The sequence below is a fragment of the Rana temporaria genome, chromosome 4 (genome assembly GCF_905171775.1).
Source record: "Rana temporaria chromosome 4, aRanTem1.1, whole genome shotgun sequence".
In the NCBI taxonomy this organism is placed as follows: domain Eukaryota; kingdom Metazoa; phylum Chordata; class Amphibia; order Anura; family Ranidae; genus Rana; species Rana temporaria.
This window is the reverse complement of record NC_053492.1, coordinates 30,800,950-30,873,038: the sequence shown is the minus strand read 5'-3', so window position 1 is coordinate 30,873,038 and position 72,089 is coordinate 30,800,950. Positions and strand designations below refer to the sequence as shown.

Sequence of the window (72,089 nt, the reverse complement as noted above, 5' to 3'; positions counted from 1 at the left end):
AAGAGGTGCACACCCATGCTGCTATCTAGAACGAGCACGTTCTTCACATGCCCCTGTTTCCTTGGCAGCCTGTCCCCAGCTAAAACCCGGAAGCAGAGACAGTGTGAAGCCTCGTACACACGTCCGAGGAACTCGACGGGCGAAATATATTGTTTTCCTCGTCGAGTTCCTTGTTAGGCTGTCGAGGAACTCGACAAGGCAAGTTTCTCCATTCCCGTCGAGGTAAAAGAAGACATGCTCTCATTTTGGCTCGACGGGATCCTCGACGAAAAATGTACACACGACCGGTTTCCTCGGCTAAAAAAATAAACAGCAAGTTTCTTGCTGGTTTTTGCCGAGAAACTCGGTCATGTGTACGAGGCCTGATACAAGCAGTGAAAATCCTCACCTTTCTCTGGTTGTTATCTTCAAGGTCTCCTCTGTGAGATTCAAACACCTCTCCCCTGGGCTTTGGGGTTCCTTCCTGTGTCCTCCAAATTCCCTCTTCCCTTTTCCTCTCACTCATTCAAAGTTCATGTCAGCTTCTCTTCCAGCTGATGGGGGAGGGGGGATTGTCACTGAAAACCTCTATGAACACAGATAATCTCTCTACACACAGCACTGTGTTATATCAGAAGAGGAAACACGGTAAGGAGCAGCATAGTGACCTGTGCCCTGTGTCTGTTCTCTGAAATGTACACAGTGCTTTGTGTATATAGCATACCTGTATACAGTACATAGGGGAGTAGACTAACAACTTCCCCACATCTAAAGTGACCCAATATGTCCCCAGAATCTCCTTTATTGTACAAACAAATCACGCCATGTCATTACATGCCATCCCTCTGTCACTGATCCCACCCCCCACCCCCGACCACATCCCTCTGTCACTGATTCCATCCCTATCCCCCATCCCCTGTACTCATATACAATCCCATCATCCCCAGTGCCATCACATGCCGTACAAAGCCATCACATGCCATACAGTGCCATCACATGCCGTACAGAGTCATCACATGCCGTACAGAGTCATTGCATGCCATACAGAGTCATTGCATGCCGTACAGAGCCATCACATGCCGTACAGTGCCATTACATGCTGTACAGTGCCATCACATGCCGTAAAGAGTCATTGCATGCTGTACAGAGTCATCACATGCTGTACAGAGTCATTACATGCCGTACAGTGCCATCACATGCCGTACAGTGTCATTACATGTTGTACAGTGTCATTACATACCGCACAGTGCCATCACATGCCATACAGAGTCATCACAGTGAGGAGAGAGGAGGAGGGGGGAGGAGGGAGGGGGAGAATGGAGGAGGAGCAGCTACACTCTGTGAACTCTCAGGCCTCGTACACACGACCGTTTTTCTCGGCAGAATCCATCAAGAAACTTGGTGGGAGAGATTTTTTGCAGAGGAAACCGGTCGTGTGTACATTTTTCATCGAGGAAACTGTCGAGGAACTCGTCGAGCCAAAAAGAGAGCATGTTCTCTTTTTCCTCAACGGGAATGGAGAAAATTGGTTCGTCGAGTTCCTCGACAAGCCTAACAAGAACTCGACGAGGAAAATGATGTGTTTCGCCCGCCGAGTTACTTGGTCGTGTGTACGATGCCTCAGGTGTGAGCAGAGAGAGGACACCAATCAAAAAAAATGACAGGAAAGTGGGTGGAGCCAGACCATTGTTGGTTTTACACTGTATGAACGTATGTAGACCCTCCCACATGTATTTAGCTTGATTTTAACAGAATGGGGGCACTTCTGAGAGGGCTGGAAGGATTTATAGATATCAGCAGCTCACATAGAATAGATGTAAGCAAAAAAAGAAAGACATACTTCTATTTTAAGTGAATTATTATTTGCCATAATTGTCTGGAGGCGCTGTCTATCTACTGTATTTATATTCAGACACTACCCTTTTATTTATAATTTACCATTCACCAAAACCCTACTATAAATTTAATTAAACATTCCCCATATTTATTATCATTACATTTTTTAACCACACTTTCACAACAAGGTCCATCCAGTTCAACCTGTGTTTGTATGTTTGTGTTTATTGCTTTTCATTGTAAGTGATAAAGTTATGTATGCTTCTAGTAATAATAATGTAACTCGCAATAACGTAAGTAATAAAAATAATTTATTAAGAAAAGTGAAAATTCAACAAATAACAGATGAAATAACCACAGAAAAACAGAAAAATTAACACAAAAAAGGGGAAAAATGTGTTTAATAAATATTGGTACATACAAGAAAAAATAAAATGTGGGTAGTAAAAAAATGATGGTAGTGAATGACAGTGTACTAAAAAGTTAAAAAGTTAAAACTAAGCAGTATATGGTACATAAAAATCAATGCAGTATAATATAGATAAAGGCCCAGATTCTCAAAGGGCTTACGACGGCGCAACGTAATGTACGCCATCGTAATTCCTAATCTGGGCCGTCGTATCTATGAATCAGTTACGCATAGATATCCATTCGATCCGACAGGCGTAAGGCTCTTACGCTGTCGGATCTTAAATGCATTTTTTTTCGCCGCTAGGTGTCACCTCAGTCGTTTTCCCCGTCGAGTATGCAAATTAGAAAAATACGCGAATTCCCGAACTTACGCGCGGTCGACGCAGTGAAGTTACGACGTTTACGTTAGATTTGCGACGCGTAAAGTTGCCCCTGCTATATGAGAGGCAACCAATGTTAAGTATGGCCGTTGTTCCCGCGTCAAAATTAAAAAATGTACGCCGTTTGCGTAAGTCGTCCGTGAATGGGGCTGGACGCCATTTACTTTCACGTCGAAACCAATGACGTCCTTGCGACGTCATTTGGAGCAATGCACCCTGGGATATTTTCAGGACGGCGCATGCGCAGTACGTTCGGCGCGGGAACGCGCCTAATTTAAATGCTCCACGCCCCCTACCCGGCTCATTTGAATTAGACGGGCTTGCGCCGGGTGATTTACGATACGCCGCCGCAACTTTACCAGCAAGTTCTTTGTGAATAAAGCACTTGCCTGTAAAACTTGCGGCGGCGTAACGTAAACCAGATACGTTACGCCCGCACATTTTTACGCCCAGATACGAGAATCTGGGCCAAAGTCTTCAGAAAGGCACACATGTGATAAAAGCAATCCTTCAATAGATCAATCAACGAACCATATAGGTTTCTAAAGAAGATCGTTGAGCAGAATCAGTGTCACATCCAAACCATCGAGCCAGGTATTAAAGTGGTTGTAAAGCCTAAATATTTTTTACCTTATAGCATTCCTTGCATTAAGGTAAAAAATGTTTAGGTGTCAGCTTTAAGTGGCGTCCCATGGGGGCACTGGACAGAACAGCGCCGGCCATTTGTGGCCACTCTGTGCAATTCCATTGCACAGAGCAGGTGTTTATAGAGAGCGTCCCAATACATTCCCATAGACACACTCATAAACTTTGTGGACGGCCTTCCCAGAAGAGTTGAAGCTGTTATAGCTGCAAAGGGAGGATCAACTCAACATTAAACCCTATGGACTAAGACTGGGAAGCCATTAAAGTTCATGTGCGTGTAAAGGCAGATGTCCCAATACTTTTGGTAATATAGTGTATATAAAAAGTCCCAGCGATTATTAAATACCACCAAAAGAAGACTATCATAGCATTGAAAGCTGAAAAATGGTCTGTAAAGAAATAAGATGTAGCATGCCGGTATTGCAGAGTCTGTAGACATGCGATCACTTTGACCAATTTGACCAATTTGTAGTTATTTTTGCTTTCCATATTTCAAAATCACAGTGGTTATTTAATCCCACTAAAAGAAAGCTATCATGGCATTGAATGGTGAAAAATCACCTAGAAAGTAAGAGGATGTAGTATGCCAGTATCGCAGAGTCTGTGGGCAGTTTAACAGTCGTACACCAGTGCCGGGTTTATTTTAACCCACTTCAGATAATTCACAGGTTATATGCAGATGGTCAGAACTCAGGAAGTAAAAAAGTCCCCCATGGGTTTGCCTGCAAATTTATATAATTGGCCTTGATGGTTATTCAAGGCCAATTATTTCGTCATCAAAAGGACATCGTCGGGGATAGGCTGCCAGTAGCCTATCCCAGACGACGTCCTTTTGATGACGAAAAGCGTAGGTGTGGCCTAGCTGGAACGTCATCACGCACTACCGACGCAACTACCAACGGAGATACGCTACACGGAGCTTAGCAAGAAGGGAGACAGCTCAGAGGAGACACCGTTTTCTGTTATACATACACCGCTTTTGATTGCCTTCTTAATTGTAAGTGCATTTTATCTTTTAAATAAATCCGCTTTTCATACGGTATCAAACTATGGGATCCCCCCCTTATTTCTTATTCCATGTGAGTCTGAATTCAACACACCCCCATTGGAACGAGGTTTATGGATCGAAATTGATTTTTACCACAGATCACTCCTTATGAACTTTATTAATATTTACTTATTTTTCCTGGATTCTTTTCTGGACATTGTTCACTATGGTTATTTATATTTTTTTTTATATATGTTAATTATTACACTGGAAAAAGTGAAAAAAGTGCGCTTATCTATAGCAATCTAAAACAGCTGCAACTCAAGATGTTTATACAAACAAAAAATACTATGGAAAAAAAGGAGTGGAGTTGCGCTAAAAATGTGTGACTTATCAAAAAATAGTGAGCACTATAAAGTCCCAAGTAAGAGAAGAAAAATCTTCTTAAGCAAATATAAGCTGTGTAAAAGTTCTGTGAATATTTAAATTCCCTATGGAATCACAACGTGAAGAAATATCTGGATCACTGCTCCCTGAAAATGCTGACCCTTACCGGATTTTCAGATCCAAAAGGATCAAGCCGAGCAAGTAGCCAAACACCTGGGCTGCACAGGAGATCTGAATCTTGATATGGTCTTCCCAGCAGTCCGTCAATGGAACGTCCAGAAAGCAAACAAAAATAAACTAGATAGTGTGATATTGTCTGGTAATCACACACAAATTCTCCCCCTGTGACTGGCAGACGGACAGTGTGACATACAACCCACCACCAAAATACACACTGACCCTTACCAGAGCCCTGGGTCTAGATAGATCAAAACCATAAGGGGGATATAGAACAAAACATGATATTCAAGCGCACTCCCTGTAGATGTCTAAGGTTCACAATAGGCTAGTATTGGTTGAAATGGAAATAAGGGCCAAAATGTAAAATAAACTAAATTTAAGCTGAAAAATAAAAATAAAAATAGAAATAAAGATAAAAATAAATATAATATAAAAATAAAAATAAAAATAAATATAAAAATGAATATAAAAATGTAAATAAAAATAAAAATAATAAAAATGAGGATTAAAAATGAATGAAATGAAACTGGGATTAAAGTCCAAAAGAAACCAGTGCTATAAAGTGGATTTTAAAGTCCATCAATTGTCCATGGCACTGTATAACTACTTTACTATTGCCTTGCTTTAGATGGCTGCCAGCTGACAGATGAAGTGATCTGTATAGAAGCAAAGAAAAAACAAATGCAGCGCCTTCTAAGCGTAGCAAGCTCATTTATTAGTGGTAATATATGTAAAAAGCTGTAAAAAGCCTACTCACAGACATGAATGAATATGGGCAAGGTAGTTGTAAACAATCATCCGCATGGTGTAGCCGGTGTGCGTACGGTGTCCTAATGCAGGCAGCGTGGCGATGTTGTTCTCTGAAAGGCAGCAGCTACAGGGACCAAGACGCTCTCGGAACCTTCGCGCTGGTATCGGGTATCCACTGCGGACTGCACGTGACGTCACTTCCGGATGCGGGAGGTGCACGCGTTCAAGACTTTCGAGTCTCTTCCTCAGCCCAGCCTGAGGAAGAGACTCGAAAGTCTTGAACGTCATCACGCACTACCGACGCAACTACCAACGGAGATACGCTACACGGAGCTTAGCAAGAAGGGAGACAGCTCAGAGGAGACACCGTTTTCTGTTATACATACACCGCTTTTGATTGCCTTCTTAATTGTAAGTGCATTTTATCTTTTAAATAAATCCGCTTTTCATACGGTATCAAACTATGGGATCCCCCCTTATTTCTTATTCCATGTGAGTCTGAATTCAACACACCCCCATTGGAACGAGGTTTATGGATCGAAATAGATTTTTACCACAGATCACTCCTTATGAACTTTATTAATATTTACTTATTTTTCCTGGATTCTGTAAACAATCATCCGCATGGTGTAGCCGGTGTGCGTACGGTGTCCTAATGCAGGCAGCGTGGCGATGTTGTTCTCTGAAAGGCAGAAGCTACAGGGACCAAGACGCTCTCGGAACCTTCGCGCTGGTATCGGGTATCCACTGCGGACTGCACGTGACGTCACTTCCGGATGCGGGAGGTGCACGCGTTCAAGACTTTCGAGTCTCTTCCTCAGCCCAGCCTGAGGAAGAGACTCGAAAGTCTTGAACGCGTGCACCTCCCGCATCCGGAAGTGACGTCACGTGCAGTCCGCAGTGGATACCCGATACCAGCGCGAAGGTTCCGAGAGCGTCTTGTTCCCTGTAGCTGCTGCCTTTCAGAGAACAACATCGCCACGCTGCCTGCATTAGGACACCGTACGCACACCGGCTACACCATGCGGATGATTGTTTACAACTACCTTGCCCATATTCATTCATGTCTGTGAGTAGGCTTTTTACAGCTTTTTACATATATTACCACTAATAAATGAGCTTGCTACGCTTAGAAGGCGCTGCATTTGTTTTTTCTTTATAAGGGGGATATAGGCAGCCACTGGGAAAGATCTTCTCCCAAAACAGTCCTCGGATTCACCAGGCAATCAACAGTCATGGAGAGAAAAACTCACAATGGTGTGATAACGCTTAAAGCATTTATTAAGTAAAAACGTAGCACACTTACATAAGTAACTCTAAAAACAGCATAAAGGATCCGGCCGGTAGTAGAACGTGTAGTCCTCAAATCTCGGTGATGTCAGTACGTCTCCTCCCGACGTTTCGTCTAATCAGACTTGCTCACGGGTAATGAGGAGGCGTCCTGTGTCACCGTTTAAATACATGTAAAGAGGCGGAGCCGGCTAGGCCAGTAATGGACACACGTCTCAGATGATCTTCCGTCCGCCATCTTAACTCAGGGAAAAAGAAAGGGCAAATGTAAAAAAATTAGCCTGGAGATGCCCGGAGACTGAGGTAACAAGGAGGAAACTGCATAGGCCAATCAAATAACCTCCCATGCATCCCTAAGTCCCAGGAAACGCAATATCCAGGTACAAAAAAGGTTTATTAAAAAATTAAAAATTATTTACAATACAACCCGAGCGGGAGAAGTAAAAAACATAAAAAATACTAACAGCATAGTTGACTCATGATTGTAAATGTATGCTAAGCCAAATGTGTTTAAGCAGAAGCACGGTGAAGACCAAAGCTATGGACTGTGGTGTGTGTGATTGCAACACCACCACACCGCAGAAAGGATGTTATTGCAACATATCACAGCAATTGGCATTGTCAAATTGATAAATCAATCCGACAAAGACACCATGTCGCCCACTTAGATAGAAAAATATATGCAAATTTAGATTGGACATATATAATCAAAAAAAACAAATTTAAAAATAATATACCCAATTGGATATATGGTAAATCGCATATGTAAATGATGGCTTATCTAGGCACCTGAGACCTATGTCCACAGCACAATAAAACATCATTCGGGCGATGCCCTCATGAAATGCATAAAAATATTGTACAGAATATAAAAAATATTCTACAAGATATAAAAACACAACGATCATATGTATTATCAACCCCAACAATAATTGATTTAGACCTACTATATATAATGGGCCACCACAACTGTCACCAACAGCATCTGGCCAAGGCTCCCATAATTTTGAATTAAGGGAGGATAAGACCAGGAATACGGAACAAAAGCATATGGCACTAAAGATTTGACCCGAAACTAGGAGTTGTCAATGAAGCAGTTCACATCCACTTCGATGTTTAAACCATACGGTTCATAACATTTTAAAGTGTGCACCCACAACATTTCCGTTCTTGAGATACTCCTTACAAGGTCACTGCCTCTCCAATGCGCCTGGAATTTGTCTATCCCCATACAAATAATGCCCTTAGGGTCTTTATTATGGGCCACCAAAAAATGTTTGGACACTGAGTGGTCGGGGTAGCCATTTAAAATATTAGTTATATGCTCATTCAGGCGTATTTGGAGTGAACGCTTTGTCCTGCCTACGTATTGAAGGCCGCAAGGGCACTGTAGTAAATAAATAACACCTGTACTAGAGCAAGTAATAAATGACTCAATGGGAAAGGTCTTAGATGAATGTCTGGAGGAAAAACTCGTGGTCCTTTTTGAAATTACTGTATTGACAGCACAGACCTGGCACCTCCCACATTTAAAGAAACCCACGAGACCTGACAAAAACATTGATTGGATCTTAGGAGGATCTAAGACATTAGGTGATAATTTGTCTTTGAGGGATGTAGACCCCCTGAATACCACTCTTGGCTTTTCAGGGAGAATGGCACTCAGGGTCTTGTCACTTCTGAGTACGTGCCAGTGCCTGGACACAATATGTCGGACACTGGCATGTTGACAAGAATAGTCTGTGATAAAGGGAGCTTTATAGTTGACCAATTGGTCAGCTTTTGGCTTAGTCTGGAGTAGGTCCTCTCGCCTGGTGCCCGTGACCAAATCCAGAGTTTCCACAAGAGAATCTCGGCCATATCCCTTTTCCAAAAAACGCTGTGTCAGAACACTCGCCTGTTCAGAAAAAGTGCTCTGCTCACTACAATTCCTTTTTAGTCTGAGGAATTGTCCCTTAGGAACCGCTCCAAGCCTTGAAGCATGGTGACAGCTGTCATGTGGGATGAACGAATTCCTATCTGTGGTTTTAAAATGAGTGGAAGTAATAAACCTTCCTTCCTTCACAGAGATAGACAGATCTAGAAAATTGATACTGTCTCTGCTGGCCTCATATTTGAGGACAATGCCTCTGTTGTTAACATTGAGGAAAGACATAAACTCGGATAACTCATTTTCAGAGCCTCTTCACAGGAGGAGGATGTCATCGATGTATCTGGCCCACAGCATAATCTGGGGCCTAGAGACGACATCGACGACATCCTCCTCCCACTTGGCCATAAATAGATTGGCCAAGCTGGGGGCGTATTTAGCCCCCATGGCAACTCCCCTATCTTGCCGATAAAATTGGCCATCATGCCAGAAAAAGTTATGGGAAGCTGCAAATTGCAGTAATTCCATGATGAATGCAATCTGGACTTCAGGGAGCTCAGAATCTCTATCCAAATAATAACCCACTGCCTCAAGACCCAAGTCATGTGGAATCACCGTGTAGAGTGACGTGACATCAGCTGTCACAAGAAAAAGGCCTGGAGATGGTAGTAAGTCAGTCAGGATGTTGATGACCTGTCTGGTGTCTTTCAAAAAAGACGGCATGTTTCTTACTAAGGGTTGTAAAAAGAAATCTATGTATTTGCCCACCCGGGACGTCACGGAATCTATACCGCTAACTATCGGGCGTCCCGGGGGGCAAATGGGGTCTTTGTGCACCTTGGGCAAATAATACATAATAGGCACCCGTGGAGCCTTGGGTACCAAAAAGGCCTTCTCTTTTCTATTTAAAATATTAAGACGAAAGCCCTTATTGACCAATTTAACAAGAGATTTTTTGTACTTATCACCCGGATTGAGCGGGAGGCGAGTATACGTATCTCCATCGCTGAGGATGCGCTGCATTTCTGTCAAGTAATCTACTTTATTGAGAACCACTATACCCCCCCCCTTATCGGCGGGGCGTATAACAATGTTCCTATTGTCACACAGTGACTTAATACCCTCCTCCAATTGTTTTTTACATCTTACTTTTTTAACGTTGAGGTTCTCCAGGTCTTTGAGAACTAAATCTTTGAACAATCTCAAGGAGGCGGGCATATGACCAGGAGGATTATAGGTAGATGCATTACTCAAACCTGAATGAACATAGTTAGAGACTAATGTATTGGAGGGGTTAAAAGGGTTAGAGGACACATAACGTTGGATGTTAAGTTTGCGCACAAACTTGTGAACATCCATGTATGTTTTGAATTTGCTGATGTTTTTTGGTGGGGCATATTTCAAACCCTTGTCAAGCACACATAATTCAGAATGAGTTAAAAAATGATAACTGAGGTTAAAAATACCCGTCCCAATTACGTTTTGGGCCTTTTTGGACTGAGTATGTCGTCCCCCTCTAGTCCCTCTTTTAGTTCTGCCAGTCTTTTGGTTCCCTGTCCGGCCCTGGGAAAACCCCAATTGGACTGGGAATGAATGATTGGCCGATTCGGGTAACCCAACTCATAAGGTCCTGAGGTTTGGGCCTGACTGGAAGTAGGGATGGGGAAAAACTTATCACCCTCAAAGTTCTCAAAATCCCCCAAAGGGAGGAAGCTATTCTGGGTGGAAACATTATAATCAGGTTCAAAGGTCCCTGTATAATGTGTAATATCCGTATCCCTCTGTCTCTGTGTCACATTAGGATGTGACCCTATGCCATATTGAGGAATGTGGTTCATATTGGGTGGTTGGACCTGACTCACACTATAGTTAGGAAGATAACCAGGAGGTGGGACACTGTACATACCTCGGTTATGAGGAACAGGTGCAGCAAGTGGTGCCACCGTATTATGCCCCCATGGATGAGAGTAGTAACTAATCGGTGGGCCAAATTGGCCACGTTGGTTGATCCCTCTCACAGGGTTGGAACCATAAGAGACCACAGGTTTCTTAGTCCTATGTTGGCCCTTGGGGGTATTGTTGGTTTTGGTGCGAACTGCACCAACTCTCCCAGGGTGCCCCTTAGGAATAGCAATTGGATTGGCAGTGGAATTGGGTATGGTTACCTCCATCGCTGGAGCCGCCATACCGCTGGCCTCAGCCAGTAATTTTCTTTGCCATTCAAACACAGTATTGTTTTGGTAGTCACTAAAGTCTCTGTTGAATTTTTTCTTTTTTTTGATTTTTTGTTCCTTTTCTTCCTTCTCCAGGATTCGTAACAGATTTTTAGATCTGTCAGAGTATTCCTCACTGGACATGAAAGGGGTTAGTTTTTCTTGAATAAGTTTAATTTCATCATCTAACCGTTTTAATTTTGCGGTCTTACGATCCCCCAAAAATTTCAATAAACTGAGTCCACACTCATCAAAGTACTTGTACCATCCCTCCAAGTCATCATCTCCCTTGTGAGGGGCAATCTCCCACCTCAGGCTTCTAGGAACCATTTGGTTTTATTACACTATATGCACGCTGATAAATCATTGTTTTTGCATATCACTTTATCAATTGCACAGCGCTGTACCTAGGTTATATGTTTGTTGTTACTTTTGGGTATCTTAGAGTATTGGTACAAGACAAGACGAAGACGTCACAGAAGAGCGGGCTGGAGGAGAAGGCACCGGACAGCGGGAGGAAGAACCGGGGTGCGCCGAGTCAACAGCGGAGAGCGGAGAAGACCCCCGGAGAGCAGGAGAAGACCCCCGGAAAGCGGAGAAGACCCCCGGAGAGCAGGAGAAGACCCCCGGAGAGCAGGAGAAGACCCTCGGAGAGCGGAAGAAGAAGCCCCCCCCTGGTTAAAGAGCTAAAGAAGACAGGGGGGGCCTCCAGAGCAGACTAATAAATTATTTTAAAAACCCTGTGTCGTGTGTTTATTAACTTTAACATTTTGGCTCCAGGTGAATGGGTAGGGGTACGATGTACCCCATATCCATTCACTTAGGGTAAGGGACCGGTATCTGGGGGCCCCCTTATTTGAGGGGGCTCCCAGATTCGGATAAGCCCCCTGCCCGCAGACCCCGACAACCAACGGCCAGGGTTGTCGGGAAGAGGCCCTGTCCTCATCAACATGGGGACAGGGTGCTCTGGGGTGGGGGGGCCCCGCAGTGCACCCCCCTGCCCCAGAGCACCCAACCCCCCCATGTTGAGGGCACGCAGCCTGGTACGGCTCGGGGGGGGGGCTCTCGCTCATCCCCACTCCCTTCCTGGCCGGCCGGGTAGCGTGCTTTGGATACGGGTCTGGTATGGATTGTAGGGGGACCCCCTACATCGTTTTTTAGGCGTAGGAGGGTCTCCTTACAACCCATACCAGACCTAAGGGTCTGGTATGCTCCTGGGGGGGGGGGGGAACCCATGCCGTTTTTTTTCTTTATTTAAAATTTGACGTGGAGTTCTCCCTCTCAGGAATGCATACCAAATGCCGCAGCTAGAATTGGCGGGGAATCCAAGTCGGATCTCCCGTCGCTTCTATGACGGCTTTTGACATCTGCAAAAAAATAAAAAATAACGGGGCAGATCCACATACATACACTGCGCCCGGCGCAGATGTAAGATACGCTACGCCGCTGTAACTTACCTGGCTTTAGTTTGAATCCTCAACAAATTTGCGCCGTAAGATATGGCGGCGTAGTGTATCTCTTGTGGCGGAATTCAAATTGGGCGGGTAGGGGGCGTGTTTCATTTAAATGAAGCGCGTCCCTGCGCCGAACGAACTGCGCATGCGCCGTCCGTAAAAACTCCCAGGGTGCATTGCTCCAAATGATGTCGCAAGGACTTCATTGTTTTCAACGTGAAATGGCGTCCAGCCCCATTCACAGACGACTTACGCAATCGATGTAAAATTTTTAAAATTAGGACGCGGGAACGACGGCCATGCTTAACCACTTAAGGACCGGACCAATATGCTGCTAAATGACCCAAGGGGTTTTTACAATTCGGCACTGCAACACTTTAACAGACAATTGCGCGGTCGTGCGATGTGGCTCCCAAACAAAATTGGCGTCCTTTTTTCCCCACAAATAGAGCTTTCTTTTGGTGGTATTTGATCACCTCTGCGGTTTTTATTTTTTGCGCTATAAACAAAAATAGAGCGACAATTTTGAAAAAAATTCAATATTTTTTACTTTTTGCTATAATAAATATCCCCCAAAAACATATATATTAAAAAAAAAATCCTCAGTTTAGGCCGATACGTATTCTTCTACCTATTTTTGGTAAAAAAATCGAAAAAAACGTTTGTCGATTGGTTTGCGCAAAATTTATAGCGTTTACAAAATAGGGGATAGTTTTATTATTATTTTTTTTTTACTACTAATGACGGCGATCATTGATTTTTTTTGTGACAGACATTATGGTGGAAACTTCTGACAATTTTGACACATTTTTGGGACCATTGTCCTTTTCACAGCAAACAATGCATTTAAATTGCATTGTTTATTGTGAAAATGACAGTTGCAGTTTGGGAGTTAACCACAGGGGGCCCTGTAGGAGTTAGGCTTCACCTAATATGTGTTTACAACTGTAGGGGGGTGTGGCTGTAGGTCTGATGTCATCGATCGAGTCTCCCTATAAAAGGGATCACTTGATCGATGCAGCCGCCACAGTGAAGCACGGGGAAGCCGTGTTTACATACGGCTCTCCTCGTTCTTCAGCTCCGGGGAGCGATCGTGTGGGGGCGGCTAGAAACAAATAGCCGCGCCCTCGTCCCGGATCGCTCCCCGCGGGTTTCCGACCGCCGCATGTAGCGGGGGGGTCCCGATCGGACCCCAACCCACGTCTAGGCAGGGACGTACAGGTACGCCAATGTGCCTGTACGTGCCATTCTGCCGACGTACATATACATGCGGCGGTCTGGAAGTGGTTAACATTGAGTATGCCACCATATAGCAGCTTTAATTATACGCCGGAAAAAGCCGAACGGAAACGACGTAAAAAAATGCGATGGCCGGTCGTACGTTCGGGGATCGTCGGAAATGGCTAATTTGCATACTCTAAGCAGATTACGACGTGAACGCCACCTAGCGGACGCCCGAAAAAAATGCATCTAAGATCCGACGGCGTACGAAGACGTACGCCTGTCGGATCTAACACAGATGCCGTCGTATCTTGTTTTGTGGATACCAAAACAAAGATACGACGCGCAAAATTCGAAATTACGCGGCGTATCAAGAGATATGCCGCGTAATTTCTTTGAGGATCTGCCCCTAAGGATGTCATTTATTCAACAAAGGAGACAGGTCAGCGGGAATTCCAATCCATTCTGGAAGGAATGCGGCTTCATATTTGAAAACTTTAAGGAAAGGAGAATCTGGCAAAGTGTAGTTTGTAAGATAGATGGTTTCACCACCAACCAAGTATGAAGCCCAATATCCAAATGTCCCTATGGTCATTATGGTGTGGTTACAATGTACCAGGAGGGCAAAATCACGGACAGGAGAACCTTCTTTACCATCTCCAGCAAAATGTACATCTCCTAGAGAGGTATTAATGTTCTGTTTACACCATTCCATCCCATTACTGGTCACCACAAAGAGGGGGTTATCATACTTCTTTCTGAAATAGTCCATAGCTTTTTGCATATAGTTTTTGTCAGCTACCACACCTTTCCATTGCTGAGGCATGACGCTTAAATAGTCCCCCCTGCGAACATGCACTCCAATATAGGTCACATTTGCTCTATTCCCTTTCAGGTTTGCAAGGTATGAATTTGCCTCTTCCTTAATATGGTCTTGAAAAGTGAATTCTTGTAGAATCTCCTCCCTTATGTGATGATAGAATGTCCATGAGCACGGAGTACTATAGAATTTAACGTATTGTCCAGAGATTTTGGAATATTCTGGTAACATCCAATCATTCAGACTATATATCCTCCATTTAATCCGGTTAGCAATTTCCTGATGAAGAACAGGCAATTTTATCTTAAATATCCTTCCTAGCTCACTATGCATTTGTGGTAAGACGTATGCTTGGTGTCCATTAAGCTTTGCCAGAGCATAAAGTGCTGCATACTCCCCCATTTTGTTTCCAAGGCGTCCTACAGGTTCTGCAGTCCACATGGCAGCATTTGATTGCACTTTGAGGGGAAATAATCTTTTTACGGCATGTTGGTTAATGCAAGAGTTGCTCCCATGGTTCGTAGAAAGGGATGTTGATTTTGAGGTGAAATAATACCAAGAAATGCATACATTAACAGCAAATATCATAATAAGCACACCCATCTTCTTTAAATTGAGGCCCATTTCCAAACAGATTTTTTATAAGCCCTAGATAAAAATAAGAAGATAAGCAAATCACAAAAGGTGTTTATATGTGACATTGTTAAGTTACATTATATACATTAATCCTTTGAAAAGCTTATAAAAGCAGTATTAGTTCATAAATTCCACAAGAATACCATCACTGTAGTGACATATACTGTCATAAGTCAGTAATGTTGCTATAGGTGGTGGTCAAAAGGGAAAAGTAAAGGAGAGTATCTAATACATATGTGATAAAAATATTTATTAAGCCTGTAAACCTGAATGGAAAGTTTTGATTTCTGCTCTGGTCTCTTTGTCCAAATCCAGTGGACTCACGATATGGGTGCTGGCTTGAGGGAAGAAGCTTGTCCCAGCTGTACATAGACTGGAAGAAGGAAGTCCTGAATGCCGAAGCAATCTCCATTCTTCCGGAGTGCCGCGATCGGTACTTCCTTCTTTCAGTATTCTTGATGTCGAATTATAGGCAACTCTTTGTTTTGTTTTTTTTGGGGGGGGGGGGGGGTAACAGAGATTTATACCCCCTGTATATTTTTTTCCCCCTTTGTCCCAATGCAGAGATTTACCCGCACTTCCTGTCTCATAGCCTAAACAGGAAGTGAGAGGAAATCCCTGTAAATTAAGTGAATATCTTGGGGACAACGGAGTCATCAGAATTAAAGTCCCCATTTGAAGTTTTCCCCTTTATTACTTTTCTGGGGACAGCCCAAAATGTGAACATTTTTCCTTTCCTTTCACCTTCAATGATAATGGTAAGCAGGAAAAATAGAGAGGGTGAATATTCCTAAAGAGGGCACAGACAGCAATAATAATAATAATAATAATAATAATAATAATAATAATAATAATAATAATAACAAAAAAATAAATAAAAAGAGTTTTGCCAGTAGTTATACTTCACCCCCTTGGCAGTGTTCCCGAGTCTGACTCAGGGTTACATTTTTTTGCTGTGATCGGTAACCCCGAGCCAGACTCAGGCTCGCCTCGCTGAATCCACAGGCATGGTTTACTTACCTTGTCCCTGGATCCAGCGATGCCACCGCGCTGTGTGAGAGAGCGGGTCCTCGCTCGATTCACACAGTGCCTCTGTGTGTCGCCAATCTCCGTTCCCTGCAACGTTACGACGCACTCGGCGGAGAACAGCGCCAAATTCAAAAAGGTAAACAAACACATTACATACAGTATACTGTAATTTTATAGATTACAGTACTGTATGTAAAAAATACACACACCCCTTGTCCCTAGTGGTCTGCCCAGTGCCCTACATGTTCTTTTATATAATACAAACTGTTCTTTCTGCCTGCAAACTGTAGATTGTCCATAGCAACCAAAAGTTTCCCTTTATGTCAAAAATGGCTTTAGAGCAGCTAGAAAACAGCGATAATAAATTATAATCACTTGCAGAATTTTGCGATAGCGATTAGTGGGGAAATTCGTCATAAAAAAAAAAAAAAGTAATGACAGTGACAATTCTGCAACTGAACACATTTCAGTGATTTTGAGTTGATTACATTATTAAATAATTGTTATTATAATTATATCATTATTTGTTATAATTATTTATAATTATTTATTATATTATAATTTATAATTTTGTTTTTAAAAAAATGTCATACCCGGGATGCCTACTAGACTCTTGTTTGGTCAGATTCAAGTGAGTTATTCCTAAGAATTACAGGCCTACAGTATAAAACGCCAAATTTCCTTGCAAATAATGGTACCGCTTTCAGCACCTAAAATCTGAAATAATCATACCGCCAGGGAGGTTAATAAGTTTGTTTAGAAGGAAAGAGGGGGGGTCATCCCAAATGTTTTTTTCTTTTATATGAACAGTGTGTAAATCAGGTCTGTGCAAGTCCCTCGCTGCTCATAATTTTTCCCATGTTGCTCCTAGGCATCTTACACTTTCCTATTTTTTATCACTATTTGACTTTAAAGTGTATTTCCACATTTGCAATCAAATTTGAGAGAACCACACTTTATGTTTTTTGTGTCTTATCATTCACCTAGCTTACTTTTTTTTTCTTTTATATTCCTTACCTTTAAGTAGTGTTGGAAAAACAGGTGGAGCCGAGCAAATGTTTGGTTCGAACACGCCTGTTCTCCATACGACTAACAACCGAATTTGCAGGTCATTCGGCAGGATGTTTGCCCGCTGAGTGCCCCACATTGCATTGCGTGTTCACAGTGCATTCTAGGGCCCTAATTGGATGAAGTATTGCACCTGCCTGCTGGCCAGTTGCAAAGCTTTGCCGATTAGCACTGTCAGAGTCCAGATTGAACAAAGTGAAGATTACTTTCTTCAATCACAGCTCAATGCTCATAGTCCCGCCCCACTATAAACAGAAACTTAGAAATATTTTGCAGTGTGTTGAAGTGGAGATAGATAGTAAAACACCAGCCATTTGGGCACCACATGCTTGACAAGGTATTTAACCTCCCACCACTTGTTCGTTGGCAAGAGCACCTGGAAGTCATACACGAGGGACACAATGTTTCTCCTCCTCACTTCTCACCTTTAATGTCTACAATATCATGACCTTCATTTAGTCACAGTTGATAATGAAGATCTGCTAGTACAGTATAGAGTTGGGCGAACAGTTCAAGCAGAGCAAAAGAGTGGCATTTGTGGGGCAATGTTCGCCCACCGAGCGCCCCACAATGCACTGCATGCTGCATAGTGCATAGCTGGTTGTTAAGGATCGGGCCGGGAAGCCGGTCGTTGTGTTCTTAACAACGAATGAGTCCAAAGGGCCTGGTAATGGACTAAGGGGGGAACCCATGCTTTTTTTTCAATTACTTTTATCTGTATTGCCAGAACTCGAAAATTCATTATAGCCGGAAGTAGTTTTAAATTACTTTTTTCCTTTAGAAATGTAATTTTGTTCAGGGACCTTTCTAAGCACAGGAAACATGCGCTACTTTTCAGGCATACTATAGACACCCCCCAGGTACAAAATTTAAAGGAATATTTTACTTTTATTGTTTCACTTTAAGCATTATTAAAATCACTGCTCCTGAAAAAATTTCAGTTTTTAAAACTTTTTTTGCATTGATACATGTCCCCTGGCGCAGGACCCAGGTCCTCAAACACTTTTTATGACAATAACTTGCATATTAACCTTTAAAATTTTGATTTCTCCCATACACTTTTAAAGGGTGCTACACGGCTTTTCAAATTTGCCGCGAACACTCCAGATTGTTCGCTGTTCGAACAGCCAATGTTCGAGTCGAACTCATGTTCGACTTGAACAGATAGCCCATCCCTAATATTTAAGGGGTTGTAAAGACAAAAATATTTTTCCTCTTAAATTAAAGTCTGACAGTAGCTGAAAAAGTAAAAAGTAATGTTTTGCATTATAACTAGTTTGATACCTGTTGCAATCGAGCTGTTTTATTCACCTCCGTCACTCCTGAATCATTATTCTCACTGACTTCCTGGTTTGCGGTGCGCATTCATTCTTGCTACATCACGGCCTAATGGGAACTACAGTTCCCATTAGGCTTAGCCTCCATGCCTGTGAGGAATAAGAGAGCATCTTCACGCAGGGCTGTAGTCATAGGGAGGGGGTGAGCACATTCTGCTTTCCACCATGCAAAACGGCTCAGATGCTGGTGGAAAGCAAGAATTGGAGTGACAGGAAATGGCTTTTTCAAACCTGGATTACTGTATTTTGGAGGTCAAAAGGAAAAACAAGGTAAGTGATATTTAAATGCTCTAGCTTACAGCAATCAATTGATCTAATAAAAAATGAACCTTTAGTGTTCCTTTAATGTACCATACTGGCTATATACCAAAAATCAATGATACCAGAAGTCATGCACATATTGTTCAAGAACTTGGCACTAGTATTATATGGGGGAAAGGGTGTATTTGATTTATACCATGAATATCTGACAGTCTGAGTATATTTGTTAAAGGTCTAAATTTCTTGTAACCAGCAAAGTACACGATATGGGGACAGTGAATCAAGCAATCACCATATCTTAGTACTATGAAACATATTAAAATACATTTCATAATAATACAAGATACCATTATTCTAATGATACAACTTCCATGATCACTAGTAGGTGGGCGAAAGATGGACAATTACCGCCCAAATTTAGAACCAACCAATCATAAGATAGTAAACATGAGGTGGGGAGGTGCCAATTCGACAATAATACTGCACCCTACAATAAACAGATACCAACAATATTTGAGGGAGGACCACACACCCACATGCTGATACATTTCATGGACGATTGAGAAGCCTGCTGCTAGTTGACCACTCCCTATATCGCTGGACTTTGCTGCTGGAACTCATTGAATATACTTGTAACACTTTGGACATCTTCCCCTTTTAAACAGTGGTGAGCTACAGCCCATATACTGTATATGTGGATTAACCTTTCTCTCCCAAAATTGTAGGGATTGTAGTTTATTGTTTGTGTTCTAACCTTATAATTTACAGTGTGTGGGACAGTCTATTCCGGCCGGAGAGAGTCAGAAAATTGTTGTTCGAGCAATATGGGATATTATTTTTATTTTTAATCGTTTAAAAAACAGTTTTGTTTTAAATATCCCAAATTCCCCCCTCCCCGATCTCTCTCTTCTAATATATCTCCAACTTCCATATTCCCTCTTATTATCTACTTTTCTCCTCCTCTCCCTTCTACCTGAATTGTTTTGAGTTTATTATATTACCCTGTACCATATCATATTATACGGAAAGTAAATTGCCGCACAATACCATACAATACTGCACAACATCATACAATATTATATTATATTATATTATACTCCCATTACTTCTGCGTATCCCATTGTATACTTATACCCTGTCCACTCCTTCCACTTTTCTTAAAAGTCCTCCCTTTCATCTCCCTCACTAAACCTCAGGTATTCCATATTATAAATTGTGTCTACTTTATTGCACCACCCCTTCAGTGTCGAACATTCCTGTTCTTAGCAGTGTATGGGTATTTGACTCTTTGCAGCATTCAGGAGCTGTGGAAGTAATGTTTTCAAATAGTATTTAGTTGGCATTCGATACCCACGGGTCATCTGGGACTTCAGTGTTTATTATTTCTCTAATTATTTGTCTTATCTCCCCCCAGTATTTTCTAATTTTGGGACATGTCCACCATATGTGGGCCACAGTTCCAATTTCCTTGCAGCCCCTCCAGCATAACTTAGATGTTACCCCTGAGCATTTATGTACCTTATCCGGAGTAAGATACCAACGAACGAGGCATTTATAATTTAATTCCATTATATTACAATTTACCGTCGTAACATGCACCCTCTTTATTAGTTTAATCTCGAAATCTTTACCATATGGGCCCAATTCCTCCTCCCAATTCTTGATGTATGGCGGTATGCCAAGCTTTTTTAACTCATTTAATATCTTAGAAATTTTAAAACACAGTTAACCACCCCTTTTTATAGCTGGTTGGGGCTGTCCCAGGGTTACTTTTCAATTTTAAGAGATTACATTTTCCTATTGTGTTGATGTCTTTGGTTATGTGTATGAAATATTAATCACAAGAAATCCAGATTTTGTATAAAATTGTATAATTATACTTGTATTTTAATAAATTACATTTACTTATTAATTTAATTGGGGGATATTTATACATTGGTAATAATTCACCATAGATTAAAGAACACAGGAAATTGTTGTGGTATACTATTGAGTGTCTGAACAAAATTCATATTTTTATTAAGTTATTTATAAATTGCTGTAATTGGCTGGAGGCGCTGTCTATCTACTGTATTTATATTCAAACACTACCCTTTTATTTATAATTTACCGTTCACCAAAACCCTACTATAAATTAAATTAAGGAAAAATATAGGTTGCGCTAAATACATAAAGGTACTGTAGCACAAAAAATGCATGAACCCAAAGTGACAAATAATCAATTATGAGTATATGAATAACCCATTGAATACATGAGATGTGATAAAAATAATTATTTTTATCACATCTCATGTATTCAATGGGTTATTCATATACTCATAATTGATTATTTGTCACTTTTACTACTATTGCTTTCACCCATTCACTGTGGGAATTTTTTTTCACACTCTTAGCACAGTTTATTTTTCCTTTTTTTCCTATAAATTTAATTAAACATTCCCCATATTTATTATCATTACATTTTTTTTTTTTTTTTTAGTTTACAAAAGTTTTATTTGGAAGTTCAAGAAAAAAAATACAGGAACATGTTCATAAAATACACATAACAATAACCTTTAGTACATAAGGATACATGGGCTGAACAAAGGCATGGGAAGGAGAAAAAAGAAAAACAAATGCAGGGGTTAAACAGATTGGCATGTTAACCGGGAGAGGTGTTTAATGCAGCAGAGTAGTGGCCACAATGGAGATCCTGAAGCTCAGGGAAGGGAAGCAAATATTAACAAGGTTTAAGAAGGAAAGCTCCAGTAAGACCATTTATTCTCAAAGACATGAATGGAGTCATGTAAAGTGTGATAGATCCACTCTGATAACCTAATTGTCTTCATTCTAGCTAACTCCTGTGGCCAGGGAAGACTCTCTGATCTCCAGTTGAAAGTGATCATCCATTGGATGGAGCTGCAGAGGGAGTGAAATAGTCTCATACAGGGAGTAGGGACATCTGGTATGTTAGCGTACAATAGGCAAATCTGGGGGGTGATAGTGATCTTTTGATTGGATGAGTGTTCTATTCTATCAATTGCATTGCGCCATATATGTTGTACATGAATGCAACTCCAAAATAAGTGCAGGATTGTTCCAGGAGCTGAACAGCCCCTGAAACAGTTAGGTGACATGGAGGGGTAAAAGGTATGGAGTTTAGAAGGAGTGAGGTACCACATGGAGGGGTAAAAGGTATGGAGTTTAGAAGGAGTGAGGTACCACCTGGAGAAGAGCTTTATAGAGGTTTCCCTAAAGGAGATGGCTTTATTGCTTTTGCGTAGATTAACTGACATATCACGCCAAGCATCCACTGTGAGGGAGCAATCCATATCAAGTTCCCAGTGGAGCAATTGTCCTGATTTGTCCGGGAGACCAAACTCATTGAGGTGGCAGTATATCTGCAAGATAATGCCTTTATTGTTTGGTGAGGAGGTACAGATATGTTCAAAAGGTGTGAGAGTTGCGCGAGTGGACAGTGAATAGTATTTAGCGTAATAGGCTTTAATTTGATTGTACTGTTGTAGCTCACAGGAGGGGGAGATTGTATCTAGACTGTAAATTAGAGAAGGAAATTCATTCCCATTTTGACTGTAGGGACTTCAGGTGAGTCAATTTATTGTTTATCCAGGGGGTGAAAGAGTAGCTATTGCCAAAAGTCATGTCAAATCTTGGGTCGCCCAAGAATGATGCCAGGGGAGGGGAGGTTGAGGAAAGACTGTATGTGTCATTGATTTTGAGCCAGAGCTGGTATGAGTGGGCTACTATCGTGTTATTTAATTAGTTTACTGTATGAAACAGATTTGGACCACAAAATCCCCTGCAAATATAGTGGGGAGATTGCACTAGCTTCAAATAGTTTCCAAGGAACATCATGGGGTGGTGTGAGCCATTGAGTTAACTGAGATAGCCTAGCGGCTAGGAAATAGTGCCAAAGATTGGGGAGGCCAAAACCACCCATTAATTGAGATCTGTGCATTAAGGCATAGCTGCATATGTTTTTTTTCCTGCCCATATAAATTTATTGAGTTCCCTTTGGAGTGAGATAATTTTGGATTTTGGGACATTTATGGGAAGAGCACGGAAATAATATAATAATTTGGGAAGTATTGTCATTTTTACAGCACAAATTCTCCCGAGGAAGGAGATATGGTAGTTAGACCATGTATTAAGAAGGGGGGAAATATGAGAAAACAATGGAAGTTAATTGGTTTTATACAAAAGGCTATGAGAGGAGGTGACGAGGATACCAAGATATTTAAATGATACAGGACACCATATAAAGGGAAAGTTTTTAAGTAAAAGGGCATTAGTATGAGTATCGAGATAATAGAAAGTGCTGAACACTTGTTCAAGTTGATTTTCAGGCCTGAGATGTCATGAAAGGACCCTAATGCCACGTACACACGTTCATTTTTTCGGCATGAAAAAAAAATAAGTTTTTAAAAACGTCATTTAACATGATCTTGTGTGGGCTACACATAATTTTTCGGCTTCTGAAAAACGTAAAAAAAAAAATCGAACATCCTGCATTTTTTAACGTCGGGTTGTAAAAAATTTCGGGTTTTTTTCGGGGTGTAAAAAATTATCGTGTGTGGGCTAAAACGACGTTTTAAACCCGCGCATGCTCAGAAGCAAGTTATGAGACGGGAGCGCTCGTTCTGGTAAAACTACCGTTCATAATGGAGTAAGCACATTCATCACGCTGTAACAGAGAGAAAGGTGTGAATCGTCTTTTACTAACACAGAATCAGCTAAAGCAGCCGAAAGGCGAATGGAACTTCCCCTTTACAGCGCTGTTGTACGTGTTGTATGTCACCGCGCTTTGTTCATAATTTTTTAAAAACGATGGTGTGTGGGCAATGTCCTTTTTAATGATGAAGTTGGAAAAACTTAGTTTTTTGGACATGCTGAAAAACTATGTTTTTTTTCATGCCGAAAAATGATCGTGTGTACGCGGCATAACTCCTTGAGGAGTGATGGAATGGAAATGATGGGATTAGTGAGGAAAACGAAGGCGTCGTCAGCGTACAGACTAAGTTTATATTCCCTATGACCTTTTGAGTATCCCTTGATGTCTAAGCTGTCCCTGATCTTTTGGGCCAGGGGTTCGATAGCTAATGCAAATAGGAGCAGGGACAGGGGACAGCCCTGCCTAGTACCTCTAAGAGGGAAGAAATCTGAATTGTATCCTGGAATTCTAATCCGTGTTTGGGGAGAATGATATAAGGCGTTAAAACCACGTAGAAATTTGCCAGAGATGCCAAATTTGGGAAGGATATAAGAAGATGTGACCATCAGACACTATCAAAAGCTTTATGGATGTCCAATCCAAGAAGACAAAGTTGTCGGGAATGTAAGTTGGCGTCCTGAATAATGTTAGTCACCAGTCTGACATTGTCGACTGACGATCTGGTATGAAGCCAGTCTGGTCAATATGTATTAAGTTAGTAATAACTGCTGCTAACCTATCAGCGAGCAGTCTCCCAAAAATCTTAAGGTCGTTATTGAGACGGAGATAGGACGATAATTCTGTGGGAGGGTGTGGTCTTTAAGTGGCTTGGGGAGAGGTTGGCTAGGAGCATCTCATCTGGAAATTGACCACCGTCTAATATTTGATTAACACGTTTAGTTAAACTAGGGGCTAAGAGGGGGCAAATTTTTTGTAATATGAAGAGGAAAAACCGTCTGGGCCAGGGGCAGTGGATGTTTTAAGGGATTTAATTATGTTTGTGCTCTCAGTTTCTGTGCATGGGGCATTAAGGGAGGCCTTCTGAGAGTCAGTGAGAAATGGTAGATGTACATCATCTAGCCAGAGTTGTGCCGCTGGATCAGAGTGAGGCTGGGGACCAGAGAGGAGATCTTTGTAGAAAGCAGAGAAAACATTCAAAACTTCTTTGGGGTGAGTGACTAAATTTCCGACCTGGTCTCTAAGCTTATAAACATGGGGGGGTTTGTGTAATTGGTTAAGTTTCATAGCGAACATCGCTGAGGGAGAATTGCTGTGGAGCAGAAATCTGGCCTTAACCTCCCTGGCGGTATGATTATTTCAGAAAAAAGGTGCTGAAAGCGGTACCATTATTTGCAAGGAAATTTGGCGTTTTATACTGTAGGCCTGTAATTCTTAGGAATAACTCATTTAAATCTGACCAAACAAGAGTCTAGTAGGCATCCCGGGTATGACATTTTTTTTAAAACAAAATTATAAATTATAATATAATAAATAATTATAATAATTATAACAAATAATAATATAATTATACTAAAAATTATTCAATAATGTAATCAACTCAAAATCACTGAAATTTGCTCAGTTGCAGAATTGTCACTGTCATTATTATTATTTTTTTATGATGAATTTCCCCACAAATCGCGATCACACAATTCTGCAAGTGATTATAATTTATTATCGCTGTTTTCTAGCTGCTCTTAAACCATTTTTGACATAAAGGGACACTTTTGGTTGCTATGGACAATCTACAGTTTGCAGGCAGAAAGAACGGTTTTTATTATATAAAAGTACATGTAGGACACTGGGCAGACCACTAGGGACAAGGGGGGTGTGTATTTTTTACATACAGTACTGTAATCTATAAGATTACAGTATACTGTATGTATTGTGTTTGTTTACGTCGCAGGGAACGGAGATCGGCGGCACAGGAGGACACTGTGTGAATCGAGCGAGGTCCCGCTCGCTCACACACCGCGGTGGCATCGCTGGATCCAGGGACAAGGTAAGTAAACCAAGCCTGAGGATTCAGCAAGGCGTGCCAGAGTCTGACTCGGGGTTACCGATCGTAGCCAAAAAATCTCACCCCGAGTCAGACTCGGGAATATCGCAAGGGGGGTTAAAGAATCTTAGGGATGTTTCAGTGTTTGCTGAGAGTATAAGATCTAAAGCTTGACGTTTGGACTGGATTTGATCAGTAAGTTCTTGGGATGGGGAGTGTTGTAATTTATTATACAAATGATCCAGATCCCTAGTAAGAGATCTGATTTCAGTGAGTCTTTCTTTGTTTTTCCCAGCCGCCACACTGATCAGCTGACCACTGAGGACTGCCTTGTGAGCAACCCAGGGGGTCGTGGGGGGGGTATCTTTTTTTGTGTTTTCCCTAAAGTAGTTCTCCAAATGAGAGCCAATAGTTTGCACAGTTGAAGGATCAGTTAAAATAGAGTCATTGAGACGCCAGTTATAAGGGAAAGGAGCGAGGCCTACATATGATGTTTCAAACATTGTGATATTATGATCTGACCATGGGAAAGGGTGGATAAGGGCCTTATAGGAATTAGCAAGTAAGATAGGGGTGCAAAAAATATAGTCCAGTCTGGCATATACATCATGGGGGTGTGAGTAGTTAGTAAATGATTTAATACCAATGTTGTGAGCTCTCCAAGAGTCTGAGTTGAAAATTACTGATAAGTCTGTTAAGGTATTTAGAGAATGCTTTGGACGAGGGGGAGACCCTACTTCTATCCAAGGCTGGATGCGAGGCAAGGTTAAAGTCACCACCTAAAATTATATGAGGAGAGTTATAACGATCTAAAAAGAGGACTGGGATTCATTAGGGGCATAAACCGATGCTAAGGTGAGAGCACGGTTGTTGATTAAACCCTTAATATTAATAAAGCGGCTCTCCTCATCCTTGTAAATGTTTTGTATGTCGAAAATGATTGAATTACAGATAAAGATAGCGACTCCACTGGATTTATTGTTAAATGTAGTGTTAAAATATTGGTTATAAGCCTTATCGGAGTAGTTTGGGTGATTAGAGGAAGAGAAGTGTGATTCTTGTATAAGTATGATGTCAGCACCTATTCTCTTGTAGTGCTGAAAAGCTTTTTTACGCTTGTGGGGGGAGTTGAACCCTTGCACATTATGTGAAATTATCTTGAGACCCATGAGTATCCAACAAACAGAGATATGCTATATGTAGACACAAGTATGATGGTATATATATAAAAAGGTGAGATAAAATTGTTATTGTCACAGAGGGTACATTATAGACACCCAGGGGGCCCCAGAATTCAGGATTTGAGATCTGGGTAACAATTAGTGGGGCTTTGTGAAAGGGATACATGACCAAAAAGTTATATCTTATAGGTAGTACCTAAAGGTAATTTGGTGAAAGATGAAACCTGCAATTCTTGTGTACCTGAGCATAATCGGAACTTCCATTTTCCAAAATAAAAGCTAAATTAACCAACCAAATTACTGTAAACCTTAAAAAATGCATATTAAAATGTTATTTGGGGACAGGAAAAACCCTGGTCCTGCGAACCTAGCTAGAAGCAGCATCCACAGAATTGTGGATGCGACAACCAACAGTGCCAGCAGGATGGGGGACAAACCAGCAACGACATATGTAACAGGAATCTAAATTTGTTAAAGAAAAATGACAAAACGGGGTGCATGCATGTGTCAGCGAGGGAAAAGTATAGTAGAAGACAACTAGGAAGAAGTCAACCCAATGTATGGGGTCAATGTAAAAGCAGTAAAGAAGACATTGCAACAGACATAAATCCGCAAAAGATGGGTGACAAACACAGACCACCGAAAAATATAAGAACATTCAAAAATGTCAAACTCACTAGGTGGAACCCCAGAAAACACAGAGAATAAAACAAAAAAAAGGCCTGACATGCCGGGAGAAGAAAAATAAATAAAATAAAATTCCTCTCAAGGGAAAATAAACCGCTTCTTGGATTGACCTAGGATAGGCCAGAAGTAAGGAGTGTCATGACGTCAAGGGAGACCCAGAGCATTAAAATGAAGAAATCAGATCCTGGAGCATCACCGACAGTCATGGGGCTTGGTCTTGAAGCGAACGGCTCCAACGGCGTTGATCCCTTTGATTAAGTCTGGAGGTGGAGGTAGACCATGTGAGTTGAACCGTTATGTGGCACTGTGAGCTTAAAGGGGAATCCCCATCTGTAACAAATCCTTGCCTTTGCAGAATATTGGTAACCTCTTTCATTCTGCGTCTCCTGTCTAGAGTGGCAGGAGGGATGTCAGGGTAAATCTGCAGTCTGATTCCATCATGGAGGATATTAGGGGTATTCCGTGCGGAATGCATAATCTCCTCTTTAATCAGGAAATCCTTCATGCACAGGATTATGTCCCTTGGAGGTTTATCAGTGGTGGGCTTTGGGCGAAGAGCTCTGTGTATTCTGTTGCACGTGAATGATGGAAATGACTTATCAGGAAGGAGGTTATGAAAGATTTTAGAGACCGTTGACATTAAATCAGTGACAGACTCTGGGACTCCACGTACTCTAATGTTATGGCGGCGATTTCTGTTGTCTAGGTCTTCTACCTGAGCTTGCATGAAGGCAAAACTGTCAGCGAGGGTCTCATAGTCCTTTCTCAAATCATTTCTGGCCAAAGAGAGTTCATCATGTTTTGCTTCTAAAATGTCAGTGCGGTTGCCTATGCCTGCAATCTCCTGTGAGAGGGCTGTAGTGGACTTATGGACCTCACTTTCAATCTTGTCCAGCAATCTTTCAAACATTGCAGTGAGGCTTGCATCAAGATCCACTTTAGATAGAGGTGTGGGGTACTTACTGTTATCCTGTGCGGAGAGGGGAGACTGAGAGGACTTCTTTGAGGCCGCGTGTAAGCTGGCGCCAGCGCCATCTTGAGACATCTTGTGCTGTCTGGCCCAAGCACTCAAAAGAAAGTTGGTTAAGTTGTGCTGTATGCGGCGAGAGCGCCTGTTTTTCTTCGCTGACATGCACGGATGTATCCCGCAGGGGTGCTTGTGGTTTTCGGCGGGGTTGGTGCAAAATAGCCCTGGGGAACAAGCCTGTTATGTCCGGGTCTGGCAGAGCTCTTCTCACTCGCGACCTTCCCGCATCGCGCCACGCATGCGCCCCTCATTATCATTACATTTTTATACCACACATTCACAACAAGGTCCATCCAGTTCAACATGTGTGTGTATGTTTGTGTTCATTGCTTTTCATTGTAAGTGATAAAGTTATCTATGCTTCTAGTAATAATAATGTAACTCAGAAGTGATACAATTATTTATTAAAGCAGAGCTCCACCCTAAAGTGGAACTCACGCTGATTTGAACCCTCCCCCCCTCCGGTGTCACCTCTGACACCTTTCAGGGGGAGGAGGGTGCAGATACCTGTCTAAAGACAGGTATTTGCACCCACTTCCGGTCACACAGTCTCGGGCAGACTGCGGGCAGAACGTCACCTCCCGTCCTCCCCCCGTTATGCTCTGGGAACACTCGGCTCCCAGAGCACAGCGGAAGCCAATCAGCGGCGCAGCGCAACTCGCACATTGCGCCGTAGGGAACAGGGTAGTGAAGCCGGAGCGATCGCTCGTCCTCTGCTGCGGACGGCGCTGGACTCCAGGACAGGTAAGTGTTCTAATATTAAAAGTCAGCAGCTGCAGTATTTGTAGCTGCTGGCTTTTGATTTTTTTTCAGCGCACATCCACAAAAAACTAAAAAGTGGGAAATATGTGTTTAATAAACATTGATACATAAAAGAAAAAAGATAATTTGGGTAGTAAGTGAATGACAGTGTACTAAAAATGTAAAACTAAGCAGCATTGTGTACATAAAAATCAATGCAGTATAATATAGATAACGTCTTCAGAAAGGCACACATGTGATAAAAGCAATCCTTCAATAGCTCATTCAACAAACCATATAGTTCTCTAAAGAAGACTGTTGAGCTACATCAGTGTCACATCCAAACCATCAAGCCAGGTATTAAAGTGGTTGTAAAGCCTAAATATTTTTTACCTTAATGCATTCCTTGCATTAAGATAAACAATGTTTAGGTGTCAGCTTTAAGTGGCTTCCCATGGGGGCACTGGACAGGACAGCGTCGGCCATTCCATTGCACAGAGCAGGTGTGTATAGAGATTTTTTTATTTATTTTTTAAATACCTTTACTATAACCTTATGAAACAAACTCATAGATAAGAAAAGATTTAGGCCCCGTACACACGTTTGGACCAAACCGATGAGACTGGCCCGTCGGACCGTTTTCAGCGGTTCACCTCTGAAGTGGCCTGACGTCCTGATGTGTGTACACACCATCAGTTCAAAATCCGATCGGGTCAGAACGCGGTGACGTAAAACACACGACGTGCTGAATAAAACGAAGTTCAATGCTTCCAAGCATGCGCCGACTTGATTCTGAGCATGCGCGGGTTTTGAACCAATGCTTTTCTGTACTAACCATTGGTTTGGTCCGATAGGGCAGCGGTCCATCGGTTCGGTTTTGAAGCATGTTTAGAAATTTTGGAACGAAGGAAACCAGACCGATTGACTATACACACGGTCGGTTTGGTCCGATGAAAATTAACTTTGGTTCATTCTCATCAGACCAAACCGACCGTGTGTACAGGGCCTTATTGTTATTCCACCTTCAAAGTGATAATTTTAAGTAACCAATTAGTCTGACAGGCGTAAAAACAAACAATGTAAAAAAAATAACATGGATAAAAATGTTGAGAGCAATAAGCTCATCATTGGATACAGGCAATAAGCCAAACTGTAATAGCATGTACTATTTTGTTAAGAGGTTGACGCATTTCACAATCTGCTTCCAAAGGACCATTATATCTTGACAGAGAGTAAGCCTATCCAAAGAGAATACAACATGATTAATTAAATTGAAACATACAAAAGACACAGCATATATAACATGTCCTCAAAAAAGAAGAGGAAAAACACTTACATGCCTTCCCAATAAGATAGGATAACCTCAAACCACACATGATGTAGATGTCGTTAAAAATGTAGTACAAAACCATCAAAAAGTAAAATTAATGAAAAGTCTAAGGCCTCGTACACACGATAGGATAGCCAGAGGACAACGGTCTGAAGGACCGTTTTCATCAGTCCAAACTGATCGTGTGTGGGCTCCATAGGTTATTTAACCTTAGGTTAAAAAAAATAGGAACTTGCTTTAAAATTTAACCGATGGATTGGCCGAGGTCAAAACCGATCGTTAGTAGGCACGACAATCGGTTAAAAAACCCATGCATGCTCAGAATCAAGTCGACGCATGCTTGGAAGCATTGAACTTAGTTTTTTTCGTTGTGATTTACGTCACCGCATTCTGGTACGATTGTTTTTTTAGAGTTGAAAATATATTTATTGGTATTTTAACAAATGAAACAAATAACATGAAGTGTCACAATCTAAGAACAGTCATAAGTGTGCAGGGGTAAAGAGTCAGCCCAATGGCTATCACCCACAGCAGGACTCCTACCAACGTGTAACACAATAAGAACAGTAGTGACTTCAATATAAAACTATAACTAGATGTAACCACAAGGGCCCCATCGTAATAGGTATAATTGCAACCAGGATTTCTAGTAGGAGAACAAGAAAAAAACCAAAAGGTATATAATAAAAATAAAAATAGAAATAAAATAAAAATGACAAACAGGACAAAAACCTAAATAAAATTGGGGAATCAAGGATCTAGGGTGTTAGAAGGTAGGAAAAGAAGGGGGTAGAGAGACGAGAGAAGAGGGGGGAAGAGGGAAGAAAAAAGAGAAGAAAAAGCTAGGGAGTGATCAGAGTAAAACGTTCGAGTCGCTGACAGTACAATTGGAGGAGATAATATAGGGAGTGCGGGAAAAGAGAGACCCAACCTGTCCCTGGGCACTGAAATATAAAGTAGCAATCATGTCTGAGATGACAACATGTTCGTCAGCGTGTCAGAGGATGAGAAGCGGAGCCAGATGAGCCACAACAGTTTATAATTATCAAAGGTGTCGTTATCAAGAGCCAACATCCCCTCCATTCTCATAGTGTCGTTCATATTTGAGACCCAGTGTGACAAGGGCGGAATTGTGGTCGACTTCCAATAGGAAGGAATGAGCTGTCTCGCTGAGGACATGAAAAAACGGAGGATATTTCGCTTCTGTGACGGAACTTAACACGGTAGTACTGTATAGAGAGAAGGGCAATCTTAGAGGAGGGAACCAGTAATTCATCGTACATTTTGTTGTAACACTCAAATACCTGAGTCCAAAAGGGGCAGATCCTCTCACATTCCCACCAGACATGAAGGTAGGTCCCCTCAGCAGCAGAACATCGCCAGCAGGTTGCCGGGGTGGACGGAAATATTTTGTGCAATGCGGAGGGGACCCTGTACCATCTTGACAGAATCTTGTAGTTCTTTTCCTGTGAGTAGCAGGAAATTGTGGACTTGTGAGTAAAATAAAAAGAAGTCTGCCAGTCCGGTCGCAGGATGTCCTCACCCAAGTCTGGAGACCACGTCCTGGTGTAAGAGGGTAGCTCGGTATGCGTGAGTGCTTGTAAGAGGCCATATACGGCCGAGAGAAGATGTCTGGGGGTCTCCGAAAGGGAACACAACCGTTCAAACTCTGTATTGGGGCGGTTTATTTGGGAGGAGGAATGTAGGTGCTTTGTGAATGTGGATAAATGAAGTGTGGTGAGCCAATCGTGCGATCCTGTCGGAGTCACCGGTGACCCTTGTGTATCATGCACGAAAGAGCGTGCCTGTGGCCATTCAGACCTTTTAAAGGGACCTAACGTTGATAACCTGGTACCCTGAGGAAAGGAGGGATTGTCAAATAAAGAGGACAATGGGGAAGGGTCAGATGATAGGAGGGAACATAACCCCCTGTTATACCACAGCCTGAGTGAGGCTAGCGTAAGGGGGGAGGGAGGGGGCATACGCACCAAATCAGTCCTATAACCCCATAGGAGTGCTCGAAGATCCACGTGGGCCAGATCCTGCTCTATGGTGACAGAGGCCTTCAAAAAGGGCAGTGGGAACCATTCCAGGACACGCGCTATGTGAGTGGCCTTGTAATATGTCTCAAAGTCAGGAATGCCAGCACCACCCTGCAATTTCGGGCGGGTGAGTAAATTGTATTTCACCCTAGGCATCCCTCGGCTCCACAGGAATCTAATGGCGAGAGAGCGCAGAGAGTTAAAGAAGGGCTTAGGAACTGTAATGGGGACCGTCTGAAGGAGGTATAGAAGTTTGGGTAGAGTGTCCATCTTTAGGGTGTTGATTCGTCCAAACCACGGCAAAGAGGACCCTCCCCACTCCTCCAGATCTTTCCGTATGCGGGAGAGCAAGGGGACATAATTTATAGAAAAAAGATTGGAAAGATTACAGGGGATAATGACCCCGAGGTACGAAATTCCCCTAGTCTGCCACTGAAAGGAGAAATTTGCTTTAAGTGTGGTCATTGTAGTGGAGGGGAGGGAGACGTTGAGAGCCTCTGTCTTGGACATGTTAAGTTTAAAGTTACTAAACGAGCTAAAGCGACGGAATTCCGCAAAGAGGGATGGCAGGGAAATATGGGGATCTTGCATGTACACCAGGAGGTCGTCGGCATAAAGGATAACTTGTAGTGGGAGGAAGGAGTTTGGATACCGCGTATGGAGAGGTTTTGTCTGATGGCGCAGGCTAAATGCTCTATCACAATGACGAACAGGAGGGGGGACAACGGGCAGCCCTGCCGAGTGCCGTTGAAGATATCAAATGGTGCGGAGGCAGAGCCATTAACTAAGACTGAGGCCAAAGGATGGGAGTAAAGGGACATCACCTTGGAGATAAAGGGCGTTCCCAGATCTAACTGTTCCAACGAGAGTCGAAGAAATCCCCAATTAACCCAGTCGAACGCTTTTTCGGCGTCGAAGGAGAGGAGGCAAGCCTTCAGCCCCTTACGTTGGATAAAGGAGATTAAATGAATCATCTTGGTGGTATTGTCCCTAACTTCGCGGCCTGGGACGAATCCCACCTGATCGTTGTGGATCACACCCGGGAGTAGAGGGGACAAACGATTGGCCAAAACCTTAGCAAACAACTTTAGATCGATGTTGAGCAGGGATATGGGCCGATAACTGCTGCATTGGGAGGGGTCTTTCCACGGTTTGGGTAAAACGGAGATGTTAGCAGATAACAACGCCTTGGGCGGTGCGAGGGAGTCCTCCATAGCATTAAATGCCTTAGCCATCAAGGGGGATAATAGCGGGGCAAAGGTTTTATAGAAACGGGGGGTGTACCCATCTGGGCCGGGACACTTGCCCACCTTCAGTCCTTTAATGGCACATAGAAACTCGGACGTGTGCAAGGGCCTATCCAATTCAACCCCAGCCGACGCGTCAATGGGGGGTAATGCCGTTTCAGTAATATAATCTCGCATATCGTCACCCGAAGGTGCTATACGTGTGGTTGGTCCACTGGGGTGTAAATTATAGAGTCAGGAATAGTACTCCCGGTAAGCGGAGGATATACCGTTCGTGTTGATTGATCTAGTATGATCAGGGTGTGAAATAAAGGGAATAGAGCATCGTGGGGGTCTAGGATGCAAGACCCGTGCAAGGTGCTTACCGCATTTATTGGCGAGCGAGTAATGAAAATTGCGAGCCCTATCCCAGGCTATGAGGGAATGTGAGTCGAGAAGTTGAAGGAGATCTCGACGAGCATTTTCGACAATCGAACAAAAATGGCAGGGTCTAGGTTACGCTTGTGTATAGGCTCGAGTTCCGCTATGGTGGAAAGGAGACGGCGAATATCACCCGAACAAATCTTTTTGAGGCGTGAGCAATGTTGAATAAGTACGCCCCTAACCACACACTTCAAGGCCTCCCATTGGGTGAGAGGGAAAGTGGTGTCTGAGGAGTGATCTAAAAATAAAGTGTCGAATGGTGGTGGAAACGTCAGCCACACAGACAGAGTCTCGTAGTAAATTGTCATTAAGCCTCCACTGTGTGCCTCTACATGACGTTGGAGGGCGCGCAAGAGTCAAGTAAACTGGGGCATGGTCTGACCAGAGCAATTGACCCAGGGATGCCTGGACGGGGGTATCCAATAACGACTGGGAAATTAGGAAGTGATCTAGTCTGCTATAAGAATTGTGTGCCGCTGAATAATGGCTGTAGTCCCTTTCTGTGGGATGCTGGACACGCCAAACATCAACCAGGTGTGAAGAGTGTAGAAGAGCTTTGATGCGTGTCAGTGTAGAGTATGGGACAGAGGACTTACCTGAGGACGTGTCTGCAGACGGGGACATGACGACATTGAGATCTCTGCCAATGATGTAGCAGGGACCCCCAAAGGAGGACAGTCTGGTGAGAACCGATGAGAGGAACCGAGCCTGACCCACGTTAGGTACGTATATGTTGGCCACTGTAAAGAGAAAGCCGTTAAGTTTCAATTTGAGAAATATGAAGCGCCCATTAGCATCAACAATGGTGTCTAGAACCTCAGGCTTAAAATATTTATGGAAAGCTATGGATACACCTTTAGATTTGGCCTGGGGATTAGCACTGTGAAACCATTGTGAATAGTACCTGTTGCGCAGGGTCGGAATGGAATCAGTACGGAAATGTGTTTCCTGGAGTAACAATACATCAGAACGTTTTTTATGAAAGTGGTAAAGGATCTGGTTCCGCTTCTCAGGGGTGTTGAACCCCCTACAGTTGAAAGAAGCTAAGGTTATCGGGCAAACAGAAGCCATGACAGCTGTAGGTGAGGAGGGTAGGGGGAAGTGGAAGAAGCACATGCAGTACTAGTATCATCTGTCAGCAACTCTCGGGGATGGAGACAGCACCAATCAGGGCCCAGAAAAAGAGGAAAAGAGAAGAGGAGAAGGAGAGCAAAGGAAAGGAAGGATAGAAGAAGGCAGGAGGGAGAATGACGGGGTGTGACAAAAACCAAAAAAAGCACGTAGAACACATAAAGGCAAGGATTGATCGTGGACTCCGTCCGCACCACCCATGTCAGTAAACAGAGATGGTAAAAAGTAATCAGGAAGAAGTGGTGGGGAGGGAGACCAGCACAACCAAGTAAATAATAAAACTAAATTAGCAATAACAAAAAAGGCCACTAGGTGGCTTCAAAAGACTACAAATAAAGAAGAAAAAAAAAAAAAAAACTTACAGCATGGCAAGCAGCCATAGACCATACAGTAGGTGAACCCGATTTTGTGTCAATCTCGCTCTCTTTCTCGGCGAGATTGAGCACCTACGAGCCCCATCGCGGGAGCCAGCGCCGAGCTGGCTTGCCGCGATGGAGACAGAGCCGTCATAGAAGCGACGGGAGATCCGACTTGGATTCCCGCCAATTCTACACGTGTGCGGCGTTTGTTATGAATCCTGAAGGGGAAGTCCCCGCCGGATTTTAAATAAAAATCCGGCATGGGTCCCCCCTCAGGAGCATACCGGGCCCTTAGGTCTGTTATGGGTTGTAAGGAGAGCCCCCCTACGCCGAAAAAACGGCGTAGGGGGTCCCCCTACAATCCATACCAGACCCGTATCCAAAGCACGCTACCCGGCCAGCCAGGAAGGGAGTGGGGACGAGCGAGCGCCCCCCCCCTCCTGAGCCGTACCAGGCTGCATGCCCTCAACATGGGGGGGGTTGGGTGCTCTGGGGCAGGGGGGCGCACTGCGGCCCCCCCACCTCAGAGCACCCTGTCCCCATGTTGATGAGGACAGGGCCCCTTCCCGACAACCCTGGCCGTTGGTTGTCGGGGTATGCGGGCGGGAGGCTTATCGGAATCTGGGAGCCCCCTTTAATAAGGGGGCCCCCAGATACCGGCCCCCCACCCTAAGTGAATGAGTATGGGGTACATCGTACCCCTACCCATTCACCTGCAAGAAAAGTGGTAAAAACACAAATAAACCACACAGTGTATTAAAATATTTTATTTTTCTGCTCCGGAGGCCGCCCCCTGTCTTCTTTATTAGCTCTTTTACCAGGGGGGGCTTCTTCTTTGACGTCTTCGGGTGGGTGGGGGCCGCCGTCTGGTTCTCTTCCACCGCCGGGGGGGGTGGCTTTTAAAAAAGCCCCCACCCCCCGGCGGGTTTCCTCCGGCGTCTTTGGCGGGGCTCTTCTTCTTCCGCTATCCCGACGGGTCTTCTCCGCTATCCGGGGGGTCTCGCCGCTCTCCGCTGTTGACTCGGCGCACCCCGGTTCTTCGTCTCGCAGTCCGGTCCCTTCTTCCGTGCTGTACGTCTTCTTCCGTGCTGTGAGTTCTTCTTCCGCGCTGTGACGTCATGTTCTTCACTTCTCTTCTTCTCCCGATGTTGACACGCCGGTCCTCCTCGCTGAAATGACGGATGCGCGCCTTGCATCGGACCTATATAGGCCTCACAGTCCCATCATGCTCTGTACCTACCCATGTGATACCTACCACGTGGGTAGGTATCACATGGGTAGGTACAGAGCATAATATCACAAACACCTACTGTACAGCGTCCATAGTGACACTTTAAAAGAAAAACCCCTCTAAGGGGGGGGGTTACGGTGGCAGACCCCCCGACCCCAGCTCCACGGAAAAACAATCATGGAACAAAACCAATACATAACATACATGACCTTAAGAAAAAAAAAAACATTGGTGTAGAGGAAAAAGAGTTAGTCAAAAACATGTGGCAGGGAACAAAAACAGTCTAGTAGACATATACTACAATCAGGTGCAGATACAATGAGAAAAACACCGCGGTGGTTAAGTTGCAGAGTATGGACAAGCCGCCTGGGGCTATAGGAGTGAAAATACTCGTGTACAGTCTGCGGGTAATTCTCGGCCTGGAACCTGAGCAACCTAGAAAGAAAACCAGTGGGTTAACAGGAATAACAGTATTAGAACAGTCCAGGGCTCAGGAGGGATAAACCCTATAAAAGAGACAGTATCTGGAGGGAACATCAGGCCGAGCTCTCGAGAAAAAATAAAAATAGAAAAATAAAGATGAAAGAAAAACCATGGAGAGTGAAGACTGTGAGAAAGACCCAGGCACGTCCCAGATCACCTTCTAAACATCGTAGTGAAAAATCTAAGACCACGTCATTCCCACCGTCATTCCAGCCATTCTGGAAGGAAAGCCTGCTGGGGGTGCAGAGCCCAAGTTCCAGAAGGCAAATCCTTCTGTGATCCCTGTTACGCTCGAGCCGCTGGAGAAAGAGTGAATGGTGATCAACAGGTGGAGGCTCTGGTCAGAAAGGTGGTCCAAGAATCTTTGAACAAACCGGATCCCAATTGTAGCATTCCTTCTCCAATTGTTCCAGCTCCAATCCACATTCAGGATGACTCTGAAATGCCGGGTCCATCTCAGCGTAATCCTTCCCCAAGTTTGTCTTCTGCTAGTGAAGTAGAAAGTGTTGTCAATTCTGCTGGATTTGATTTTTCTCTTGTTCCAAACTTAGTTAAAACAGTAAAAGCCGCTTTAAAGTGGGAAGATCCGGTTGAAGCACCTTCCAAACAAAGGAAGTACTTCAAACACCTCAAGAAAGAGTGTCCCAGTTTTCCCCTCCTGGGGGAACTTGGAGAAATGATCACTGATGAGTGGACAGCCACGGAAAGGAAGAATTCATTGCTTTCTAAAGTCGCAAAAATGTATCCATTCAAAAGTGAAGAAGTTAAGCATTTAGAATCCGCTCCCTTGGTTGACGCCACTTTAATGAGGTTAGTGAAACATGGTACTCTACCACTGGAAGATACCGTTTCCTTTAAAGATGGTTTGGATAGGAAGATTGATACAGATCTCATATGCATATACATCACAGCAGGTATGGCCTGTAAACCAGCTTTGGCCCTCGCTGCCCTATCCAAGGCAATGGAAGCCTGGACAGATGAAAGGGATTCTACCTTGTCAAATCTGTCTGATCACATGTTCAGAGATCTACCAATCCATGAACTCAGAATGGCATCTGCCTTTTTGGGTGAGGCCTCCCTGGATATTATCCATTTAGTGGCACAGGTCATGCTCTCTTCTTTCACAGCTAAACGTGCTCTATGGCTTCGTCCTTGGGTAGCCGATCCAGCCTCTAAACAGGCATGGTGTCGGATTCCCTTTCAGGGGTCCTCCCTGTTTGGGAATAAGCTTGATAGTGCTATCACCCGTGCCACAGGGGGTAAGTCAGGGTTCCTTCCCCAGGATCGCCGTCCCTTCAATCAGAGAATTTTTTTTCCCAGACAAGATCAAGATCGTTCGAGAGAGGCTTGTCGGTACAAACCTGGTAGAGAATTCAGAAAGAACTGGAGGAGAAACCAGCCTTCTGGTCAGAAGCCCACAAAAGGGGCTACTTCTGGTGGCCGTGACGCCCCTAAGTCTTTTTGATATAGGGTCGGCTCAGACGGAACAAGTTGGAGCTCGACTTCTGCAATTCCGGCATGTCTGGGCAGCCTCGATCAAAGATTTTTGGACAATCAAGACAGTATCCTCGGGTCACTCTTGGACGTTTGTCAGTCCACCTATACTCCAGTTTGTTCCTACAACTCTACCCCGCTCAGAAGAGAAAAAACAAGTTCTTCTAACATACACAAACACTCTTTTGGCCCAGGGCGCCGCCGTACAGGTTCCAACAGCAGAAACATTTCAAGGAATGTACTCGCCTCTGTTTATGGTTCTAAAAAAGACCAGCTCCTGGAGGCCAGTGATAGACCTGACACACCTAAATACCTTCATAAAAAAGGAGAAGTTCAAAATGGAGTCCTTACTCACAATATGCCAGACGATTCTAATGGGCGATAGGCTTGTATCAATCGACTTGAAAGACGCCTACTTTCATGTCCCAGTAGCGGTAGAGTTTCAGAAATACCTTCGGTTTGCAGTAGGCAGTACTCACATCCAATTTACTTGTCTCCTGTTCGGGCTTACAACATTGCCTCGAGTATTTTCAAAGCTCTTACTGGCTGTCGTAGCCTTGATCAGGACAAAAGGTATTCGTTTACACCACTATCTGGACAACCTGCTGTTACTTTTGCAAAACAAGGAACAACTACTGATACATCGGGCCCAAGTCATTCTCACTCTGACCGAGTTCAGTTGGCTTCTGAACAGGGAGAAGAGTCATCTAGACCACACACAGTCTCTTGTTTTCCTCAGTGCCCAATTCAATACGGTCCAGAGCACCATTTCCTTACCCTTGGAAAAAATCCCAATAGTCCGGGACAGAATTCGTCTAGCATTGGATTCTCCTTTTCTCAAAGCCTCACTTTGTCTCAAAATAATAGGCACCAGGGTGTCCACAATTCCCATGGTGAGGTGGGCACAGTGGAGAATGCGTCCCTTCCAGAAGGGTTTTCTTCAACAATGGGATCCGAGTTCCCGGGATCATTTGATACGGATAACCTGGTCGATGCAGGAAAGTCTTTTCTGGTGGCTTCTGCGGGAGAACCTCCTCAACTGTCTCTCAATAGCCCCTGTCTCTTGGATCACAATTACATCCGATGCCAGCAGCAGAGGCTGGGGTGCTCATTGCCTAAAGGAAGTAGCTCAAGGGAAGTGGGACTTGCCGCCTCGGAAGGTGGTATCCAATATCCTGGAACTCCGTGCAGCCTTCTGTGCTCTTCAGGCCTTTACTCATCTAACCAAGGGGTCATCAGTCCTTCTAAGGATGGACAATACGACAGCTGTGTCATACATAAAGAGACAGGGAGGCACCCGCAGTCTGTCCCTACTGAAGGAGGTAGAGCCGATCATGTCTTGGGCTCAGACATATCTGACAGATCTGACAGCGGTTTATCTCCCCCAGGGTTCAGAATCTACAAGCAGATTTCCTCTCGAGAACGACACTCAACAACGAGTGGTCTCTCCACAGCAAAGTTTTCAGCTGGATCCTGTCACTAGGATTTGTGCCAGAAGTAGACCTATTTGCATCCCTGTGCAACTTCAAACTGGAGAAGTTTTTCACGAGAAGTCGCTGTCCCCAAGCGTTTGGGGTGGATGCCCTAACACAGGGGTGTCAAACTGGCGGCCCTCCAGCTGTTGCAAAACTACAAGTCCCATGAGGCATTGCAAGGCTGACAGTTACAAGCATGACTCTCACAGGCAGAGGCATGATGGGACTTGTAGTTTCGGAACAGCTGGAGGGCCGCCAGTTTGACACCCCTGCCCTAAAAGATCAGTGGATGTTCCACAGAGCCTATGCCTTTCCCCCAGTTCCGGTCATTCTCCGGTTCTTGTCGAGACTCAGGTGGGAGGAAGTCGAGGTAGTGGCGATAATTCCTTACTGGCCCAGCAGGCCCTGGTTTCCGTTGCTGTTTCAGCTGAGCTTCCGGGATCCAGTTCCGCTCCCAAACAGACCAGATCTCTTCTTGCAGGGAGCGACCCCTCACCCTTGTCCGAACCATCTACATATAATGGCCTGGTTCTTGAGAGGGAAAGGCTGGAAGCACTAGGTTGCCCAAGCCAAGCAATCTCTACTTTGCTAAATGCTAGGAGAGCAAGCACCAACAGGGTCTATCAAAGAATATGGTCTATGTTCTCGGACTACACCTCCTCCATGAATGGTCCACCTAAAGATCCCAGAGTTCAAGAAGTTTTAGGCTTTCTCCAGACAGGGCTGGATCTACCATTATCAGTCAGTTCCTTGAGGGTTCAAGTTTCAGCAATCTCTGCCTTCACAGGAATATCCTGGGCTAGACACATCCTTGTCAGACAGTTCTTTAAAGGAGCTATGAGGCTGAGACCTCTAAAGAAACCAAGGTTCTCCAAATGGGACCTCCCATTGGTCTTGGACTTTTTTTTAGAAGATCGTCATTTGGATCATTTATCTATCAACGATGTTTCCCTCAAGGTTGTCTTTCTTGTTGCCATAACATCTGCTAAAAGAGCCTCTGAAATTGGTTCTCTAGGATTCAAAGAACCATTTCTCACTTTCTTTCCAGACCGTGTTGTGTTGGTTCTGATGCTTGGATCCAAACCCAAGGTAACATACATTTTTCACGAAAACCAGGAAATTGTCCTTCCCACTTTTCGTTCCTCTGAGGACTCTATTGTTCATCCTCTGGATGTTGGAGAAGTCCTAAAACAATATTTGGAGGCTACAGCATCCTTCCGCCAAACTGATCATTTGTTTGTTTCTTTTCATGGGAAGAACAAAGGAATGCAGGCTTCCTCTAGAACCATTTCAGCATGGATCGTCCAAGCTATCCAAAGGGCTTATAAGGCAAAAGGGTTGGCTCCTCCTGAAGCGGTAACTGCTCATTCCACTCGGAGCATCTCCACATCATGGGCGGCTGCCCGACATGTTTCTCCGGAAGTGATCTGCAAATCGGCTTCCTGGTCGTCATTAAATACGTTTGTGATGCACTATTGCGTAGAACCGGCTTCCTTGTCGTTGGTTAATTTTGGTTTACATGTTTTATCTGTTGACAATGTCAATTAAACCTTTTCTTTAATCAGCAATTGCCCACCCGGGTGTGTATGGCTAGTCATTTCCCACACGTAGGATGCCATAGAGTCTGTCAGGAAAACGGAAAATTTATATTAAATACTTACCGTAATTTTCCTTTCCTGATGGACTCCATGGCAGCAGGAGTTCCCTCCCCTTGCTGAAGTAGGCTATATTACGAAACACAGTCTATGGCTAGAAGCAAAACTTTATGGGAGTAGGTCCTATGAGGTATGAGAGGCTGGATTAACCCACACGTAGGCTGCCATGGAGTCCATCAGGAAAGGAAAATTACGGTAAGTATTTCATATAAATTTTCCTTTTTATTAAAATGACAGCGTGAGGAGAAAAAAAGCCGATCACTGGCTTTTGTGCAAGGGACTTCAGTCCCGTAGAGTAAGAGGTACATCTGCCTCATCTGTGCCCACTAGTATCGCCTGCCAGTGCCACTTGCCAGTGCCCAGAGTGCCACAAATCAGTGCCCACCAGTGCAAAACAGTGCCACCTATAAATCCCTCGGAGTACCACCTATCAATGCCCACCAGTGGTGCCAATCAGTGCCTCATCAGTTCCACCTAGCAGTGCTGCCTATTAGTGTCACCTACCAGTGCCGATCAATGCCCATCATTGCCACCCATCAGTGTCCATCACTGCCACGCCACTCATGAGTGCCCATCACTGCCAGCTATCAGTGCCACCTATCAGTGCCACTTCTCAGTGCCCACCAGTGCCACCCATCAGTGCCACCTCTCAGTGTCACCTCTCAGTGCCCACCAGTGCCACCTATCAGTGCCTACCAGTGCCCCCTTATTGGTGCCCATCAATGCAGTCAATCGGTGCCCATCAGTGCAGCCCATTGGTGCCCATCAGTGCAGCCTCATCAGCATACATCAATGAAGGAGAAGAATTACCTGTTTGCAAAATTTTGTAACAAAATATAAAACGTTTTATTTATTTTTAATCTGTCTTTTTTTATTTTTTTAACAAAAAATAAAAGCCACAGACACCACAAAAAAAATGCTCTATTTGTGGGCAAAAAAATATAAAAATCTCATTTGGGTACAGTGTTGTATGACCGCGCAATTGTCATTCAAATATTGACAGCGCTGAAAGCTGAATATTGGTCTGGGCAGGAGGGGGTTTAGGTGCCCAGAAAGCAAGTGGTTAAAAATGTACTCCTCAAGTCAATGGTTTAGCTATCAACATAAAAAAAAGAACAGAAATAGAAGATTTCATCCAGGTAGCACCTATATTATAATTACCAACATTTCAGAAAAAAATCAAGGGACACTTTTTTTTTTTATCCAGAAAGCCATTGTTTTTTTAATCCAGAAAGCCATTGTTTTTTTAATCCAGAAAGCCATTGTTTTTTTTTTTAATCCAGAAAGCCATTGTAGGCAGAAAATGTACTTTAAATATGAGTCAAGCATTAATATAAATTGGGCATAGATCTACAAAAAGTGTATTGTTAAACTATTGTACAATTTAATTTCATACTTGACGTGATTGTAGCCGTATTAGTGCAATTGTGATAGAGAAAATTGAGTACTGTCTGTGATACTTTTTTTATTTGCACTAAGATACAATTTTTCAGGACAAACTTTTGGGGTATGTTCTTCAAGGAGTACTGCTTGGACCTTGAAGGACAAGCTTGTCCTAAAAAAATGGTATCTTAGTGCAAATAAAGAGAATAAAAAAAGTACTCAATTTTCTCTGTTACAATTTAATTTCAAAATACTATATATAAAGTTATTTTTTTTTTGTTGTTTTCATAAGAACAGAAATAACGGCAAGACAATATTGAAAAATTAATTATGTTTTTCTTTAGCAATATCCCTTTCTGCCGGGAGAGCGCAGGCAGGTTTGGAATGATGCCCAAACACCCCTCAGCTTAATCCTGTTAACCAAAGAACCAGAATCAAAGTCAAATACAAATGGCAAATACTATTTATACTTCCTTCTGTACTTTTAAACTATGATGTTAAAGAAGCAAACAATTAAATACATCCTAACCAAATATAAGGAGACATACACAAATATATACAAAATGTATAGTGCATAGTGGCAAGAATATATATAAATATATCTACCGTATGATGTGGCACAGAGATCCCTCGATGTTGGCTGGCTCGTTTCCTTGCTCTAATTAATGTTAAGTTGTTTCAGGAAGTGTGGATATATACATATTTATTGGCCCCACCCTATAATCTTTATATCAATTATTTTTTTTATCTAATATACTTATATATATATCATATGTATGTGGATTCTGTCTGTGTCAGAATCCACATACAACTACTATTATTGTACTTGTATAGTTATCTATTTATACCTCTTATTTACAGATTTATACTGTATAGCTATATACACATATATAGATATATAGACACGCACCTACATATTTCTGGGGACATTATATGAGCAATGCTGCTAGGTAACAAAAACCACAAATATACATCAGAAAATAAACATGACAAAAGTAGTATAACATAAATTATATAAAAATGCTTACAAATATGCATATCAATGAAATAAATTATTGCTAACAATAGTTCCCAAGAGTCCAGTAGAAGATCTTGTCTTGCAGGCTGCATTCACACCTCAGCGTTTTGAACATTTGCCGCGATTCTGCCTGCCATTTCAAAGCGCCGAGGTGTGAATGACAAATCACAGAATGCCCATTTGAGGTGCCATTCATTTGAATGGCACCTAAAATCGCGGTGTGGTTCTGCCTTGAATGTCGCATGATAAATCCCTTTGCCATTTCGGTAACTCACATCATGTGAAACTTGTCGCCCAAAAAAAGTTCAGGAGCTACTTTTGGATGACATTGTTCACGTGATGTGGGTGGCTGTGACAATGGCGGCAGACAATGGCGGCAGAACTGCACCACGATTTTAGGTGCTATTCACATCAATGGCAACTCAAATGTGCATTCTGCGATGTGTCATTCACACCTCGGCTCTTTGAAATCCCAATTCAAAGCGCTGAGGTGTAATTGCAGTCGCAAATAATAAACAAAGTTTTGAATCTAAGGTGGGAACAATTCTGAACGAAGAGACAAGGGAAATTTAGCTTTATATTTGAGTGTCCTCTATTGAAAATTAAGGATGAGCCGAACACCCCCCCCCCCCCGGTTCGGTTAGCACCAGAACTGGAGAACAGGCCAAAAATTTGGACGAACAAACGTACCCTGTTAAAGTCTATGGGACACGAACATGAAAAATAAAAAGTGCAAATTTTAAAGTCTTATATGCAAGTTATTGCCATAAAAGGGAAGGGCCACTCTGTGACATTAACAGGTGACCTTGCCTTCCTCTGATGGGGGACAAGGTGCTTTGGGGGGGCAACTCCAAAACACCCTCCCCATGTTGAGGGCAAGTGGCCTGGTATGGTTCAGGAGGGGAGGCGCTCTCTCATCCCCCCTTTTTTCCTGCGGCCTGCCAGGTTTGTGTGCTCGGATAAGGGTCTGGTATGGATTTAGGGGGGCCCCTACGCCATTTTTTTTTATTTTGGTGCAGGGTTCCCCTTAAAATCCATACCAGACCTGAAGGGCCTGGTATGGATTTTGGGGGGACTCCCGCGCAATTTTCATTAAAATTTTATATTCTATATTGCCGAGACCCGACAATTCATTACAGCTGAGATCAGTTTTAAATTACTTTTTTTCCTTTAGAAATGTAATTTTGCTGTGGTATTGTTCTAAACACGGTAAAAATGTGCCACTTTACAGGCATACTACAGAGACCCCCAGGCATGATATTTAAAGGAATATTTTATTTTTATCATTTCACTTTAAGCATTACTAAAATCACTGTTCCTGAAAAAAACTTTGTTTGCATTGATACATGTCCCCTGGGGCAGGACCCAGGTCCCCAAACACTTTTTATAGCAATAAGTTGCATATAAGCCTTTAAATGAGCACTTTTGGTTTTTCATGTTCATGTCCCATAGACTTTAAGGGTGTTCCGCAGCTTTTGAATGTGCCGCGAACATCGCATAATGTTCGCTGTTTGGCGAACAGTCGAACACCCAATGTTACTTACAATTATTTTTTGATCTCCATGGGTCTGTTTCTACAGTTACAGTGCCTTGCAAAAGTATCCCCCCCCCCCCTTGGCATTTTTCACATGGATTGTTTGAGGATTTGCATCATTTAATTTACACCCCGTGCATCCCCCTGGTTAACTATTTGGAAGCCGATTACAGCCCTTAGGCTGTAATCGGAAAGCTTATCAGAGACACTTCCAAAGCCAACCAGCTGCCGTTATTCAGATGGCCGACGCTCACCAGGGGGCCGGCCATCTGAATAGTGGGCAGCGACGACAATGCATAGATTCATGCAATGGTTCTGTTTTTGAGCCATTGAGCTTAAGGTAACTCTCCCTCATCCAATTTTCTATCAAAGTAAGGCATTTCTCTAGTCCGAGATAATGATCCTTTTTGTTGCTGATGGGAAAGTAGAGTTGGGTGTCATCCGCGTAGGAATGGTAGAGTCAATTCTGGTTACTGATGATTTCTAGGAGACCCCTGAGGGACTCCGCATGACACAAGGAGAAGAACCAGAGTAGATAGGAGTCTGCTACTCTAGCTACTTCAGCTAGGCGAGTCAGCAACAATTTGTGGTCTACTGTATCAAAAGCTGCGCTCAGGTCCAACAGTACCAGAAGACAAGATTCTCCTTCGTCTGTTGCTTCAAGAGCGTCATCCCATATTTTGAGAAGTGCTGTTTCTGTCCCGTGACCAGGACGGAAACCTGATTGAAGTGGATCCAGTAGTTTGTGGGTGTCTAAATGATGTTGTAGCTGTTGCACTACTGTTTCTCCATTACCTTGGAGAGAATGTTTAGGCCTGTTATGGGTCGACAATGGTTTGGGTCTTTGGAGTTGAATCACTAGATTCATACTAAACTGATATTTTACACTGACAATAGAATTACAATAGCACACTATAGCACACTAGGGCCTCTTGCACACGATACTCCTGTTTGAGCATCTACTTTTTCAGACTTTTTTATTATGTATCTGCGGTATTTTCATGCATATGCGTTCGTGCAAATGTGCGCATGGCACGTATTTTCACACAAACGTATCCACACGTCTTCTGCAGGTTGTAAATCATGGCCATTAGCGCACATTTGCATGTATATAGGAGTAATTTACAGACCAAAAATGCTGATCTTTTTTTTTTTTTACTGAGCGCTTCTTTACGCACCTGTGTCCATAGGTACATTACAATGAATGGGCTATATTTTAGCTCTGTCAAAAAATAAGCTGTACTGAGCTTTTTTAAGCTGCAGTGTGCAAGAGGCCTAACTCGCTAGAAGCACTGAACAGATCCCTCCAAGAGCTCTCCAATCATGGCTCTAACAGTGCTATGTGTCCTGATTGGGCAAAACTCGTATTGCTTCATCCAATCAGGGCTTCCAATGCACTCCAAGTGCAGTGGAGCAGTGCATTGTAATCTATTTGTCGGGGGAAACAAACGATCAAACGCCCCGATAATTTGGATGTTCGAATGGGCATACAGTCAGTGCTCGGCCTGAACTCACGCTCAGGCCAAACCGGTCTCCCAACTCTACCATTTGTGTATTCTAACATATGTTTTCCAACTACCAGCACATTAAGTGTTCTCCTGATGAAGCTTTCCAAGTGAAACCTGTAGAGATTTTCACAGCCTTCTAGTCCGTATATGTGAATGTCCTACCATTGTTGGTCTAATATTTTTACTTGGGGATACTTATAATATTTATAATATGATGTGGCTGAAGGCTATTGTGCCTGGTATATTCGTTTTAATTTTCTTATTTTAATTTAGTATTTTAACGTTTTTCTGAAGCTTTGTATGGAATAAAGATGTACATTTTTATAAATATTTTGTGAGTGTATACATTTCTGGGGTGTTCAGCAAAATCCTGTACTTTTATTTTTCTTTCCTCTGGGTGGTTGAAGCAAGTTTAGCAACATTCCTGTCACTATGGACTAATTAAAGGATACGTTCACTTTCTAAAGCATGTTACACTCATATTTATTATTATTATTATTATTATTATTATTATTATTATTATTATCATCAAGCAAGGGAATTGGTGGCCTGGGATTTTTAACCACTTCAGCTCCGGAAGGTTTTACCCTCTTCAAGACCAGGCCATTTTTTGACAATTTATATATTTTGTTTTTACCTGCAAATAGAGCTTTATTTTGGTGGTATTTGAGCATCTGTTTTTATTTTATTATATACTGTAAACAAAAAAAATGACAATTTTGAAAAATATTTTTTTTTTTTTACTTTCTGCTATAAGACATATTCCATTAAAAATGTAAACAATTAAATCCCTTAATAAATTCTGGCCAAAATGTATTCTGCTACATGTCTTTCGTAATAAAAATCCCAATAAGTGTACACTGATTGGTTTGTATGAAAGTTATAGCATTTACGAACTATGGGATGTATAATTGAATTTTATTTTTTTATACTATTAATGGCAGTGATTATCAAATTATAATGGGACTGCAACGGTGTGGCAGGAATTCTTACACTAACTGACGCTGAGGGGAAATAAGTAACTGCCACTGACATCACCAGTTCCATTATTACAGTGATCAGTGATAATAATATGTACTGTACTTTGTACGCATAAAAAAACTATGGGTGGGCACAGTTCTAGGGAGGGTCTAAGGCAGTCGGGAGGAAAGCTGGGGTACTCTTGTTGAAAAAAGAAAGAAAGTTTACCGCTCAGAGGTCCCAAAGAACTGCAGAGTGGAGTCCAAACACTTGGGTGCAGGCGCTGCAATAATATGCAAAAATGTGTAGAAAAGAACCGGGACGGCCGCACTCCAAAAATAAAAATCTGTTCCTTTTAATAAAAACTGGTCACAACATGAACATATCACAGGAAAAAGGGCTAACGCGTTTCACACTCTCATACAGTGCTTATTCATAGCTGGTTATGCATAGCAAAATAAGAAATGTATACTCTATTCCACATAGAAAGCAATTGTGTGGACGCCCTCAAAGCCAATTGTTTAATTGGCTAATCCGGGAGAAGAATAATCACAGGTGTGTCACACAGGTAGGGCTGAAAGTGTTTTCCACATGTCCACAGACGTGCATCCTATGATTCATTACCCATAATAAAGTCCTGAGAATACAGAACCATAACATAAAAAATGAATAAATTAATATATGGATAAATGGGTTAGTGCATGATTAATGTGCATATTATGCAAACAAATATAAATGCAAATGAGACCCAAAACTGAAGACACGTGAAAAGGATGTGTGGACTAGTTGGGGAAGGTGAAAGGAGTGATGAATAAATTTATGTGTGAAAGGGGTGAGGGAATGAAAGGAAGAGGGATGTGTTGTGAATGCAGAAGAGTATAAACTGAGGGCCATATGAAAACGTGTATGAGACCAAGAAGTGTGGAGGAGTGAATGGATTGAGAAAGTGATCAATGTGTAAAAGGGGTTAAGTGAATAAAAGAAAAAAGGGGGAAATGTATGATAAGGTCTGGGAAGGGGGAAAGAGGGGGAGGGGACGGGGTGGAGAGGTGAGGGATTGGGAAAAAAGGAGAAAGTGAAAAAAGTGGTGGATGAATGTGTGTGTGAAAGGGGTGAGGAGATGAAAAGAAAGAGAGAAGTGTTGTGAGTGCAAAGGAATGTGAGCTAAGCGTATGTGAGACCAGGAAGTGTGAAGGAGTGAATGGATTGAGAAAGTGATCAATGTGTGAAAGGGATGAAGTGAATAAAAGAAAAAGGGGGAAATGTATGATAAGGTCGGAGAAGGGGGGAAGAGGGGGAGGGGACGGTGTGGAGAGGTGGAGAATTGGGAAAAAAAGGAGAAAGTGAAAAAAGTGGTGAATGGATGTGTGTGTGAAAGGGGTGAGGAGATGAAGAGAAAGAGAGAAGTGTTGTGAGTGCAAAGGAATATGAGCTAAGGGTCATATGAAAGCGTATGTGAGACCAGGAAGTGTGGAGGAGTGAATGGATTGAATACGTGATAAATGTGTGAAAGGGGTGAAGTGAGTGGAAAAAAAGGAAAAAGAAAGAAAAAAGAAAGGGAAGTATATGGTGAGATCGGGGAAGGGGGGAAGGGGGAGGGGGGTGGGGTGGAAGGGTGGGGGAATCGGGAAAAAAAAGGGAGGGGGAGCGAAAAAGGGGGCGGGAAGGGGGGAAAAGGGAAAGGGTCAGAATATATGAAAAAATAAATAAATAGAGAAACTGATGTATGATGTGGCCCAATATGAAATATGTGTGTGTGAATGATGCCAGAAAAATAATGATATGTACAAACAGAATAAATATAATATTGATAGGTGCGGAAACTTTGAGGTGAAGGTAAGATATGGGAAACATGTGTCATGGGAAACCCCATGAATGGTGCAATGTGATTAAACTAAAATAAAATAAGTGATAATGCTGTCCCGTGTCGGACCCTTATTAGACTATATACTCAAATAGTGGGTACATATATAAACTGTTTAGTTTTTTAGTTTTCTGTTTTTTGTTTTTTTTGCGTTTTATATGTGTTTTTGTTAGAACATTTTTTGGTAAATTGTATAAATTCTTGTTCCTATTATTAAATCTCATTATTACCATTATCATCCTTATTTTTTGTCCGTGGTCTTTAATATGCTGTGATGCTGTTATGAGAGTGGACTTCAATGAATAAAACCACTGAAGATGTGATTGATGAGCCCATTTTCCCAGCAGTAGATAACATATATTATGACTTGTTGTGGACATGTGGAAACACAAACTGGTGTGTAAAATCTGGGTGCTCTAATTGATAAAGTCATGTGATCCACGTGTAGGACAGGAAAAAGGGGGGGAGGGGGAAAGTGGTGCAATAAGTGGTCAATGAAGAACAAGCACCAGGCTATGTTCCAATAGACCCCACAAAGCAAAGTCGAGGCGCAACCATCAGACCATGCTCCCCGCTCAAATGTGCACCCCGCATATCCCACACGTAGCCATCATGACAACAACAATGAGCATCGCATGGAAGCCATGGACAAAACACATACGTATCCATCTATAACATAATTCCAACAGGTCTATAAGGTGTGTGTGTCCATGTAGCACCTACATAATCTATTATCCAGCCTTCACATGTATATATACATGTAACAAAATATAGTAGTCATAAAACAAAATAAGCATATAAGAAAGAAAATTAAATATCATTGAGCTGGCATAAAATGCTCATAGTATGACGCTCCGAAGAGAATAGAAATAAATATATATACAAAATATATATAAAAACTTCGAGAAATTTGATTAAAAAATGAAAATATTCATATGACAATAAACACAATAATGACTGAAAAAAGATGTGCGATGTAATGTAACACATCTAAAAAACGACAACTAAAAAACTTATTGTGGTTTAAGTATTCTGATAGCACTGGACGGTGCATTGACTCTATATTGCGTATAGTCCTACCATGAGTCACTGGACCAAATGTGGACTCTGAATTATCTCCAAACCATGGAGCATAAACGGGGATTGGAAGGAACTAGAACTAGAGTAAAGTAGAGACAGGAAAGGGAAGAGAGAAGAAGGAAGGAAACAAAGCAGAAGAGAAAGGGAAAAAAAGGAAAGGAAAGAAAAGAAAAGAAAAAGAGGGAGGAAGAGAGAAAGAAAACAGGAAGTGGGAGAAGGAAAACAGGGAAGAAAAAGGGTGAGAGAGAGAAAAACGAGGGAAAACGGAAAAAAACAGAATGAGGAAGGAAGAAAAGGGGAACAAAAAAACAGAAAGGAGGAAAAAGAAAAAGAAAATGAAGAAGGAAAAATAGAGAGAAGATGAGAAAGAAAAAGAGGAAACAAAAGGAGAAAAAAAGGAAGAGAAATGGAAAGGAAAAAGGCAGCAGAACTCTGAACTATATAACTGGGACAGATCTTGTTAAGAAAGTTTATACATCTACACAAGTTTAGAAGATGAACCAAATATAGATGTCAATGTCTCAGTATATATATATATATACTAAACTGGGTAGAGGGTTTAGAACAGGGGATATCGTGGCTTGAATTTAGACCCTGGATCATTCACTGGAGGTACATTCCATGGTAATTAAAATATAGAGGGCCCAATGAAATTGGTGAGCAGTGATGCTCGTTATATGTATGGTGGCCCAAATGTACCTGTGTTCATATCAAAGAGGATAAACCAAGTTAGAATAGATGGAACCAATAGTACCAATAGTAAGCCACGGTGTGCACTCTTACGTGAATAAATAAACAGGCAAATGCCGGTAAAAATGCACATTGAATGTCAAACAAATCCAAAAAAGGGGTCCAAAAAAGAAGAAGGTACATTCGAACTGACTGGAGTATATATAGAAACACATAATGCGGCTGCTGTAAGTGTTCATGTATCAGTCGTAGTAATGGGATACATCCCATTCGAAGTTCATGCCCAGAGGAATTCTTGTATTTAAAGAAAAGATCCAATAGACCTCTCGTTTACAGAGGAGTCAAAGCCTGTTTCCTCCCCTGATGGGGGTTTTTACATTTTCTATACCCTGGGTTACAAGACTAGAGGTATTTTTGGAATGTACCAAATTCCAATGTAGGGCCACATTGGTTTTCTTGTTTATAGAAATGTCATAGAGATGATCTCTCAATCAATCTCTCAGCCTGTGGGTGGTCCGTCCCACGTATTGTAAGTTGCAGTCTGTGCAGGTAATGACATATGTCACATATTTGGTGTTGCAATTTATGAAACTTTTAATTTCAAAGTTCCTGTCGTTACTGCATGAAGTAACATTTTGACCTGTTCTAATAAACCGGCAATAATCACATCTCTTGATGCCGCATCTAAAAGTGCCCTTGAAATTCAACCATCCATGGTGGCTTGTCTTGCTGGTAAAGAGGCTGGGCGATAAAGATCCTCCCAATGTGGGTGCCCTGCGAGAAACAGTTTTAAATCCTGAACTTAGGATTTTGCTGTAAACTGGGTCATTGTATAGGATGGGTAAATACTTGGTGACCGTGTTTTTGATTTTTTTGAAACTCCAAGCTGTAAGGAGTGGAAAACACTGGTGTGTTTTTAAAGGAGGTCAATTTACGGTTACCGGATGGACCTTTCAATAGGTTGGCTCTGGGAATGGACCGGGCCACTGAGAGAGCTTTTGTGATAATATGGTCGGAATATCCTCTATCTTTAAATCTGAGTGCCATATCGTATGCCTCTCTGTCAAAAGTCTCTGTATCACTACACAGTCGTCTCAGTCTGAGAAATTGTCCATGAGGGACTCCTCTGATGGTATGCTTGGGGTGTGCTGAATCTGCTCTTAATAAGGCGTTTCATGCTGTAGGTTTTCTATATAGGCTGGTGACCACCATTTCATCAGAGCCTGTTAGTTTAACATCTAGAAAATTTATGGAATTGGTGCATAACTCCCCAGTGAATCTAAGATTGGGATGAAAAATCAAGCCAATTCTGAAGATCTGTCTCGCTGTTGGAAGTGATGAACAGGAGGTCGTCTATGTAATGACAGTAAAAAACTGTATCAGTCCTACGGGGACTATCATGTCCAAAAATGCGGGACCTTTCCCACCAACCCATGAAGAGGTTGGCGAGAGAAGGGGAAAACTTGGCTCCAATAGAGGCCCCACATTTTTGGAGATAATAGCCCCCGTCAAACATGAAAAAATGATGTGTCAACAGATACTCCAAAGCCAATAAGATGAATTACTGGAGAGCTAGGGAAAACTTGCCTGATTCTCGTAAGAAAGTTGCTACAGCTTCAATGCCAAGGTTGTGGGGAATACTTGAGTAAAGGCTAACCACATCACAACTTATCCACCTGTAGTTCTCCTGCCATTGAAATAAGTTAAACTTTGTGAGGAGTTGATTTGTATCTTTAAGATAGCCAGGTAGGTTGATCACCAAAGGCTGTAGCTGTCCATTCAACCATTCCCCAAGCCATTCATTCAGAGACACTATGCCAGCTACAATCGGTCTCCCGACAAGGGGGTGTAGCCCTTTATGAACTTTTGGCAAATGGTGAAAGACTGGCATGATGGGACATTCGGGAATGAAGATGGTTTTCTCTTGGTTGGAAAACAATTCCTGCTGATACAGCTCGATCTAAAAGGCATGACAAGGCTATTTTAAATGACGCAGTGGGATCTGCTTTAAGAACTTGGTAGGTGTTGGTGTCTGATAGTTGACGGAGTGCCTTCTCCCTATACATAGTGGCGTTCAAGACAACCACGGTTCCACCCTTGTCTGAATTTTTAATAACAATGCCCTTGTCCGATTCTAGATTTTTAATGGCCTGTCTTACCTTGTCGGTCAAATTGTTATGCTGACCGGATTTTTAATGGCAATCTCGGGCAAGTTGGGTCAGATCTCTCTCAATCATTTTTTGAAACAGGTCAGGGTCCCTGCCTCTTGACTCCACCGGGTAAAAGTCAGATCTGAGTTTGAAAGATACAGTGTTACTGATATCGGTGGGGTCAGTGGGACAAGGATCAGACAAACATGCTAGTTCAATCAAGTCTTGTAAAGCATAGGGTTGAGCGAACCCCAGTGACGTAGCAGAGGGTACGTCAGAGGGTGCGGGGTCACGTGACGGGTGGCCCTGCCTCCTCTATACAAGTAATGTCACAGCTCCAGCGCGTCATTCGCTGGGCTGTGTCCAGCGGTGAGAGGAGGTCGGGGATGCTGCGCTCCGGATGGATCTTCTCATCGCTGGAGCGGAGATCACCTGTCGCTGGATCTTCTCATCACTGGAGATCACCCGCAGCCGTCGCAGGATCGAAACAACGTTGGAGCAGGAAGCCGGGAACGAGTGGATTATCACCGCTGGAGTTTTTTTTTTTTTTTTTTTTTATTAATAAAGGACTTTATTCTACGGTGTGTGTGTTTTTTTTACAAGACTTTACACTTCCTTCGTGAAATGGTAGGGGTACAGTGTACCCCATTACCATTTCACACAGGGGGGGGTCAGGATCTGGGGGTCCCCTTTGTTAAAGGGGTCTTCCAGATTCTGATAAGCCTCCCGCCCGCATACCCCCCACAACCACCGGGCAAGGGTTGTGGGGATGAGACCCTTGTCCCCATCAACATGGGGACATCCTCCCCATGTTGAGGGCATGTGGCCTGGTGCGGTTCAGGAGAGGGGGGGCGCACTCTGTCCCCCCCTCTTTTCTGCGGCCGGCCAGGTCAACGTGCTTGGATAACGAGTCTGGTTATGGATATTTAGGGGGAACCGCACGTCATTTTTGTTTTAAATTGACAGCGGGGTTCCCCTTAATATCCATACCAGACCTGAAGGGCCTGGTTATGGATATTTAGGGGGAACCGCACGTAATTTTTTTTAAATTGACGGCGGGGTTCCCCTTAATATCCATACCAGACCTAAAGGGTCTGGTTATTGAATTTGCGGGGACCTCCACACATTTTTTTTCTAAAAGTCTGTGTCCCATTGACTACAATGGGGTTCGGAGTTCGGGTTCGGGTTCCCGAACAAGAAACTTTTTTTTTTAAGTTCGGGTTCGGACCCGAACCCGAACATCCAGGTGTCCGCTCAACTCTAGTCAAGCACAAACTTCTCTAAAAGTTTTAGGAGAAGGAAGAGACTCACCCGTATCCAGGTCACTCGAAGAGGTGTCATCAGTGTGAGTTGAAGATGAAAAATAAAATTTCTTGAGAGTCAGGCTGCGGGAGAATTTATTGATGTCCAGGAGTGTGGAGAATAATGCTGGCCATACACTAGATGAAAAATCATCCGATTGCGCTATCGAAAAACTAACATACGTTCGTGAGAGCAAGCGATCGCGTCATCATGTAATTCCGATATTCGAACGATAAATCGCTTGGAGTACATTAATCTGCGTTTTTTCGTCCGATCTTTGCATTGAAAAAGGAAGTGACTAAACATTTTTGACCTCTGCTCCCTGACTTCCTGTGCTCACGTATACGCCCAGAGAAGCAACGGACATTCGTCAGAACGATCCTTGAGCGTAGCATCTCTACACCATCACCTGTATCTCTACATCACCTTCATCTATACAGCATCACCTACAGCACCACTATGGATGTTGATGAGAGGACCATTGGCATAGTGATGCTGGGAGTGATGGCTATTGAGCAAGATGAGTAGCCCCCTCAAAAAAGGCGAAGGGCATGGAGCAAAGAGTGGCTGAAGAACCGGGACCAATTCTCACATATGAGATTGGTGAGAGAATTAAAGGAGAACAATCCTGAAGATTACCGTAATTATCTCAGGATGCCTGATGAGGCCTTTCAGCTGCTACTCAGTATTGTGTCACCTATAATCACCAAAAAAGACACTGTCCTAAGAGCCAGCATCACAGCGGAGCAGAGACTGGTAGCAACATTACGTTTCCTTGCAACCGGTAGAAGTTTTGAAGATTTGAAATTCACTACTGGAATCTCTGCCCAGTCCCTCGGCCGCATCATACCAGAGACCTGCCAAGCCATCATACAAATGTTACAAGACGAATATTTAAAGGTAAGAACTGATTGCTTTTATTTGAAAGTCTGACAAACACTGCTTCCATTAACATTTAAACATGCAAACGTTACTGTAAAGTAATGAGTATCAATAAAAATTAACAAATCTAGTATGTGTTTCACAGGTTTGTGTAGTGAAATCCAGGGCCCCATTGGCCTTGGGGATGATCCTGTTGTGTTTGATATGGACCGGGCCACAGATTATTTGGGTGATGTTGTTGGGATGATTGGTTGTTGGTGGGTTTATGCTCTGCGAAATGGGTGTTGGTAGTCAGCTCCCCTCTTAACCCTTTATTCAAAAGCTGCAGAAGTAAGGGTTCCACCAATTGTTTCTGTTCCTCTGCCATGCGACGTATCTTTTTGGCCGTCAAGCCACCTAGGTCATCGCACTCATCTTTTTTCTGGTTGAGGGCTGCAGTTGCTTGTAATAGAAAGTTCCCTGTAGCCTCGTGTGTCGTTTTTCTTTTTTTGGTCGATTCACTGCGGGTGATGACACGGTCTGCGTCTCATTCCCAAACAGATCCTGTAGAATAATAGTAAATAAAACAATGTTTAAATAATTGCATACTGAAAAACTTTTTTTGTACCTTTTACAGCTCCCATCATCTGTGCAGGAGTGGAAAGCTACTGCCAAACAATTTCAAGATTATTGGAATTTCCTGAACTGCGGCGGTGCCATAGACGGCAAACATGTGCGCATAACTCCCACAGCAAAATCAGGCTCATTCTACTATAACTACAAAGGCTACTTTAGCATTGTGCTGATGGCAATAGTCAATGCTAAATATGAATTCATGTTTGTTGACATAGGGAAAAACGGTAGAAATTCTGATGGCGGAGTGATAGACAAGACAGTTTTTTCCCAACGTTTAAAGAATGGACTACTCAATTTACCACCCAAACAGGAAACAGTGGAAGGCCTCAATTTCGTCTTCGTTGCAGATGACGCATTCAGATTATCTGAACATGTTTTGAAACCCTTCGCACTGAAAAACCTGACCCCAGATCAGAAATTATTTAACTATCGGTTATCTCGTGCTCGACGAGTGGTCGAAAATGCCTTCGGGATTATGGCCAACTGCTTTAGGATCTTTCATACAGCAATCAATGTAACACCACCAAAAATTGACCTCATGGTCCATTGTTGCTGTGTGCTCCATAATTTCCTGAGACGTACCAGCTCCACCTACATATCCCAAAATATGATGGATCGGGAAGATACACTGTCTGGGGATGTCATGCCTGGCGAGTGGCGAAATGATACTGAAGGACTTTCAGATCTTGGCCGTGCTCCGCCACGTCTTGCTACTCAAATTGCCCGTCAGAATCGGCTGGACTACATGCACTACTTCCTTGGTCCGGGCGCAGTAGATTGGCAATCCAATCTCTAAATGTCCAACAATAATATCAGTGGCTGGAATGATATACTGCTTTTTCAGAAAATTTGTTTTTTAAAAAATCAATAAAAGTATAGATAATAGCATTGGCCCCTAAAAACATTGGTGGTGTGATTGTGTTCTGTATAACTATTGAATATAGATTATTGTTATGTTTATAGAAATGTGAATAATAAATTAATTTGTGGTTAAATTACCTGACTATTACCAAGTTCTTAAATTCTTCCATCTTCCTCATCTCCAGAATTAGTAGCACTCACACTACTGTCCAGGCTAGATACCGAGGCTCTGGGTTCCTCTTGTTCAGTCAGGAATCTCAGACTCTAAAAATACCACAGGCGTGGCACATAAACTTGGTCTGCTCCAGCACCAGATTTCTTGGAATCGTGAATTTTATTCAATTCCTTTTTAAAAATGGTTCTCAAGTTTGAGATTTTTTGCTTCACATAGGCCATATCTGCTTTGGAATAAACCACAGTGAACAGTTCAGCCAATTTAGTGTGCGCCTCATTGCGCTTCTGCCTGACAGAGTACTCTTTAGAGTGCACCTTCCACAAACAAGTCAGTTCCCTGTACATATCAATGAATTGGGGGAGGAAATGTGGGGATGTAAATTTGTCCACCATTGCTTCTGTAATAAAAAACAATACATCATGGGTTAATAGACATTCTACAGTTATATCTTATTACTGATATATAATATTTAACTGGTCTTGCTTACCTTAAAAAGTATATTTTTTTTATGATTTTGGTCCGTGTGATCGTTCGTTGATTCGTTCTCTCCGCAGAAGAATCTTGCCAACGTTCTGTGTGTCGGGTCAGAGTGCACAGCATTGCACTATGGGATTTATTATGTGAGTTTACATGCTCCGCCCTTCTTCTTTCTGCGCCATCTTTACCCCTCAGAACGATGTCTGAAGAGAAGCAGCATGCCCTTGCCAAAAGGATTAGGCAGGAAAATTAAAAAAAAAAGGCTACACCTATGTCCCTGGAAGAAATGACAACTATGGTGAAGATTTTGGAGAGAAATGATTACAATGGGAGACACAAAAACTACCCTAGGCCTAATAGGAGAAAGGAGGACATCATGCAGGTTATCCATGTGCTTGGAAAGAAGTATGGTGTTGTAAGATCAAAAGACCAGCTGAGGAAGAGATGGTCCGACTTAAAACACAAAGAAGAAGCACAGTTGTGTAACATACACCATCTTATCAAAAAAGGTAAATTAAAAGAATTGTCCTTTTTGTTCTCTTAACTAGCTATGTAATCCATGTAGTCTGGCTGCAATGTGTTCATGTATGGAAAAAATTCTTTCAGCATGGATACTAATTTCTGGCATTTTACTTTGTTTTCTTTTAAACACAGGAAAAAACAAAAAAACTGTAAAAACCAGCACTGTGACAACAGAACTGAATATTATCACAGTTGATGACACCTCTCCAGTCTCTGAAAAAACAACTGATGAGGATGATGCTGAACCAGGCCAAAGTATGATAGATGTTGAAGCAGACCAGGCACAGGATTCCTGTGGAAGCATCACAAGCACCACAGGTTAGCCAGTATACAATATACACTGTAACTTGAAATGAATTGGAAACACATTCCCCTGATTTTTTTTTTGCTATCTTCAACAGCACATCATCTGCCTGTGGAACAGGAATTAAATACCGTCACTGGCCAAAGATTATTATCCAATCTCTTGAAGTGCTCCTCACAGTTGGAGAAATGCTCATCCGATTTGGAAAAAATTAAAGATCTTGTAACCTCTGTCCATAAGCAATTCATGGTTGTTATTGACGCCTTAACTGAAATTTAGGAGGTGTTTTTTTCACCTATATCTATTTCCTTTTTGTTTTTTTGGTTATTTAGTTATTTTTTTGCTGAAGTTTGCACTACATTTCTAATATTTCACTTGGTAAAACAAGCACTTTCTTTACATTGTGAGTCCTTTTTACATTTAAAGGTCAAGGCTGGCATAGAAAAACATGGTTAGAGCAAATCTATCACTGAGATTTGAGCTGACAATCACTTTTACTATAGGACAGTCACTTTATCTGTCGACATACATTATAGTATTGGTGACTGACATCTCAAATCTCAAATAGAATCTCAAACCATGTTTATTCTGCAGCCCAAAAACTAGACATATTTTTGCTAGAAAACACTTGAATTTTCTAAAAAAATAGGTAATTTAAAAAATAGTTTTACCAAAATAATTATGTTCTCCTTGTTAATAACAATTATGTTCCCCTGTGTGATCTCCAAAATTATGCTTCTCTTTAAAAAAAAAATACCCTCCCCTGTGTATTTATGAAAAAATATACTCCCAAGTGTAATATCCAACATTATGCTCTTCTATGTAAAGAGAAATTATGCTCTCCTGCCTAAAATTTTGGACAAATACTGCTCCCCTGTGTAATAAAAATATTATGCTCTGTTGCGTAATAAAAATCCTGCAATAATGTTTATTACTATTATATCTTGTATACAATAAAATAATTTTGAAAAAAAATAAAAAAAATAATAAAGAAAAAAACAATAAAAGAAAAACAATTACGGACAAGTAATATTGAACAGGATTACTTTATTTTTGTTTCTAAATATATTGTGCAATAAAAGTTGTAATATTGCATATTTTGTGTTCGTAGTGCATTCTTTACATAAACATAAAGGTTCCAACTACCTGAGATTGCAGGTAGTTGGAGAAGTTTATCATGACCTTCTGCCATGAATGTTCTTTGACACAAATATTTACCTTCCGGGTTTGTGTTTTCATATATGCGCAGTAGCAAGCATTCATTTTTTTTCGGACGAAAAACGCATTAACCTTAAGATTTATCGTTCGGCCGTCAAAAGATTTCCAAACTAGCCGATCGTTTTTTTCCGCGAAAACGTCACAAACGATTAACGATTTGGCCCCATTAACTTGACGAAAAACGAACGAAGTGTCTCCATGAGCGATTTTCGGACGATTTTTCATCTAGTGTATGGCCAGCATAAGTCAAAGTGTTTGGTAGGACTGAAATTCAATCCTTTTAATAGTAGTTTTAATTCATCCACACTTAGAACTCCGTCTGAAATATTCATGATGTTTGTTGTTGTTTCTTTCTCCGCAGACTGTAAGTAATGTTTTTGATGTCTTTTGCCTCCTCTTCTGGTCTTTTTGTAGTAGATTTCTTCTTTACTTTTGTGTTGTACCCGCGAGGGTTTCCAAAGGAACGATCTTCATCTGTCCGACCTGTGGAGGTGGATGGCTGATCAGGTGACGATTCTGAAGCGGATGTGGCCATGGTGTCATTGGCTATGTCGCTCCCTTGATCTGAGAAGCTGACCTGCTTACCAGATCGTTTACATGATCGGCCTCTCTTTGTGTCGATCACCGACTTCTCAAGTTTATTTAATTTCAAATTCAGATGGCTATCCAGGCCAGAGAAGTCAGCATGTGTTTGTGATGCTTTCAAGTCCGTTTGTATGACTGACATTTCTCCCTGTAGTTTGTCTGCTGTTTTCTTGTTTGATTTGATTAAAATGTCCATAAGTTTAAATGAGCAAACATTTAGGGTGTCCGTCCATTCCTTCTTGAGATCCTCATCAAACAAATCAGAGGTGGGGAATTTTTTAATTCTCAAACCTCTGGGAATCTGGTTTAAAGAGAGGTATTCTGTTAAAAAATCTGTATCCCAGTAAGAGCGTTTTTCTCTGGCCATGAGGTGTTCTAATTTCCTGAAGCTCTGAGTGAGTGATATCCCCTCATTTTCCGCAGATGAAATCGTTGATGTCTGTGTGGACCTTAGCGGGTTGTCAGATAATGCAGTCAGAGTTCTGCTGTAGCTGATTTCTGCTGTTGACAATGCAGTTGTGTTTGTATCCATGTCAGGAACGAGTTTGGAAAATAAAATGAACTCGGGGGTCTTTGTGAAAGATAACAAAAATCCCTCCTGAAATAATTTGTCAAAATTTAATTTGTCAAAAGTTCAATGGGTCCTCGAGCTGGTAGGCAAATGTTGCAAAGTCCAGTATGAAAAAAGAAAGAAAGTTTACCGCTCAGAGGTCCCAAAGAACTGCAGAGTGGAGTCCAAACACTTGGGTGCAGGCGCTGCAATAATATGCAAAAATGTGTAGAAAAGAACCGGGACGGCCGCACTCCAAAAATAAAAATGTGTTCCTTTTAATAAAAACTGGTCACAACATGAACATATCACAGCAAAAAGTCAGGAAAAAGGGCTAATGCGTTTCACACTCTCATACAGTGCTTATTCATAGCTGGTTATGCATAGCAAAAGAAGAAATTTATACTCTATTCAACATAGAAAGCAATTGTGTGGACGCCCTCAAAGCCAATTGTTTAATTGGCTAATCAGGGAGAAGAATAATCACGGGTGTGTCACACAGGAAGGGCTGAAAGTGTTTTCCACATGTCCACAGACGTGCATCCTATGATTCATTACCCATAATAAAGTCCTGAGAATACAGAACCATAACATAAAAAATGAATAAATTAATATATGGATAAATGGGTTAGTGCATGATTAATGTGCATATTATGCAAACAAATATAAATGCAAATGAGACCCAAAACTGAAGACACATGAAAAGGATGTGTGGACTAGTTGGGGAAGGTGAAAGGAGTGATGAATAAATGTATGTGTGTAAGGGGTGAGGAAATGAAAGGAAGAGGGATGTGTTGTGAGTGCAGAAGAGTATAAACTGAGGGCCATATGAAAACGTGTATGAGACCAAGAAGTGTGGAGGAGTGAATGGATTGAGAAAGTGATCAATGTGTAAAAGGGGTTAAGTGAATAAAAGAAAAAAGGGGGAAATGTATGATAAGGTCGGGGAAGGGGGAAAGAGGGGGAGGGGACGGGGTGGAGAGGTGGGGAATTGGGAAAAAAGGAGAAAGTGAAAAAAGTGGTGAATGGATGTGTGTGTGAAAGGGGTGAGGAGATGAAGAGAAAGAGAGAAGTGTTGTGAGTGCAAAGGAATATGAGCTAAGGGTCATATGAAAGCGTGTGTGAGACCAGGAAGTGTGGAGGAGTGAATGGATTGAATAAGTGATAAATGTGTGAAAGGGGTGAAGTGAGTGGAAAAAAAGGAAAAAGAAAGAAAAAAGAAAGGGAAGTATATGGTGAGATTTTTCGTGTTTACGAATTTCGAAAATTTGAATTTGAAAAATTAGAAATTTGAAAAATTTGAAATTTGAAAAATTAGAAATATGAAAATTGAAAAAATCGAAGTTTAAAATTCGAAAATTGAAAAATTAGAAAATCGAAATTTCGAAAATTGAAACATTCGAAAATTGAAATTTCGAAAATTGAATTTTTTTTTTTCAAATTTCGAATTTTTCAAATTTTTCAATTCGAAATTCGAAAATTTAAAAATTAGAAAATTACAAAAAAAAAACTGAAATACGAAAATTCGTAAATTCGTAAATTCGAATTTTCGGAAATATGAAAATTCGTAAATTCGAAAAATTCAAAATTTTCGGAAGTCCGAAAATTCGTAAATACGAAAATTCGTAATTAACGAATTTCCGAATTTTCGTAAAAAAACTAATTAGAAACAAAACGAATTGCATATGTCAATTGACCCCACCGATATCAGTAACACTGTATCTTTCAAACTCAGATTTGACTTTTACCCGGTGGAGTCAAGAGGCAGGGACCTTGACCTGTTTCAAAAAATGATTGAGAGAGATCTGACCCAACTTGCCCGAGATTGCCATTAAAAATCCGGTCAGCATAACAATTTGACCGACAAGGAAAGACAGGCCATTAAAAATCTAGAATCTAGATGTCAAGCGCCTTGAGGCGATTAAGTTCGCATTTGCTGCGCTATATAAGTCACTCACTCACTCACTCACTCACTAGAATCGGACAAGGGCATTGTTATTAAAAATTCAGACAAGGGTGGAACCGTAGTTGTCTTAAACGCCACTATGTATAGGGAGGAGGCACTCCGTCAACTATCAGACACCAACACCTACCAAGTTCTTAAAGCAGATCCCACTGCGTCATTTAAAATAGCCTTGTCATGCCTTTTAGATCGAGCTGTATCAGCAGGATTTTTTTCCAACCAAGAGAAAACCATCTTCATTCCCGAATGTCCCATCATGCCAGTCTTTCACCATTTGCCAAAAGTTCATAAAGGGCTACACCCCCTTGTCGGGAGACCGATTGTAGCTGGCATAGGGTCTCTGAATGAACGGCTTGGGGAATGGTTGGATGGACAGCTACAGCCTTTGGTGATCAACCTACCTGGCTATCTTAACCACTTAAGCCCTGGACCATATTGCTGCCTAAAGACCCAAGGGGTTTTTACAGTTCGGGACTGCGTTGCTTTAACAGACAATTGCGCGGTCGTGCGACGTGGCTCCCAAACAAAATTGGCGTCCTTTTTTCCCCACAAATAGAGCTTTCTTTTGGTGGTATTTGATCACCTCTGCGGTTTTTATTTTTTGCGCTATAAACAAAAATAGAGCGACAATTTTGAAAAAAATGCAATATTTTTTACTTTTTGCTGTAATAAATATCCCCCAAAAACATATATCAATTTTTTTTTCCCTCAGTTTAGGCCGATACGTATTCTTCTACCTATTTTTGGTAAAAAAAATCGCAATAATCATTTATCGGTTGATTTGCGCAAAATTTATAGCGTTTACAGTATAGGGGATAGTTTTTTTGCATTTTTATTTTTTTTATTTTTTTTACTACTAATGGCGGCGATCAGCGATTTTTTTCGTGACTGCGACATTATGGCGGACACTTCGGACAATTTTGACACATTTTTGGGACAATTGTCATTTTCACAGCAAAAAATGCATTTAAATTGCATTGTTTATTGTGAAAATGACAGTTGCAGTTTGGGAGTTAACCACAGGGGGCGCTGTAACATTTAGTGTGACCTGTGTGTGTGTTTACTACTGTAGGGGGGTGTGGCTGTAGGAATGACGTCATCGATCGTGTCTTCCCTATAAAGGGAATGACACGATCGATGCGCCGACACAGTGAAGCACGCGGAAGCCGCGTGTACACGCGGCTCTCCCCGTTCTTCAGCTCCGGGGAGCGATCGCGACGGAGCGGCTATAAACAAATAGCCGCGCCGTCGTCCAGTATCGCTCCCCGAGCGGACACGACCTCCGCATGTACCGGGGGGTCCCGATCGGACCCCCCACCCACGTCTAGCAGAGGACGTACAGGTACGTGATTGTGCCTGTCCGTGCCATTCTGCTGACGTATATGTACATGAGGAGGTCGGGAAGTGGTTAAAGATACAAATCAACTCTTCACAAAGTTTAACTTATTTCAATGGCAGGAGAACTACAGGTGGATAAGTTGTAATGTGGCAAGTATTCCCCACAACCTTGGCATTGAAGCTGTAGCAACTTTCTTACGAGAATCAGGCAAGTTTTCCCTAGCTCTCCAGGAATTCATCTTATTGGCTTTGGAGTATCTGTTGACACATCATTTTTTCATGTTTGACGGGCGCTATTATCTCCAAAAATGTGGGGCCTCTATGGGAGCCAAGTTTTCCCCTTCTCTCGCCAACCTCTTCATGGGTTGGTGGGAAAGGTCCCACATTTTTGGACATGATAGTCCCCGTAGGACTGATACAGTTTTTTACTGTCGTTACATAGACGACCTCCTGTTCATCACTTCCAACAGCGAGACAGATCTTCAGAATTGGCTTGATTTTTTCAACGACAACCATCCCAATCTTAGATTCACTGGGGAGTTATGCACCAATTCCATCAATTTTCTAGATGTTAAACTAACAGGCTCTGATGAAATGGTGGTCACCAGCCTATATAGAAAACCTACAGCAGGAAACGCCTTATTAAGAGCAGATTCAGCACACCCCCAAGCATACCATCAGAGGAGTCCCTCATGGACAATTTCTCAGACTGAGACGACTGTGTAGTGATACAGAGACTTTTGACAGAGAGGCATACGATATGGCACTCAGATTTAAAGATAGAGGATATTCCGACCATATTATCACAAAATGGTAAAAATGTGTATTCTTATAGGCCTACAATACACAGCTCGGTGCCTGGTGGACTCCCACTTTTCAAAAAAACACAAGATTAGAAATAATGTTTCCTCTAAAAATGAAAGTGGAGGAAACACAAAAAAGCAGCCGTTTAAAAATGAATGAATCTGTAAAAAGGTATTCATAACATATACTTGAAGGAGAATCCCTCTTAATGCAAAAATACCAAACAGCGCTGGTGTTAGATGTCAGGTGACTAACAGCACCATATAGTACAACTAGACAGATAATCAGTCCCAGGTGATTTGAAAAAAAAAAATTTCCAACATAAATAAAATGTCCAATAATGGTGATAGAGGAGAAAGAGATCGTGCACCATCCACCGCACTCGCAATCCACCACGTGTTGAAAAAACCGACCCCGCAGGGGTTCAAACTCACCAGAGATAAAACCAAAGCAAACCTTTCACAGTGATCGAAGATAAAGCTATCTAGACTGCTGGCATATCCGTCTCATAAGGGAATCACTTCTTATAGGATCGACCTCAGATGTGATAAATAAACACAAAAAATGCCAACATAGCGTAATTCTGTTTAATATACATCCCTTCCATCAGGAACCCCCCTTAAAATTGTACGTACTGTACACAAAGTATATTCAAAATAAGCAGAGTAAAATAACTTCACCCGGTCCTTTGCAAAGAAGCAGCGTGTTTGGCCACAATCCCCAGCTGATATGCAGGTGGAACAACTTCCTTCTCGAATCCCTCAGTGAAGTGTAAAAGACATGTCCAGTTAAGGCGTAAGGCTGTAACCCTTACTAGTTTTGTCGTTCGTGCGACTTCTGCGGAGGGTATAGCTAAGCCCACGCCATGACAGGATATAAATAATCTCCCTTCATCCATCCGACAGCCAATCAGAACCCACTAGGGGCGTTCCTACAGGCACTCGCCCGTCAGCCAATCGGAACACGTTTGGCGTTCCAAACAAATGCACGTCACGCCGTCCCATGTTAATGATCCACTCGTACGCTAAAAAGAGTGTATGGATCAGGATGAGGTGATCATAAGCTGCTGCACACAGCAATCAGACACTCACCCTCAACGAGGGAAAAAAAAAACACAGGCAGATACCTCATTAACCCATCACGTGCTTCATTGCAGCAGCCCGGGTAAAGGGCAAATGACATTATAATTAATGTTACCCTACTAGCCTGCATTGCCCTGAAGTACTAAACCTCAGGGGCATGATTGCATATACCTACACATTCTGAGATCTCGGGCAAACAGACATTGTAGTGTAATAAAAGCTGAACCAGCTATTTTTGTTTTATAGCCACAAAGTCTCAGAAGTGTAAATGCACATAATAAAAATTATACATATAAACAAATATACATAATATATATAAATACATCAAAGTTGCATAAAAATTGCATAAAAATTGCATAATGATCACCTCATCCTGATCCATACACTCTTTTAAGCTTACGAGTGGATCATTAACATGGGACGGCGTGACGTGCATTTGTTTGGAACGCCCCCTGTGTTCCGATTGGCTGACGGGCGAGTGCCTGTAGGAACGCCCCTAGTGGGTTCTGATTGGCTGTCGGATGGATGAAGGGAGATTATTTATATCCTGTCATGGCGTGGGCTTAGCTATACCGTCCGCAGAAGTTGCAGGAACGACGAAACTAGTAAGGGTTACAGCCTTATGCCTTAACTGGACATGTCTTTTGCACTTCACTGAGGGATTCGAGAAGGAAGTTGTTCCACCTGCATATCAGCTGGGGACTGTGGCCAAACATGCTGCTTCTTTGCAAAGGACCGGGTGAAGTTATTTTACTCTGCTTATTTTGAATATACTTTGTGTACGTACAATTTTAAAGGGGGTTCCTGATGGAAGGGATGTATATTAAACAGAATTACGCTATGTTGGCATTTTTTGTGTTTATTTATCACATCTGATTATCTGTCTAGTTGTACTATATGGTGCTGTTAGTCACCTGACATCTAACACCAGCGCTGTTTGGTATTTTTGCATTAAGAGGGATTCTCCTTCAAGTATATGTTATGAATACCTTTTTATATATTATCACAAAGGCTCTCTCAGTGGCCCGGTCCATTCCCAGAGCCAACCTATTGAAAGGTCCATCCAGTAACCGTAAATTGCCCTTCTTTAAAAACACACCAGTGTTTTCCACTCCTTACAGCTTGGAGTTTCAAAAAAATCAAAAACACGGTCACCAAGTATTTACCCATCCTATACAATGACCCAGTTTACAGCGAAATCCTAAGTTCAGGATTTAAAACTGTTTCTCGCAGGGCACCCACATTGGGAGGATCTTTATCGCCCAGCTTCTTTACCAGCAAGACAAGCCACCATGGATGGTTAAATTTCAAGGGCACTTTTAGATGCGGAATCAAGAGATGTGATTATTGCCGGTTTATTAGAACAGGTCAAAATGTTACTTCATGCAGTAACGACAGGGACTTTGAAATTAAAAGTTTCATAAATTGCAACACCAAATTGCAACACCAAATATGTGACTGCAACTTACAATACGTGGGACGGACCACCCGCAGGCTGAGAGATCGATTGAGAGATCATCTCTATGACATTTCTATAAACAAGAAAACCAATGTGGCCCGACATTGGAATTTGGTACATTCCAAAAATACCTCTAGTCTTGTAATCCAGGGTATAGAAAATGTAAAAACCCCCATCAGGGGAGGAAACGAGAGGTCTATTGAATCTTTTCTTTAAATACAAGAATTCCTCTGGGCATGAACTTCGAATGGGATGTATCCCATTACTACGACTGATACATGAACACTTACAGCAGCCGCATTATGTGTTTCTATATATACTCCAGTCAGTTCGAATGTACCTTCTTCTTTTTTGGACCCCTTTTTTTGGATTTGTTTGACATTCAATGTGCATTTTTACCGGCATTTGCCTGTTTATTCATGTACATAAGAGTGCACACCGCGGCTTACTATTGGTACTATTGGTTCCATCTATTCTAACTTGGTTTATCCTCTTTGATATGAACACAAAGAGGATAAACCACCATACATATAACGAGCATCACTGCTCACCAATTTCATCGGGCCCTCTATGTTTTAATTAGGGTTGTCCCGATACCACTTTTTTAGGACCGAGTACAAGTACCGATACTTTTTTTCAAGTAGTCGCCGATACCGAATACCGATACTTTTTTTAAATGTGTCCCCAAATCCAGCCGTGTCCCCCCCATATGCAGCCATGTCCCCCACATATGCAGCCATGTCCCTCTAGCCATGTCCCTCACATATGCAGCAATGTCCCTCTAGCCATGTCCCTCGATGCAATGCGGCGGCAGCGGCGGGGGGGGGGGGGAAGGGGGGGAAAGTATTCTATTTAGGTATCGGGGGTATTTGCACGAGTACGAGTACTCCCGCAAATACTCGGTATCGGTCCCGATACCGATACTGGTATCGGTATCTGGACAACCCTAGTTTTAATTACCATGGAATGTACCTCCAGTGAATGATCCAGGGTCTAAATTCAAGCCACGATATCCCCTGTTCTAAACCCTCTACCCGGTTTAATATATATATACTGAGACATTGACATCTATATTTGTTTCATCTTCTAAACTTGTGTAGATGTATAAACTTTCTTAACAAGATCTGTCCCAGTTATATAGTTCAGAGTTCTGCTGCCTTTTTCCTTTCCATTTCTCTTCCTTTTTTTCTCCTTTTGTTTCCTCTTTTTCTTTCTCATCTTCTCTCCTTTTTTCCTTCTTCTTCTTCTTTTTCCTTCTTTCAGTTTTTTTTTTTTTCCTTTTCTTCCTTCCTCATTCTGTTTTTTCCGTTTTCCCTCGTTTTTCTCTCTCTCACCCTTTTTCTTCCCTGTTTTCCTTCTCCCACTTCCTCTTTTCTTTTTCTCTTCCTCCCTCTTTTTCTTTTCTTTTCTGTCCTTTCCTTCTTTTCCCTTTCTCTTCTTCTTTGTTTCCTTCCTTCGTCTCTCTTCCCTTTCCTGTCTTTACTTTACTCTAGTTCTAGTTCCTTCCAATCCCCGTTTATGCTCCATGGTTTGGAGATAATTCAGAGTCCACATTTGGTCCAGTGACTCATGGTAGGACTATACGCAATATAGAGTCAATGCACCGTGCAGTGCTATGAGAATACTTAGACCACAATACGTTTTTTAGTTGTCGTTTTTTAGATGTGTTACATTACATCGCACATCTTTTTTCAGTCATTATTGTGTTTATTGTCATATGAATTTTTTCATTTTTTAATCAAATTTCTTTAAGTTTTTATATATATTTTGTATATATATTTATTTCTATTCTCTTTGGAGCGTCATACTATGAGCATTTTATGCCAACTCAATGATATTTTAACATTTTCTTTCTTATATGCTTATTTTGTTTTATGACTACTATATTTTGTTACATGTATATATACATGTGAAGGCTGGATAATAGATTATGTAGGTGCTACATGGACACACACACCTTAGGCCCCGTACACACGACCAAGTTTCTCGGCAGTATTCAGCCAGAAACTCGGTCGGAAGTTGGATTCTGCCGAGAAACTCGGTCGTGTGTACACTTTTCAGCGAGGAAGCCGACGAGGAACTCGTCGGGCCGAATAGAGAACATGTTCTCTATTTCCTCGTTGTTCAATGAGGAAAGTCGGCCCGCCGAGATCCTCAGCAGCTTCAACACTGAACTCGACGAGGAACTCGATGAGTTTGGCACGTCGAGTTCCTTGGACGTGTGTATGGGGCCTAATAGACCTGTTGGAATTATGTTATAGATGGATACGTATGTGTTTTGTCCATGGCTTCCATGCGATGCTCATTGTTGTTGTCATGATGGCTACGTGTGGGATATGCGGGGTGCACATTTGAGCGGGGAGCATGGTCTGATGGTTACGCCTCGACTTTGCTTTGTGGGGTCTATTGGAACATAGCCTGGTGCTTGTTCTCCATTGACCACTTATTGCACCACTTTTCCCCTCCCCTCCTTTTTCCTGTCCTACACGTGGATCGCATGACTTTATCAATTAGAGCACCCAGATTTTACACACCAGTTTGTGTTTCCACATGTCCACAACAAGTCATAATATATGTTATCTACTGCTGGGAAAATGGGCTCATCAATCACATCTTCAGTGGTTTTATTCATTGAAGTCCACTCTCATAACAGCATCACAGCATATTAAAGACCACAGAGAAAAAAAAAAGGATGATAATGGTAATAATGAGATTTAATAATAGGAACAAGAATTTATACAATTTACCAAAAAATGTTCTAACAAAAACACATATAAAACGCAAACAACAAAAAACAAAAAACAGAAAACTATAAAACTAAAAAACTAAACAGTTTATATATGTACCCACTATTTGAGTATATAGTCTAACAAGGGTCCGACACGGGACAGCATTATCACTTATTTTATTTTAGTTTAATCACATTGCACCATTCACAGGGTTTCCCTGACACATGTTTCCCATATCTTACCTTCACCTCAAAGTTTCCGCACCTATCAATATTATATTTATTCTGTTCGTACATATCATTATTTTTCTGGCATCATTCATGCACACATTGGGCCACATCATACATCAGTTTCTCTATTTATTTATTTTTTCATATATTCTGACCCTTTCCCTTTTACCCCCTTCCTGCCCCTTTTTCCCTCCCCCCCCCCCCTTTTTTCCCGATTCCCCCACCCTTCCACTCCGCCCCCCCTCCCCCTTCCCCCCTTCCCCGATCTCACCATATACTTCCCTTTCTTTTTTCTTTCTTTTTCCTTTTTTTTTTTTTTTCACTCACTTCACCCCTTCCACACATATATCAGTTATTCAATCCATTCACGCCTCCACACTTCCTGGTCTCACATATGCTTTCATATGACCCTTAGCTCATGTTCCTTTGCACTCACAACACTTCTCTCTTTCTCTTTATCTCCTCACCCCTTTCACACACACATCCATTCACCACTTTTTTCAATTTCTCCTTTTTTCCCAATTCCCCACCTCTCCACACCGTCCCCTCCCCCTCTTCCCCCCTTCTCCGACCTTATCATACATTTCCCCCTTTTTCTTTTATTCACTTCACCCCTTTCACACATTGATCACTTTCTCAATCCATTCACTCTTCCACACTTCCTGGTCCCACATACGCTTAGCTCACATTCCTTTGCACTCACAACACTTCTCTCTTTCTTTTCATCTCCTCACCCCTTTTACACACACATTCATCCACCACTTTTTTCACTTTCTCCTTTTTTCCCAATCCCCCACCTCTCCACCCCGTCCCCTTCCCCAACCTTATCATACAT

General features: G+C 42.2%; 1 protein-coding gene across 4 annotated transcripts; it reads right to left on the bottom strand.

Annotated features, from left to right (window-relative positions):
- Positions 1-13,949: 13,949 nt before the first annotated feature.
- Positions 13,950-44,083, bottom strand: LOC120936079 (galactoside alpha-(1,2)-fucosyltransferase 2-like). Of its 4 annotated transcripts, none has more exons than XM_040348185.1 (3): positions 43,961-44,030; positions 34,740-34,883; positions 13,950-15,072 (listed from the first exon to the last, which is right to left on the bottom strand). In XM_040348185.1, the coding sequence occupies exon 3, from the start codon at positions 15,046-15,048 to the stop codon at positions 14,023-14,025; it is 1,026 nt and encodes a 341-aa protein (XP_040204119.1). In that variant the 5' UTR covers positions 15,049-15,072; positions 34,740-34,883; positions 43,961-44,030; the 3' UTR covers positions 13,950-14,022. The 4 variants fall into 4 exon arrangements, 3 of the variants coding, with proteins under 3 accessions (XP_040204119.1, XP_040204120.1, XP_040204121.1); XR_005748585.1 differs by lacking the exon at positions 13,950-15,072 and adding an exon at positions 30,074-30,339 and having other exon boundaries at positions 43,961-44,083; XM_040348186.1 differs by lacking the exon at positions 34,740-34,883 and having other exon boundaries at positions 43,961-44,042.
- Positions 44,084-72,089: the final 28,006 nt, after the last annotated feature.

Bases quoted from the DNA above. Each gene is read 5' to 3' on its own strand.
- LOC120936079 (XM_040348186.1), bottom strand. From the start codon at position 15,048: ATGGGCCTCAATTTAAAGAAGATGGGTGTGCTTATTATGATATTTGCT.